Source organism: Denticeps clupeoides, chromosome 2 (assembly GCF_900700375.1).
Source record: "Denticeps clupeoides chromosome 2, fDenClu1.1, whole genome shotgun sequence".
NCBI lineage: Eukaryota > Metazoa > Chordata > Actinopteri > Clupeiformes > Denticipitidae > Denticeps > Denticeps clupeoides.
In genome coordinates, this window is record NC_041708.1 from 24,971,937 (window position 1) to 25,044,025 (window position 72,089).

At 41.0% G+C, this 72,089-nt stretch overlaps 1 long non-coding RNA gene across 1 annotated transcript; it reads left to right on the forward strand.

Moving 5' to 3' along the window:
* The first annotated feature begins 4,243 nt into the window (after positions 1-4,243).
* Positions 4,244-19,726, forward strand: LOC114784667 (uncharacterized). The gene is made up of 2 exons (XR_003748898.1): positions 4,244-4,327; positions 18,401-19,726. It is a non-coding gene; the product is annotated as an uncharacterized LOC114784667 (long non-coding RNA).
* The last annotated feature ends 52,363 nt before the right edge of the window (positions 19,727-72,089 follow it).

The window sequence follows — 72,089 nt, forward strand, 5'->3', positions numbered from 1 at the left end:
GATTCAGATGTGCAATTTCCTCCTTCCCTTTCTTTCAGCTTCCTCTACACATCGTTCTTTCCCCACTCTTCAGTATACAGGGTGCTTTTATCTGGGATGGGGAAGATAGAAACTGCAAGATTTAAGGAGGGGGTAAAAACGGGGGCTTTTACAAAATGTTACACATTGTCTAACCCATTTGCAGAGCAAGATATTTTGAGAAATGTCTCCTCTCTCCTGGGCACGTGGTAAAGTAGGTGAAGTACTTTGCTGAAGGACGAGGCTGCAGCCACCCCCTCGGGGCCCCACCCTCCCGGCTGCGCTCCGAAAGCTTCAGATCCACGGGTGTTCCCGCAGGAGTCAGACTCTTCAGCTGGCTTCTAACGGGATGGGGGAAGGCCAACACAGCTACCCTTCTGCTCTCTCATGGTTCTCTGGTAATTTATCAAGATTTAAGAGATTAAATCATGTAAATTTCAGCCTGGCAGCATTTGATTGGCTGCATTTAACAGTTTTTTTGTTTTTTATATATATATATTTTTAAATTTAGCCCCAACTAACATCTACTGCTCTCTTTCTCACTGTGTAGAGTGGGCTGAATCAGTGTCATATTTAGCTTGCCACTGACAGGAATAGATTATGAGCAATTTGCTGCGAGAAGGGAAAAAAAGGTCTAGCGCCCAACTGAAAATGAGGGGATTTTGTTTGCAGCAGCCTGGCACATATGGATTAGAGTCCGAATGAACATCATAAATCAAGTCGGTGGTAGGGAGAGAAAAAATGAATGCAGTTCATAAAATAATCACACGCAGGGGAACAAAGAAAAATAAATAAATAAATAATTTGTGTCACTCGTGGGCGTGTCTGTATAACATTCTTTTATCAGGACCTGTTCTCGTGCCCAGCTAGAGAGTGACAGAAAGGTGCTAAACTCTACCGCCTGGACACACACACACACATTAATATGCAAGAAATTCCCAATCTTCCATCATCCTCACCTCATATATCTGATGGAGATATTCCTTCACCTTATATCTGATGGAGAGTATAACAATGTGTTTATGAGAATGAGATAGTTGTTGCTTTTAATTATTTTTGCGATAGGGATCCACGGGAACAGATTCTGTGTTTAATGAAAACAGCAAAAATTAATAAATGTACATTTTTTGATCAGTCCAAATCACACACCTTATCGGGGTTATTTTCTGTTTACTTCACAATGGTAGCTCGATCCGGATAGTTAGCTGTTAGGCCATTTGTGCAGAAGCTCCAGAGTAGTCCAAAAGAAGTCAGAAAGTGGCCGTGGTGTTTTGTCAGTTTTAAGTCCTGTTTTAGCCATTAATGCAGATGAACCATGTTTAAGAAACATCTTTATAATAGTACACTAACATTCTTTCTATTCAGCCTATTTCCTCTCTGCTGATGCTGGGTGGGTGGTAGTAGACTAGTGGGAACCACACTCGCCTATGAACCAGAAGACCCAGGTTCAAACCCCACTTACTACCATTGTTGTCCCTGAGCAAGACACTTAACCCTAAGTTGCTCCAGGGGGTACTGTCCCTGTAACTACTGATTGTAAGTCGCTCTGGATAAGGACGTCTGATAAATGCTGTAAAAACGCTAGAGCTGTGGAATTAAAGGGGAAGGTTAACGTGTGGGAAAAATTATGCAAAAAAAAGTCTCAGTGCCTTATTTGTATTCATCATACATTAAAAGAATTTGGCTCATTTTGTGCTATAGTTTCCTCATGATTAGTTCTGTGTGTTTTCAATGCAAACATAGAATTACGTGAATTATGATCTGCCATCATTATCAACAGAAGGCATGGCCAGTGCTATTATTAATGCTGTTTAGAGTTGCTGCAATACAAAAGCATTTGTTTATTAGTGCTTGACATTACAAATGCTTGAAATGTAACTGTGTAAATAAAATCCATGGGAATTTGTCACAGAGAACACAAAACTATACCTGCACTTCTGTTTATGTGTGCCTTCCTCTTGGTCACAAGTGTTTAACCTTTGAACTTGGGGTCACCAGCCGGCAGCATTAACATAGCCCTGATAAGCAGAGCTGCAGAGAGGCACAATGAAAGATCTCGGGGGAGACTTTCCAGCCCCATTAAAATGGACTTTTCCTTCTCCTGGCCCTCGGAGACTGGGTCGTGCCATGTCACTGAGCGGGTGCACGGCGGTGGGAGGAGGCGGGGGGTTTAATGAGAAAATGAGAGAGCCACAACAGTTGCCGGGGAGGCGGCGAGTCTGCAGCAGCAGGAAATGTCTACATTCAGAAAAACTGAAGAAAACAGAGACTGTAAGACAGTGTCACCTGCCCGGAATGGATCTGGACTCTATTTCTCACTGTGCTATTGTCACAATACTCCAACCTGGGATAGCTGACAACTCCCTTACCCGAAAAAAAAAAAAAAAAAAGGTTCGTCTACATCTGGACCAAGACTCTCCTCTGCACAGCCATCTTGAGATTCTCCCTCACATTATCTTTTGGCTGTTTCTACCCCAAGCCGTGAGCTCATTTCATTTGAAGTTCAGCGCTTTAAATTTTACATTTTGCACAAAGCAGTTTTAAAAGAAAACTGCCCGAAACCCTGGAAGAAAATAAGGGAAATGAAGAACTTTTGTGCCTCTGGTCAAAATGGGCAAAATGGAAAATGCAACAATGAATGCAGCTTTTCTATAAAGGACTCTCACCTTAACACATAAATTCTCACCACGCCTTCTTACTTTCTCCATCCTCAGCACACAGAAAAAAAACAGTAGTCTTTTCATCCATTCTTCATCGCATAGCCTCAAACCCATCATAACCCAAATAGATCCCATTATCATGTTCTTCGTGTTTCCTAGAGCACCAAGTCCTCCATTAGTTTCAATGCCCCTAGTCCTAGATTCTCCAGTACCCTCTACTTGAGGGATAATGTCTTAGATAATGTCTCATGAAGAAGACAACATCTAAGCAGTCACTCCAAAATCTTGTTTATGTAATCTAATGTCTTGAGTTGAATTGAGATCTGCTAACTGATGAACATGATATCATCATCATTGTCATCATCATAATTGAGTAATGTAATTCTACAGAATAGCACTCCCATTTGGGTAGAAATGTTGATCCCTCACATCCACTCTCTACTGATTCTTTAGTCCAATCAAACATGTTTATTCAAACCATGGAGCTCAGTGCACCAAGGTGTTTCTTTCAGGCCTTAGTGGTCAACCAATACTGTATCTGAATTCTATTTCTGAAAATTCAGCCTTGGTGCAGAATTACAGCCACTTTGAGCCTGTCCCACAATGAGTTGTCTTTAGAACGTACCATTTTGATGATGTGTGTGGCTTTAATGGCTAATGAGGAGGAGAGAGGCGGGATGAATAGGAGAACGGACTTTAGAAGTGAAATTACATTCAATCACCGAGCAACTGCAATGCTTCACACTTTTAGAAGCGATCGGTGGAGATAATGTTTTTGGGGAGGGTGTGGAAAATACTCTCGGTGGAAAAGGCTTGAGAAACGGGAGGTAAGCTTTCCCCTTATGATGACATAAGGGGCTAAATTTTAGATCCAGCCATTTGAGCTCTTTACACCTATTGCCATATTTAGGCACTGCAGGACCATACACAGGCCAGGAGAAATTAATGTTAAATAATCTCACAAAGTAGAATTTGATGATAGGGGACCTTTAAACCTGGTTAATTTGTGAACACGCCAGTGTCAGCCAATGAGAGCATAAGATGGCACAATAATGTCACAATCCATTCATCCTCACACCTGTGACACTTGCCTTTGAATTGTGGGAAGAAAATCAGTTTCTCAGCCAAATGGGAATTACATACAAAATCTGGGACACAGAATCAAAACCCCAAACTTGGAGGTTGAAGGCCACAGTACTATATGTGCTGCACTTTTCAAGAAGCCTAATAAAGTCTAAATGGTTTTATGTCTGTGATGCAGGTCATTCAGGAAATCTTAAGAAGTCACAGAGCATGTTTTTGTCTTCCTCATTGCTCATTACTAATCATACTCGTCTCACCCTCACCTCTCCATACTTAGTTGCAACTTTTCTTTTGCAAACTTTTTCATAATCGGCACTTGTTCTTACAATCTTTCAGAAGTGATTTTCTTCTGTGATCGCTGCCAATCTACTTCAACACAGCAAGGTACCCCTACCTTCCTTTCCTTTTTTTTTTCTTTCCCTTCTCAGCACTATCACACACTCACACCTCCCTACATGCCTCCCTCCACCCCCCTCCTTCGTGCTTTCCAGGCGTCCAGGCAGCCTGTTAGAAACGTGGACCCCGGCAAAGGCAGAGCGTCGCACTATCGCACCAGACCTTTCCAGGTAATTGAGCCTTCCAGCTCACAGCGCTAATTTGTGCGACTCGACTCTTTCCAGCAGCCCAGGAGACAGGAACAGAGACGGAGGGAGAGGCTTGAACTTCCCTGAGCACAATATGTTAATTGGTTAGCTGTAACTGACGGGTCTAATAAAGGTCGTAGTGTACTGGAGAGGACTGTGGGAAGAGGTTTCCTGGTCAGGAAGTCTCTCTCAACTGACACTGAAACCGTCGCTGAAAACTTATTTTCAATTCGCTTCAGTCGACTCTCACAGAGTGACTTTCAAAACAGGAGCAGACAATTCCGAGCGCCAGCCAAACAGGGATGTTATTTATAGGGTTGGGCCATCAACAGCCTTTGGAAATGTTCCACAGAGAAAATGATGTGACTGGTGTATGAGCCCAGATTATGTTCTCAGAATATATTTGTTTCGGAAGATGAATGTGCTACATAGTTTTGAGGTAATGTCTTCTAAAGACTGCAATTTAAATCTAAAGACGTATTTCAAGAAAATGACAAACGATGTTTTGTGAATTGCAGGTTGCAACAAACTAGTATAGCAGAACCAATCTTCTCCAGCGTGAACTAGATTTAAGCCTCACACATTCAAGGTCGTGGGTTCGAATCCTTGTGCATGTGGCATTTGCATGCTCTTCCTGTGTTGGTTTGGTTTCCTCCGAGTACTCCGGTTTCCGCGTGCCACATAAAATTACAGATGGGTGGTTGTGCACCCTGCGTTTGGCTGTCACTCAACCCTGGGTGAGTCCCAGCCCTGTGCCCAATACTGATGAACAGCATTTACCAGGAATCTCACATTCCATTCCATGTCTTAAGGCTGGAACTGTAGATGCATATTTTGCAAATTGAAACCAACATATTTTAATATAGGCTACATAATTACATGTTAGCACTATTTAAAAGGGCCCTGCTAATAGCTCACTTGAGTGAGACCAAGACCCATCCTTAAAGGGCCAAGGTCAGAAGACGTCCATGATCCTGTTTGAAATTCCTCTCAAGGATCCTTTCATTTCAAATGGCACCATGCTCCTGAAAGGATGGGCTCTCAGCCGAGGCGCATACGAACGATGAAGACCATCAATGAATCACCTGCTGGTTCTTTATCTGGCCTTCAGGCTGCTCATATACATATCTCTCTACTTTCCTCCAATCAATAACCATATGACACCCATGGAAAGCCATGACATGGGGCCCGAAGGGGTGCTTTAATTTTTTCAGACTTCGCTGAAGGGGCTGTGAGGGCTTGAGACCTGGTGGAGAGGAAGGTGGACACTGTGTTGATTTCATGAAAATAAATGGCGTATGTAGGCATTACACACATAGTTCATCCCCCAGCAGGCATGTTCGTGAATATTCTGACAGGTGAGCGCATGATTTGGTTCTCATTGCCCCTCCATCAAGGACAGGGCTGCCTCAGTATGAGTGAATATACAGTACAATGGTAAATGTAAAAGCATGCAATATCATTCATTTAAAAGGAATTTGGCTGGTTTTGGAATATCAAGCAATACGGGGAGTATTGTCCTGACAGAGGTGTCCTTCACCAAATTGCTATGAGAATGTGGAGTGGAGGTGAATATCACGTGGTGTTTTAAATCAAATAAATAAAACTATAACAAGGGCCGAAGGGGTTATGTGACTTGGTTTTTTAATAAAATGTAGACAGAATCTTCACTCAGATTTAAGTAAATGGGTGATTTTATTTGCATGCATGTACATGATGAAGTCCTGTTACACTGGTTAGTTTCTTCACATTCATTTAATATTTTTTGGGTGGGATCTAAAAAGAGCTAGTTTTGTGGTTTTAGTCCAGAGCTAAGTTTAAATATATAAGAGCAATGAACTCTCTCTCTCTCTCTCTCTCTCTCTCACAAATGCACACGCACTAAAACAGTCATGCACAGGTGCTCAGAGCCAATATCTCTCAAAGCTCTGCCAATTTGGCTAATTAACTAGACCTGCCACCAGAGAGAAATCAGTGGGATACTAATAACATCTAACATGCATGTGTTTAATCAAACATCTATACATCAATGACTGAACTGTGTTCTCTACACTAATAAATCACCTCCGTTTATGCCTTTGAGGTCATGACTGGCAAAAGAAGTCAGTTGAACTACAATGCTACAATGAATCGCTTGAGGTTAGTCACTCTTATGTTATCATTGAAACGTTGTATTTTATTCTGAATCTATTATCCATGTTCATGAGAGGCCGGTCAAATGCATTCTCAAGCTTTTTATAAATAAATAAAGGCAAAAAATCTCCTGTTATGTTAAAAACATAATTAAAGATAATGGTCTGGGCGAAGGAAACATTTACATATCAACAAAACTGGGCTCCGGCAGCCATGGGCTTGAGTAGGACTAAGCAGTTATGAAAATATACTGACTACAGTATGAAAATATACTGACTATATGAAAACCAGAGGTCACATCAAATCATGAAAACCGGTGGGAACTTTTTGTTAACATAAATTTTCCGCATAGACAGACACTGAAGTAGAATGCTCATTAACGTGAACACTCATCAGGATGCGTATAAAACCATCTAATACTGGCCAGGATGGGGTTTTTCCATAGGGCCAAGCACAGTCTACTTCCGCAGCTGGTGATTAATCGGTGTGAGGGCTGCCAGCCATACCAGTCTCAGGACAATTCTCTACCACTTAATGGTCCTTGTCCCCTGTTTGATTACTTCATTTTTTTTCTGCCTTCAAACACTATTTCACTTCATTCAGAGTCAGTGGACCAATGATCACAGTATGTATGTGGGAAGGGGCGCACATATTTGGGGTAGAGCAGAAGCCACTAGGAGTGGCTCCAAATCCGAAAAACTTTCATCCAAAGATTTATTTTGGTATTTATGAACAAGACACACAGAGTCCTGCAGTGTTACCAGAGCTCTGTTTCATCCCCAAATCATCCAGAAACTTGCGAAGATGCATACATCTTGGGCAGTGTGTAAGGGAGCAGATCCATAATCGGAAGGTTGCCAGTTCGAATCCCGAGCCGCCGAGGTGCCACTGAGCAAAGCATCGTCCCCACACACTGTGCCCTGGGTGCCTGTCATGGCTGCCCACTGCTCAGTAATGTGATTGGTTAAATGCAGAGGACAAATTTTTCACACTTTTTCTCTTTTACTTTTTCTTCATTTTCCTTTGGCTGCTCTTGTTGAGGGTCAACCAATCTGGCTATCTACATAATTCACATGGCAAAAGTTTTATGGCAGATTTACCCAGGCTTGAGACTGGCACCAAGAAATACACTGTCACAAGCATCCCCAGTGGCTGGGTTTGGGCAACAACTACTGTGTCATGAGAAGTTCTCTAAAGCAGTTTTCCCATAATATTAAATAAAAAAAGGCCCATTAGGTTGGCTGTGCATTGATATCAGTTGTTATGTTGATATTTGTACATTTTTTGTGATATGTTAAAAATTCTGAGTATTTATCTTGAATTTTTTTATACACAATTATTGTAATTGCCTATTAAATGTGATAAAACAGTGTAAAAACAGATGAAGTATTTGTCAAAAAAAACATGCAAAGACTATCTATAAAACAACATAGTAAGTATATCTGAGTTTTACTTTAAAGCACAGACCTTTATTGTCTTTCTCACAAGTCGGAGCATGGAAATTTAAAGAAATGGAAATAGACAGACCGACAGCCCTGACTTTTACAGTCTAATTAAGTCCAAATTTCAATACCGTGTTTTACCGCCATGAACAAACGTCAATTATTTTCAAGTGACACCTTTTCTGTTGCATGCATGCTTGACTTTATCTGGAACAAATCTCTTTTGGAGCTTTATACCAATTTAAGAACAGCACCCTGTTGAGTTTTAACGTGGCTCCTCACGGTCACACAACGCTTTTCTCTAAAGCTGATTAAGACTCGTCTGGACTCAATCACGGCTCTGAATGACTTAACAATCATCTCAGAGTTTTGAATGTGTAAAAGGAATGTGCCATTCTGTCTGTACCACAAGCAACTTATTTATACTTACATAAAAATACATAACTATACAGCTTGTTTTGAGACTCTTCTTCACAAAAAACTCATTTAGTATACATTTATATTTAGTATATAATAAAAGAAGGATAAAATGAAGCAATTCAAATGATTGGCTGAGCCCTGAAATGAAACCAAATTAGCAATTTACACAATTTAATCCACTTTATCTTCTCAGCTCATTTATGTTGACGCACTGCCTACATTAAAAACTTCCCATTTGGGAAATGTTATGTGCCATCATATGCACTTGACTGAAAATGATTCTAATCGATTGAGACATTCTAAAATGCATGTTATCTGATGGATTGCGGTAAGCTTGCCGAATACTGGCTATCACGCTACGAGCCCTTAAGCATGTCAAGAGAATTGCATTTAATAACCAACCTCAGGTATTTTGCTACATTGCAGATATTTGGAGAGCCAAAGAGATTTTAATATGTGTAACACATAATGAAAAATCAACATGGGGGATCCGACAATATTGTCTGGCTCTTGTAACACATCAGTGTCGAAGTGGAGACGGTGGGGGATACATAATGCATGAAAGCGCCGTTTTGTTTTGTTTCGCGCGAGAGTCAGCAATGCAGAAAGGATCACTCAGGGTCAAGGGGTTGGATGTAAATAAGAGCAGCCTTTTACAAACGTGCTCGAGAGGGAAAGCCCCTCATCTCATTTAACCACAACGGATTTATTTTACTTTTAGCGCCGTCGTCGATTTCTCATCTCCAGCAGGCTATAAGTTATACAGAAACACACGCACGCGCGACTTACAATTTTCCACAATGTCTGACAATATTTATTGCTTAAAGTAGCCAAGGCCTGGTCTTGCACTTCCCATTAATTTCTGCTGGCTGTCATTTTATTGCTCAGACAGTGTTGTGGAAGTTATTGGTTAAATCTTTCACATAACTTTCTCCAGGAGGAGAAAAAAAACTGAAAAATATAAATCATTTCTTGAATGCATATTGATCAGGCCATGAGGACAGCTGGATGTGCACAACACCTGACTGTAAAAGGTGCCGTTCGGATGTCTGCGAGCCAATTAGGTGCCTCCAATTTAGTGAAAGTGCACTGGAACTGAAAATAACCTGGCAAAACAGCTGCTCGGCATCGTTTCCCGGACGGGATCCCTCCACCTCTAATTACCTTTCAACCAACTCTCAAGTTTTGGATGTCAACCAGACCGAACAGAGTTGGAGAGCTAATAAAGTAGATGGGAGGATAGACCAGTTGATCCTGTTCGTTTGCCACAGCAGCTTGAGCCGGAAAGCTAAGCCCATCCGCACGGTCGCGAGACGCCATTGCGCTTTCGGTTGGACTGACCTCCTGCCTGCAGCAGGTGAGCAGGAGGAAAGCAATTAGGATAAATGAAGCGTTTGTGCTTGGCATGCAGAATGCTTCAGAAGGGGGTGGACAATGCTGGAATGGTGGAATGGACAGAGTGGAGAAAAAATGTAGATGTATATTCCTTTGGGTATGGTGAAATGTCAAGTGGTTCCATTCAGACCATGCTAATCAAAGCCTAATATACAAAATCTAGAATAATGAAAAAACACTTTGCATTGTTAGTCACAATAACAACCCATATGCAAATATGGCTCTGCAAAAATGAATACACTCCCCAAAAAACCACCAATGGCCATTGCCCACAGGACACAATCAACAATGAGGCTCTCTATGTTAATGTCAGGTACACTTTGCATAAACTGCCAGTATCAGTTTAACAAATATAAAAAAAATAATCCTTAAGTCCCCAGGTAAAAGCAGATGAGCAAATTGGTAGTCAATCAACCACCTATCTTCTACATTCTACTTTCACCCTCATGACAGACCTTTTTTTTTGTCAACCTGGACTTCCTGGTCAATCCATTTCAACACTATATATCTTCAAACTAGTGCAGGAATTGTTCCCAATAACCTATTTTAATTTTTGAAGACTGCCAAGGTGCCACTGAGGTCCCACTGAGCAGAGCACCGTCCCCACACACTGCTCCCCGGGTGCCTGTCATGGCTGCCCACTGCTCACCAAGGGTGATGGGTTAAAAGCAAAGGACACATTGTTTTGTATCACCGTGGGCTGTGCTGCAGTGTATCACAATGACAATGCACAATAACAATCATATGCATTGCAAGAAGTAAATCATCCAAAACCATAGAAAAAGCAGACAGTGAAAAAAAAGACATTAAAAAAGGCAAAAGAATGTGCAAAGTCTTCATTTATTCTTTGGATGTTAAATTACAATGTACAGACAACGGGCCCAGCCACATCTTATCTGGAGTACAAGTTGCATGGTAAGGGAAACATATGCAATGTTTCAAATTGTGCCCAAGATTATAAAAATCTCTGTTTTTTATTGATAAAGCTTTAATTAAAATTTACTGAATAACAAAAGAGGAACTGTCAATACTGTTGGTTACTGGTATGTTCAAGGAATCAACTTCACTGACCTAACCTACGCAGACCTAAAGTATGCTGTAGTATCTACCATACATGTAGGCATAGTAGACTAGGCTGCCGACTGGCTCTACATGAACTCCAAAACAGTTGACAGAAAAGTTCTGAACCTCAGAACAGTTCATTCATTGAGGTTTTTGAGAATCCTGACTCAAATAAGATTCGTAGGCAAAAATGGCCAGCAAGCTGGAGACACGCTCCCACCTCTCTTCCCCTATGAGCTGCATTTACACCACTGCAGCCCTACAGACAGAGCAATCACATCATCTCAGTTGAAGAGAGCATGAGGGCGCCGAGTGCATTTTCCATGGGGAGAGTGTTTATCACCAATCTTTAGAGGATGGAGGGAGGGAAAATAAACATCTGATAGTGGGCCGTGGAAAATGATTTATGGCTGTGGCGGTGAAACTTTTGCCAAATGTATCTCTCTTATAGAGTGATAAAGGAGTTTTTTTTTTTCTCAGTGAGAAAAATGAGGACATATGAAAGGTTACCAAACATAAAATACAAACCATTCCTACGTCATAAGTGTAGCTTGCCCCATTTATTAACTGATTAAGACTGCTTGATTTTAAATGTATTGTACTTTGCATAATTTGTAAACTGTAAGAAACAGATTCTACATGAAATCTGAAGTCTTTGGGTACTTAATTTAATCCATTTAATTTGTCCATTTAGGTTGACAATATTCAAATTATTGATGCATCAGTTTATTGATGCATCAGTTGCATCAGTTGATTTCATGATTTTACTGAATTTAATTTACATTTTAGTGAAAATGTTTGGCTCCTTTATTGTAAGGTGGACATTTTCATTGTGTTTAGAGTTAAACAATTTGACCCGAGCGTCAAAAAATATTGGGAGTCATGTCATGGAGCATTGGAGGACAGTGATTACAGGAATGAAATGCAATTGCATTTTGTTCAATTAAACAATCATGTGTTTGAACATTTCACAAATGTGCATGTTTGTGCACTTATAACATTCTCAAGAGTGCAACTGAGGGCCACTTATACGAATGCACTCCTCACTTGCAATACACTTGCCTTCTGTTTTTGAAGCTCAGCTGACCATATGAAGCATCAAACAGAGGAGCGAACATACTGATACACTACTCTGAAGTTCTACTCTTATTTAGGTCACCTCCCTGTAGATTGTGAACTACATTACTGCTTTCCTGTCCCCATCTCTCTTGCTCTCTGCATTTCCTTCTCCTAAAACACTGACAGATGAAAACTCACCAATTTACCTCCCTATGGAGAAGTTTGCCAGCCTTATGGGCAACAGAGGGAAACACTGAATTGAGATTTTCTTAATTTGTGTAAAATTAAGCTTTGTTGACAGCTGCTATGTTGAAGGTGGACATTTGTGAGTATTAGTGCACAAGAGCCTATAATAAATTAATTAATTAATATATTTATTTTGTGTGTAAAATTAAGCTTTGTCATCTTTGTATTCTTATCTGCTGTGATTTGGGCCTAGTTTGATATAAATCACTACATGAATTGTTAAGCATAAGACTTTGACAAAGGCTACATTTGGTCTAGGTGGCTCGGGAGGTAAAGCGGGTAAAACTTTATTAATCCTTCAGGAAATTCAGTTTCTAGTAGCAGTACACCGAAATAAAATATGATATACAGCAATATAGGAATGTGATTAGATTAAAACTTTAAATGTATAAATATAGCAGCAATCACACAGGGACTCTGAGTTAAAAAAAAATTGAGGTGGGACAAAATTATATAATTATTGCATTGGTTAATTGAACATTCATGTTCTTATTTTACAGTCCGTAATGTTTCATTGTCCAGTTTGTGTTTAGCTAGACTACATTTACATTTACATTTATGGCATTTGGCAGACGCCCTTATCCAGAGCGACTTACAATGTGCTTTCAAGTTACCATCGATGAAGAGATCAATTCCGGTTCACTAGGACCCCAACTATGAATACATCTATTTAATTCACTCTGTTGTAGATTCAGTACACAAAGTTCGGCAACAAGAAAATTACAATTTAATCTAAATATTCTTTAAAGAGGAAGGTCTTGAGCTGTCGTTTGAAGGTGCTCAGTGACTGAGCTGTTCTGACCTCGAGGGGAAGTTCATTCCACCACCGAGGGGCCAAGACGGAGAAGAGTCTAGATGAATGTTTTCCTTTTACCTTCAGAGATGGAGGGACCAGGCGAGCAGTACTGGAGGCTCGGAATAAACGAGGTGCAGTGCGAGGTGTAATAAGGGACTAATTGTTCCTGCTCTTCCCTGTCCTCTTCTGTCCATCTGTTTTATCTCCTGCCCCAAACAGTTTGATGGGACAAAGCTTCCTGAACAGTGTGTTGGTTCTGGACTTGGGGAGAACCATGCTGTCACTGAGCAGGCTTCTCTGTTTGTTTATGACAGTGTGCCTAGGGTTCCTGAGATTGTCCATAATGGCCAGTAGTTTGTTCTGTCCTCTTCCCTGCCTCTGTCGCCAGAGTGTCCAGCTTTAGAGACAACCAGAGGGCCGGCCCTCCTGGTGAGTCCTTATAGCAATCATATTATCAGGTCATAACATCTCCGTAATTACAGCTCTTGTGGAATATTCCCAGGCTACAGCATTCAGGCACTAACAAAAGTGGCCCAAGCAGGGAAAAACAGTGAATTAATTAAAGGGTCATGGGAGACGGAAGTATTACATAAAAAGGAAAGGCAGCAGAGGCAGTGTGTTCAGTTGGAGAATCTTGGGACCTACATTCAGATCCTTCAGATCTCAATCCAACCAGGAAGATCTGTCCATCTGATCCATGGACACAGATCTTTCGACTTACAAGACTTACAAATGTTACTTACATCTTGTAAGCAGATACCTCTTCATACCTTCAGAGTGGAGGGCTGTTCTGGTGACTAAAGAAAGACTTATTCAGTACCTCATAATGTTAAGACTGAGATGGATCTTCTCCCAACAAGGTCGCAAATGAATCTTATGCTTGATATGTTTTCCTGCTATTTAGTCACACATATAGCATGTTCTTGGGACGTTTAATCTGTAGTTTACAAGTGAGTAGAGGAACAACAGTGATGGAGGAAAGTACTTTTAGCAAGTGACCACATGCTAACCCATAACCCTTAGATGAACTCCAGGTCACACTGATGCTTATTTCAAAAAGAATACATGAACGTTCAGTCAGAAGGTCTAATTTAGCATGCGCTTTCTTGGACCAATCTGAACTCAGCATACATTACTTGAAAGAACTCAGCTCAGGAATTAAAAGTAGCATTCAATTTTACAACATGCTACCCAAATATCCAACACCAACCATAATGCATTATTGGTAATTACATTTTCACTCAGAATATCTTCCGTCTTGTAGCTTTCTAGAAAGGAAATGCTGAGATCTTATATGAGTTCCACAAACGCCATGGTCTGATTTATGCTCAATTTCGATGCACTTCCAAATATTGGCTACATTTTCAGGTACAAGTTATAATTTAGTAAATACAGAACATTTGTAGTTCATTAAAATGCAGATTATGATGGGAGGACCAGGGGAGAGAAGCCTGTTATAGTCCTGTAGCTGTGTAAACGCTGATGTGATTGCCTTGACATTAGTTACTGCCAAATCACGAGTGGCACAAATGCAAACAATCCTACGCACCTGAGCACTCACCGTCCCAAAGCTATGGATACGGGCATCTCATTACAGAGCTACGGCCCACAAACAAAACAAAAAATATCTCCCCCATAATCATTCATGGTGCGTACATAATCAGAGTCGGACAGTCTCAGGCTTCCTGAAGTGACACTTATATTTATATAAGTTGGGTATTTATTGGCCAGTTGGAGAGCTCATCTGTGAGAAGACGACAGTATAATTTTACCTATGAAGGCAGCAGATGATCTCTGTGTAATGAGAGGGAAGTATATTGTTATCTCATATGGCATGTGTTATTGATGAGGGTTTAAAAATCTCGTCTTGACTTTGGAATTGCGGTGGAGCCACGGTGGAGCCACATTGGTTTGCTAGTTAGTGCTGCTGCCTCACATCAAGTGTAATTCTCAGCATGGTTTCTCCCTGTGGTTTCTTGGGCTTGATCCGGGTGACCATCGATGCTACCATAATCCAAATGCATGTGGATTATGTTAGCTGGTGATGCTGAAGTTCATTCAATATGTATTATAGATGGAGTGGAATTTCAATATTTTTTAAGGAAATGTCCACATATTGGATCTACAATCTAAAAAAAATATTATTTTGTATGTGCAATGGCAGTGGTGCGTTTACCTGTACAGGAAAGATTGATCAGACCTATTAACATCTTGGGACATCCCTGGAGCATATGTATGTTCATCTTGCTGTGGATTTGCCTCGTGTGAGGTTAGAGACGGGATCTTCAGACAGATGAGACCAAAGGAGAAATTTAGAACCTGAGGGATCAGATGAAATCCTCTGTTAAAAATGGACCCTTAGCAGCATACCTGATGCTATGAACGTAACCTGCTGCTGTATAGTTTTTCCTTGTATAGAATGGTTCCCTCTCAGGAATAAGCTAATGAAAAAAATGTCATTGTCAGATATTCTAATCTGACTGATGTGAGTATGAGATATTACTTTATTGCCTAATTAGCAAATGTCATAGTTGATAATATTTAGATATGTTGCTCTGGGGAAAAAACTATATACATCTTGTGATTGCAAGATTCAAAATTAGTGTATGAATGAAGATGAAATGTCTTATCTACAAATCAAAGACAAAGGCACAAATCCCCTTTTTTTCTAATCTTGTTAAAGTAGCAGTGAAATGAAACACCTTTTTAATTTTAATATGTGTCCCTGTAGGAATTCTGTCCACTGTGGGCACTCATTTTAACTTAAAAAAAGCCTAGAAAAGGCTCTGACTCTCATTCCTCTATCAAAATCTAGTTATTATCTTCCCCTACATGCTGTCCTTCAGGCAGGCTCGAAGTATGTATTACTGTTGTCCTTCAGAAGGCCAGGATCTTGAACTCTGCCTCTACACCCTTTCAAATTACAGGGATAAACCATCATATTTTCTATTGGTGTGACTGTCATGTCAAATTTGCCATGCTCTTGGTGTGTGAGTATGTGTATGCATCCTAGGAGGAAAGGGAAAATAGAAAAGAATATAACAAACCCTTTTATTTCCTGAAGTCTTATGCAGGACACACTGACTCCGCAAACCAGGAAAAGATGGATACTGAGAATAGATTTGAATAGATCAAATTGTGAAGCACAAGTAGTTGCAGGTTCAATGCACATGTTAACCCAGTGTTAATGTATTCTCCTATCCCAATCACAATCCCAATGCACGGACATAGGGTGACCTGATGATGCATAATAAAAAAAAAAACATAATATGGTATTTTTCTGGAATGCCATATTGGACAAGTACACCCAACACAACAAACACAATTCAAATTGAGACAAGATCTACATGAAAATGAACCTTGTTCCTCTTAGTCTGCAAAATAATGCTTTTTTTTTTTCTTTCTTTTGCTAGTATTAATCTTTTGATAGAACAACTTAGCCAAATACTGGCATCAGTTGTAGATACACTGGTGGGACAAAATAATAGGTAGCTAGCAGGAGTTGTAATGACTACAGTGGAGTACTGATAGAAATTTGATGTGGCATTCATAGTAATAAAGTGTCACGTCCACAAGCTGAGGGGGGAATGAAGCACAGAGGCGGGACATACTGGGAATGGGATTTTATTAATAAAAACACAAACAAACTAAATGGCATGAGGGCCAATAACAGGGGAAACAAAAGTAACTAAAATAAATAAACCCGCAAGCATGTGCCGATTGACAGGAACTGAAAAACATACACAAGGTAAGTAAAAGAGTCCACATAAAATGTTGCAGCCTCGAGGGGCTGCTCAACAAGTCCTTTTAACCACCTTGATGTCATGCAGATTTGTGCCAGGTGCATCTCCAGGTGCACCAATCATAAAGTGTTAAAGGCTGGATCAAACTAGGCAGGGAACAATAACCAACCAGTACTTTTATGGTTTGTGCACCAGCATTTGAATCTTTCAGAACATTTTAACTTAAATGGGGTCATGAAAAGTTGGTTTGCAGCTTCCAACTTTGATATCAGTCTTCCTCAGTGCAAATCTTTTGCCAGGTAATTGATGTGATCCGCCATCTTTCTATTGCAGTTGACCTTCCTTGTGCATCGTGGGGATAGTTTTGCAAGATGCAAATGCATTAAAATGATGATGAGATGTTTAATGTAGCAAAAAGTGCTGTAGCTTGCATACAGTTTTGATTTAGGTGTACTATTTTACCAGCTTAACATAGGAAGCCCAGTGTTCTCATGAAGCTGCATATCGATTGCTTTTGTATTCTATTAATGCATTTATTCCAAAATTTCTCCTGCTATTACTGTGTTGAAAACCTGCATTCATGACAGGCTCTTTGCACTATTACCACATAATAATCACCTATGACAGATACTATTTGAAATTATTCCAAAAAGTTGCATTTAGTTAACTCAACAAAAGCCAGTAAGGACTTCACAATGTCTGTTGAAGAGCTTGTCTTCCCTTCCTTAATACACTAACAGCCTGCAGAAACCGTGATGGAAAGGAAACTCGCCGTTTCAACTCAATCTGTTACTCCCTGGCAGGAATGCCGCTCTAATGCGGTGTTGAGAAATACACAAAGGCAAATGCACAGCCAGCATCTCTAAGCCCTAATAACAAATGGGACCGTCTTCATCTGGGAATGGCATCACACTGTTGCATCATATTCGAGCAGGGAACCACTGTGCATAGTACCAGAACGTTGGATTGTACAAAGCTGGTACTTGAGGTATATGGGGAGTGTTTGTGGCTTATTAATGCAAAGATGTTACACAGATTTGTTAATTTTGTAACAATATTTTACCTAATGCTATAGAGTTACACAGTTAAGAAATGTAGAATGTGTGTGGACATTTTGGATGATGAATAAAACTGTGGTTTGGGAACAAAGAAATGCTTGACAAACAAAAAAAATAAATCAAATAATTTATTAATTGAATTTGATAATTTATCAAATAATTTACGAAAAGTGGTATTTCTGGCAATGGAACATGAGGCGCTGTCTCACTTTTCAGTAATATCAAATAAAGAGAAATAATTTGGAAATTATAAGAGAAAGTCTCTAATTTCACATATTGGAGTCTGTATATGATTAATTTGTGTTAGAAACCAATTAGCAGATTATTGCAAGAGAACACTGAGAGCAAGAGTTTATTTATGAAACTGTTGAATGGCTGAATGCCAAAGCTGGCAAAGAACTAGAAACTTTAACTAGAAGTACCATGCTGTCGGTCCACTTTATTCCTGTTTGTGAATGCCCAGCTGCATCATACAGTGATTGATTTTTCTTTGCATTTATGGAACACTGTGCATCATGGAGTCCAAGAGTGACAAAACAATTTCTGTGACTATGTTCTATACATTTTACACTAGTGAATATGGCAGGGTGTCATGATTGCCTTGGATTGTTCAGGGTTCTCATGCTTTGCTCCCTTCCCGATGCCCCATTTCAGTGACATTTTTTTCCCCATCCAGTTCATGTTTATCTCCCTCCCCACAGTGTCGCCAGTGGTATAAGGAGAACCTTCACGCCATCATTTCAAGGCTGTTACAGCTGACAGGCGGAGAAGACGCTGCGTAAACAGATCGGCAACGCCGGAGTGATGGATGGCAATGAGACCCAGGCCACACACAGCCGTCATGCGATAGAGAGGATTCAGAGCTCCTGGCTCAATTACTAGCCGCCTGGGATGATAATATCTGCACTGTAGCGAAAAAAAACAAAAATAATAATAATAATAATATTAAAATATACATAGACCTATTGTGTTGAATTTTTTGGTTCCCATATGTCCAACAGACTTCCATGAAAAAAAAAAAAAAAAGTTAATGGGAAGTTTAAGCTATATCAATTTGGTTTGAGTACACTTAATTACAATGTTTAATGAAAATGATAATTGATGAATTAGGCTTCTCAGTAATGAATCCTTTTCCATGCGCATTCATGCTTTAGTGTTTGGAACCTTAATTACATAAATTAGTGAATGTCAGCGGCTTAAATGAATACAAGATAGTGCCACAGCAATCTGTTCTTTTTTGGTATAAAATAATTTTCTATAGAGCCAGAGGTCGAGTTAAGTCTTTGGCCCCTAGGCCCTAATGATTTTTTTGGTCTCTTTTTCTCCTTATCCAAGCCACGATAATAACTTTACTTTCTACATGCAATGCAGTAATTCAAGGGAGCGGAAGGAGAAACCCGGTGGTTTCCATCATTATGTGGCATGTTAAGGAAACACTGTGAGCATTTAGGATACGGTTTGAAGTAGAAAAATGGACTGCGCCATAGCAGCATATTGTAGACGCCAGCAAAACACTGATGCCATTGTCTCCGTGGTAGCAAAACATTATCTGCCCGAGTGGGAGCAGGCCTAAGTCTACATCTGTTTAAATTCAAATGCATTTATCATTACAAATACATTTATCAGTGAGAAACAGTGAGAATCATCTCTTTTTTTTGCTGTTTGCCCAAATGGATTATATAATCCCTCCCAATCTGTTCCCTCATTACTTTTTCTAGTAAAATGCTAACAGTGCTGCATTCTTATTTGATGGATCAGTAGATACCCTCCTTGCTCCAAGCAACTGTGTGTGCATTAAAGTTGCTACTGTATGGATAAATATTTTACCAATGAATTTGAAATCAGAATCGGCTGATCTGATTTTAGCCGTGTGCACAATTGTCTATTTTTAATTAGCTGGTTGGTTGCACCAGCATGTGCTGAATAGTAACGATCCTCAGCAGCCATGTTTCTTTGTGATTTTAACAGCAGAGTATAATCATTTGTCTTTGCCAAACCATTATATAATTAAAAGCAGTAAGACTGTATTGTCTGTTCTATGTGTCAATGTGTTTTTGAGTTCCTGTTCAAATATAGGATGTGGGTTACAGTTTTTGATGGTTTAGGAAAAGTCTGACTAACGTGGTTCTTATGTCACATTCATCAAGATATCCTAATATCCATTCTAAATTTAATTATGGGGCAGTGGTGACCTAGCGGGTAAGGAAGAGGACCCGTAATCAAAATGTTGCAGGTTCAAAATTCTTGACCACCAAGGTGCATCTGAGGTGCCCTTGAGGATGGTACCGCCACCACATTTTGTTTCCTGGGCACCGTTCATGGCAGCCCACTGCACCCTCAGGGACTGAATTAAATTCAGAGATGAAACATTTCACTGGGTGCACTGGGTGCTATGCTGTGGTGTGTCTAATGTGACATATTAATCACTTTCACAAACACAAGCCAAGGACTGATCACCCCAGTATACATTACTGATATGTCTAAGTGGTACAACACATCACTTAAATGTATGAAAATGAAGAATCTTTTACACCCCGTGTAAGTCAATGTAAGGTATTTGTCACCCCCAAGTTCACGTTAGTACAGTTGAGAGACATCTCTTTTTAAATACCCAGGCACACAACTGTCACTCCCTGACTTCCCCACAGTCAAACAACAGGGTCCAACTAGATTTTATATCATAAAACATAAAAAAATCCAACTGCACAAAAACATGCAGAGCAGGCCCATTGGACCTCAAATTTAGACCAAAGCACTAAGAGACTAATTTGAAAGGCCTCTATGAAAGGCCAGTGGTGGGCATAAAGGAATAGGACCCATGATCAAAATGTTAAAGATCCCGAGCCACCATGGTGTCCCTGAGGTGCCCATGAGGAAGGTACTGTCCCCACACACTGCTACCCGTGGGCCTAATGTTAAAACCTAATGTTACATTTCTTTCAAAATAAAGATATATAGACACGATACGTGTCAGTCATCTTTAAACTTTTTGACTGCAAACTGATCATCTATCTAACTTGTTCCAAATTGAGAATCAGCATTGAAAGTTTAGTCCAGTGCAGGGCATAATCCTCATCCTGGGATGTCAGCCCAGTTTGCTTTTAAAGTCTGCTCTACACACTGATTTTGCCAGCCAGGAGCTGCAAATCCGACTGGCCATATTGTTTCGGAGGATGCTAATTAAGTTGTGTTGGTAGAACAATCTGCTGAACCTGACTCTGGCCAAATATAAAGTTCATTCAAAAAATACCAGTATACCCAATTAAAGCCTGTGGACATTTTTGTAAACTGGAGTAATTAGTTGCCGTATTCATCTTATCTGCATAGTATGATTAATATCCTATGGTTGTTGAGGCACATTTGTGGCTCGTTCGTATTTGAAAAATACGCATCAATTTTCATAATATCGCACAAGGCGTCCTGGCATCTAGGAAAAACAATAATTCATTTCTGAGACCGATCAAAGTCAAAGGCGGTTTTACGATCCAAGCTTTTTTAATCTCCAGAGTGATGGCAAGTTTGTTCAAGAGACCATGAGACGTCTTGGGAAAAATGGATAGAAGGGTGCATGCTTGGGAGTATACTTTTCATAGACAGATAGATGGTTTGGTTAAAAGGTGTAGAGCGCTTACACAGATCGTAATTTCCTCTAGAGTAAGTGAGTGGAACAGATGGACTCCCGCTTGTTGCTCTAATGAGTGTAACACTAACCAGAAACCAATTAGACCTCCTCGCCATAATGGGCTTGTCATTGACTAAGCGCCAACTAATGGCACTCTCTCCCCATGCGTCTATGTCAGGAAACAATCCTATAATTGCTGAGGTCCGTACTCTCCAAGATTGACACTCCATTTCTTAAAGCCTCTCGGCTTTTTCAGCACTTGATTATTCACCGAATGTGTGGCAGTAGATATGAAAAGCCAAGGGTTTTGTCAATATAACTCATGCGCAATGCTGTGTGAGGAATTGGTACGCTTTTCCAGAACCTAACTCACGAGTCTTGAAGTGAGGGAAAAACTTAATTATTGTTTATTTAATTTCTGTTTTATTGAAACATATTGATACAATTTTTATTTTTTTTGTAGATGCATAGTTCAATATAATATAGTATATCATCCTTCTAAGCAATGCACCACACAGCAATTAAACAATTAACACACCACCATCTTCCAGGCTTCATTAAGTTTATGACTACTTTGCATTTTTTGTGATTATGTTTGCTTTGCTTTGATTGCTTGAGCAAATTATTAATGGGTCTGTATTGTACCAGCACTGTGAAGTCATAACACAAATACATAAATTTGTTTCTACTTGCAATCATCAATGGCAGATAGTGATAACTATCCTTTTGGACTGTGTCATGCCGAGCCAGGATATGAATAAAAGGAAACTGAAAACTCTCAGCGTAATGTAACAGTTATGCAAAACATTTATGTGTGGACAAGACTAACATTTAAAGGATTCAATCACCCTGACCTAACCAGCATTCCCTAACCCAACACTGCCATGGATTCACACACTGTAGCAAGGCCTATGTACAAAAACAGAGAAATCATACTGGAAATTGAGTTAAAGTGGAATTTGAAATCTTAACTTTCTAATTCCTTGTGCAGACAGGCTAAACTGCATCATGAAACTCTGCTTCCACAGCAACAAGAAGAAAAAAAATCAGATAGGCGACTGCAGGAAACGATCTGGTCAGTGGTATTGATTGCTGATTTTATTAGGTTTGACAGTATGTGCTGTTGGACATGACCATATAATGATCATGAAAGTAATTAGGGTGCTTCTGGTAATGCATAGACTAATGTATGACTTGCTACCATCGTAGCCACTGGCATTGGGGTTTATGCCCTGCAGCCAAAACAAAAATGTACTTATCTGCGTAGAAATGAGTTTATTAGCTGGTGGTATACAACTGTGCAATCATTAAACCCAACCACATACCGGGAGGCACACACATTTTTTTTCCAGAAAAAATCTTTCTCTTATCTCTTCATTAATTCAGGAGGAGCATTCTTGCGCTTCCTGATCACTCTCTCATGCCCTGACTGTTGCTAATTTGTGTTGGAGTATTGGACTCGGTGATTGCTATGACACATTTCCTTAATAAGACCGTGTGTCTGATGAGGATGGAAGATAAATTAAAATGTAGTAATACTGGAACAGCTCATCAGGGGATTAACGCGGTGGAGATAACCTCCACCTCTCCACGACGGCTCAGACGCAACCTATCCTGTCAGTGGCGGTGGGCTCCTGTGACGGGGAGTGATTCTGACGTGGGCTTTTCCTGGAAGAAAAAAAAAAATTAAACATTTTAAAAAGTCTTAAAGTGTGATGGCTTTTCCATTGGTTGTTAATGAGCAGTGGTTGAGAAATTTTCTTCCAGCCAACTCCGATGTGCTCAGATGGTGCTAGAGTGCCAGCGATCTCTGCAGTAGTCCCTTTTTTTTTTTGTGCAATGCAGGGAAAGAGCGATGCGGGGGCCGCCCGCCGGCAGCAGTAAATGCCTTTTCTCCGAGGCGAGGGCAACGGGGTGAACTGACCTGTGAACAGCGGCGCCGGCGACGGTCTGAGGGGTCGGGACAGCGGAGAAATGAGTGAGAGACAGGAGCTGCCTGCATGCGGCGAGCAGACATTTTACGCCTCATTTCCAATGATGGGACAGTGCTAGATAAGAGAAGGGAGAGAGAGAGAGAGAGAGAGAGAATAAAAAGAAAATGGGGGTAGGAGCTTTTTTTCCACTGATGGGGCAACTTGAGATAAGGCCGACTGACAGAGAATAAGTAAAAGGCTGGAGAGGAGAAAGAGAAAGACTGGTGGGGAGTCGCTCTGCCACCGTTTGCAACATTTATCCTCGTAGACGGGGCAGCCAGCGGCGGTGACGTGAGGCATTAGCCCAAGTGATCCATCTCGCTGTTCAGAATTCAGAGTCAGGGCCTGGCCCCTTCTGGATTACACACCTTCACCACACGATGCTGGCCAAATCCCTTTATTGTCTTAGTTCAAGGTAGATCGGGTCAAGTAAGGCACATTAATGATGCTGTTTGAAGATTGACTGGGATAAAACCTTGAAAAAAAAACAATAATAATAATAATTTCAGATCAGTTTGATTGCAGGCATGAGATGCAAACAGTTTATTTTTATCAGCACTAATTTCTTTCCCTTTGGTGTTCATTAGTGTTAATGATAGGAAATCAAACTCAGAAATAGCATGGCAGCAAATCTTCATGGCCTTTTAATGACAGATCTGGAAACCCTCTGAATTCCGAAGAAAATGTGACAACAATTCTCCAATAGCGATGTATTAAATATAGGCCTGTAATTGGCACTTCTTCACTTACCAATCACTTCTTGAAGTCTTGCACATTTTTGGCAGTGAGAAAAAGAGAGAAGGATGACATACGTGAAGGTCATTCTTGACATGATGAAAATGAACTTTTTTTTTTTAACCTATTACTTACTCAAAGGAATCAAGTTTGAAAGCCTCACTTTTTTATAGGCTCCACTTCTTATAAAAAAAAGCTGTGAGGATTTCACCAGTTTACAACATTATGATAATTTTTAAAATTGTATTGTTTCCTTTTAAACCATACTATTTTTAATGCCGGTGCTGAAAATGCACTTTTCTAAAACAACAAAGAGACAATTTCCGCATGGAGAGTGTTTTTCCCGGCCACCAGAGAGTCGTCAACGTTTAAAGACCAAATGTGATTACCGGTGAATCGTGGATCTGCCAAGTCTGGCAAAGAGGAGGTGAGGAGAGAGACGTTTTTTTGTAGAGTGCATTTGATCCCCTCCTCCTCATGTCTTCAAGCACGTCAGTTAATAATAAAAAGCATTTCGCTCATGAATGTAGCCTCACGCCCCTGACGAGACAGTGCAGGCTGACAGTGTTGAGGGACACGCATGGCTTCTACGACGCCTCCACCAAAAAAAAAGAAACAATAAAAATTACTGGCATCCTGATAAATGTAAGATGAGGGATCTTTGAGACCCCTTCCTAGGAAATGAGACCAGAAGTGGAGAAAGAGTCACATGGCTCTCACAATTTTTTTTTTCCTCAAGCAGGAATTGGTCCGGCAGTCCTAACCTCGTAAAGCGGATGCCAGGCTGAAGATTTAAACAGGTATGCCCCCGTTATTGATTTTGCACCCGCCGGGCCTCGCCAGCAACTGCTGTGGTTATTTTTCCAGCGCCTTCCTCGTCCACTCTGGGGGGAAAGAAGGTGATGTGCAGCGTCCGATTTGATCAGCTGTGATGAATATGCTCATATGACCCTCGACAAACAAACACACTCCTCTCCCGGGTCTTTACATACCCAAACCCCGGTCCCAAGCATGCACAAGGCACACAAAGCTAAATCGAAAGAAACAAAAAAAAAAAAAAGAAATGTGTTTGAATTAAAGTGGTCTAAAAACATCCTCTATCTTCATTTAACGGCTTTAATTAGAACAGAATTTTTAAATGTCTTTTTTTTTTATTTTTTTGTGTTCTTTCAAGTCCCTGAAAATCAATGAGGCAGGAGTTAATTTAGTCATGTGATGAGCCTTGCTCCCTTTCCTTTCACTTCAGGGACTGAACGTGCCGGTGGTAACTGCCATCATCATGAGGGACTATAATAAAAACAGACGCCTCTGCTCATCCCGCCACATCTCTCTGGGCAATCCGGGATGCTCAGGGATCGGCAAACGACTCCAGTAGCGGGAAAAGCGGGAGTCGAGAAGAGAGGCCTGGAGGAATCTTCCCGCAAGGCAGGAGGTTTCTGCGTCGATAAACATCTACAAGTTCGCCCCCCTTGTAATTACCCAGCATAACAGCTTTGCGGCACTGCGCCCTCGCTTCGGTTTGACGGGCAAAATATTTTAGGAGGGCTGCTAGCTGCAAATTGCACTTAACGAGAGCAGGAAACTGATAGAATCCACAAACAGAAGCTTGTAGAAACATGGAGAATCAGACATGGTGATAATTTATAGGAGGTGGTAGACCTTGCAAGGAAAGCCTAATTGACAAGAATGTAGCAATTAAAATTTTGCATAACTTTTTAGCATGAGTCACTGTTGACTACTATTAATAGCCATGTAACATTTCATGATTTATAACTTGTTCTGCGTGGCCTAGAGGATGACGTTCTGCAGCTTTGCCTTGCATAGAGGTTCATCACCTCCGTTCTCCATATCTTTGTCAAATGGTCTTCCCCGAGCAAGAGGCCAGCCATTTGTTTGGGGACCCCCGCTTTTTCTTTGTCGGGCTGCAACACCCCCTTTACATCGGGGAATTTTCACCTTTTTTTTCTCTCCCTGTTTCTCCTGGCTTTTTCTCTCTATTTCTCTGCCCTCTTCTATTATTTTGGGTTTTCCGTAACATTGGTACATTTTTAAATACAATATTTACATGTAACTGCAATAGTAGTTTACTGGTGACAATAAATTAGAAACTGTTCATTCTCTTAACCTCTATTGTGCCATGCCTCTTTCTGCCAGGTAACATCAGATTGGAGTGGTTTTAATACAGTGCTTTGTGTAGAGAGTTTTATACCCCTTTTTACACAAGCAACGGAGACAACACCATAAACTTGGAGGAGTACACGACATCAGTGAACAGCTATATCAGCAAATGCACTGATTTTACAGTCTCCTTCCATTGATGAGGTGCTGTGTCTGAACACGGTGGATGTGAGGAAAACTCTTAACAACATTAACTCAGAAAAGGCTGCTGGACTAGACAACATCCCTGGTAGATGCTCAGAGAATGTGCAGACAAGCTGGCAGATGTTCTCACCAACATCTTCAACATCTCACTGAGCACCGCAGTTGTTCCAACGGGTCTCAAGGCCGTCATGCCCACACTGAAGAAGTCTTTAGTGTTGTGTGTCAATGACTTCTTTCCCATTGCACTTACACCCATCATGATGATGTGCTTTGAGAGGTTGGTCATAAAACAGATGAAGACCCTGCTGCCCTCCAACCTGGAGAAACTGAAATTCACCTTCATCCGAACTGCTTCACAGACGATACCATCGCCACCCTGCATCTGACCCTCACCCACCTGGACAATAAGGACACATACGCACAAAAGCTGTTCATAGAGTTCAGTTCAGCATTCAACACCATAATTCCTAAAACCTGGTTGAGAAGCTGAGCCTGCTGGACCTGATGTTGTGTGCTCAGTCTAATGCTGTTCACCCTGCAATGCACAGCTCTAACCACATCATCAAGATAAGCAATTTCCTTTGGGATTTATAAAGTTTTCTGATTCTGATTTTCTGATTCTGAAGTTCGCAGATGACACAACTGTGGTTGGTCTCCTCAGCAAGAACAATGAGTCAGCTTACAAAAAGTACGTGAAACAACTGACAGATTGAAGTAAGATCATTGGAGTCTCTCTTCCTTCCATAATGGACATTTACCACACACATTGCATACAGAAAGCCACCAGCATTGTGAAGCACTCTACACACCCCTAACATGCACTCTTCACCATTTTACAGTCTGGAAAATGGTACCAAAGCATTCATGCCCTCACTGCCAGACTCTGCGACAGCTTCAACCCACAGGCCATCAGACACCTGAACACTCAGGGACTCACCCATCTGAACTGACACACTCACACACAGACACACTCGCACTACCTCTGTTATATTGTAATATAATCTGTAATATTATAAAGGACAATGCACCGTTCCACAGCAAAATTTGCACTATTTTACTTTGCACATTTAATATTCATTTCACCTGTTTAGCGCTGTTTGTCTCATTGTTGTCCACATGTTTTTTGGTTAAATCCCCTGTTTGCACTCGAGGTAGCTCAGTTTGTCTGTGTCGCACACGTGCCCTTTATGTCAGTCTTTGTTTAATTGTTTAAATGTTACAGTAGCAGCAGGTTCCGGAGAAATGTTATTTCGTTTCATTATGTACCGTCTAACATGTATATAGTATATTTCATGTATATGAAATGACAATAAAGCTCAACTTCAACTTCAAATATACTTAAATCATGCATACAATCCTGGATTTGGCCCTGCGTGTCAATAACAGAGATTTGCCATCAATCTGAGGAACTTTTATTAATGGTAGTTTTAGAATCACTAAAAGTTTGGTGGTTTGAACAAAATACTTTTATGATTTTTTTTTTTCCCAGTAGATTGCTAACAAGTAAGGCTAAAGGTCTTTATTGGTGCATGAGATGTAAACATGAACCATGGGGGGGCCTTAATAACATACAAATGCAAATGAATTTAGCTAAAGCACTATGAGCACTAACATGCAGACATTTTAGAAGACTACACATCTAATATGTATCCTGTGACTCCATTTATTGCCGGAAAATTATGAGACAAGCATCCAGTTAATGATGAGCATACAAATGTTAAGGAATGCTAACTAGAAAAAAAAAACAACAACATACAACCACGTCTTTTTTTTTTTTTTTTTTTGTTCTCACTTCTCTGTGGATGTCTTACTCATCTGAATCACATCCTCACCCTCCCAGAGGAAAGAAACAAGTCGAAACAAACAAACAAAAAACAATATCACGTCTGGTGGGATTTGCTATTTGACTTAAGTGAGGCAGTCTCTATGTTTGGCTGCCTGTTCTCCCTGTGGATCACTCTAGCAACTCCATGTTCAGCACATAAAAGACCCTCCACAAACATCAAAGACTTGACAGACTATTGAAACGAAGATGAATAAATAAATATTTAAATCCAGCACGTATGTGTTTTGCATGTCCTTTGTTTCGGCTAATGTTCTGCCAAACTGCGTTTGCAGTTATTTTTTTTCTCGTTATGCCTTTCATAATGGAATTTTTTTTTGCGTTTAAAATATTGAAAGGTTAAAGGAGAGCTTTGAAGTTTTTCGGCCAAGGTCATCTGTAGGTCAGTGTCCCTCATTCAATAATCACTTCAATAGATGCACTTTAACTGTAGCTACATCTCGTATGTGTGAGTTTTATGATTTTGAGATTGTAAAAAATATGCATTTTGTGGCTTCTGAGCCTTCGGTGGAGGTCAATAGGGCCATGCCCTACACTGACCACACTCCCACTTCCTTTTATTAAACACTATCTTGGTCTGAATATATCCCCCCCCCAAAAAAAAAAAAAAAAACATCACAAAATTTTGGATTTGATACCACAAACTTTTGGTTTTGAGAAAGCTTACTTACTCTACCACAGCCCCTGTGTAGATAAACAGGTTCACACACCACTCACTACCATTGTGTCCCTGAGAAAGTGTGTTCAGGGGGACTGTCCCTGTAAATAATGAATGTAAGGTTCTCTGGGTAAGAGTGTCTGCTATATGCCATGAACGTAAATGTCATAAATGGGTGGTAGTAGCCTAGTGGGTAACACACTCTCCTATGAACCAGAAGACCCAGGTTTAAATCTTACTACCAAGCTTCTTGTTGCGCTTCATGGCATTGCCTGTCAAACATCATGTCAATAAAGTTTCAACAACTGACAGAATTAAACTTATTTGATTCCTATTATTTCTTTTATTATTTATTGTAACACTATTCATTTGTTTTTCAGTTTAACTCTGCCTTATTCTCAGTGCAAGATAAGTCTGAAAGTCCAGCTATCGTTTTAAAGAGTGCCTGCAGTGTTCAGAATACAACATGTGACTCCTGTACAGAGAAACTCACATTGCCCTGCACATTCACGCAGCATTAGAACAAGCTGGGGGCTTTTCCCTCTGAGTGACAGATAATGCCCATAAACAGGGAATATAAATGCTAATTCTAATTTGCCTTGTGTTTGCGCGGATTAAGTTGCGCTCCAGTGGCCGCTTTGCAGCTCGTATTGGGGGGCTGAGGGATTTTAGTGAAACAGGTAGGCTGGTAATCTGCGGGGGATGCGCTTGCTCGCTGCTCCAGAGGGACGCATGGCTAATCTGCAGCCAGAACCGAGCATGGTGAGTCAAAGAAAAATGAACTGCGCAAGCAGCCTATCCCAACAAACTGCCCCCTACCGTCCAAAATCCCTCTGTGCTTTTTTATCAGTTTTTTTTCTCCACCTGACTAAAATCATGCCATGATTCTGGCAGAACAGTTGTTTTGTTGATAAAATCTTTTGCTTTCAACTTTATAAATTGAGCATTTTGATTTTAGGAGGTTTGATTCTTTCATGATTGATTCTTTCACCGTAACTTTTAGATTAAATGATTACAGTGTTTTAATTTAAAGCAAAACAGTAATATTAGTTAAAAAGACTATGATCACTCACAATTTGTACTAACATTGTCATTTCAGGACATGACCCATGATGAGTTCCTTGTAGTATTTTAGTTTTTCTTCTGTTACCCTAAACTGAGTTGAATCCAGCAAAAAATATTCACAGAAACCTTAGCAAGAAGTGATTATATTCTTCTTGATCAAAGGTCAAGTCAGTGCCCTTTATAAACAGGTCTTGAATATGCCTGTGCTGCTCTTCATGATGACCTTCTAACCTTTTTGACTCTTATTTTTGTTAAATAATTTTTAGAGAAATGTGTTTGAATTCCGTTTTGCTTTTAGTTTTTGTTAATGGTGGTGGGGCAGTGGTGGTCTAGAGGTTAAGGAAGCAGCCCCGTAATCAGAATTGCCGGTTCAAATCCAGATCCGCCAAGATGTCACTGAGGTGCCACTGAGCAAAGCCCCGTCCCCACACACTGCTCCACGGGTGCCTGTCATGGCTGCCCACTGCTCACTCAGGGTGATGGTTAAATGCAGAGGACAAATTTCACTGTGTGCACCATGTGCTGTGCTGCTAAAGTGAAGTGTAAGGGCAGCAGGGTCTTTAATAAGTTGAAAGTGAAGTGATTGTCATTGTGAAACACTACAGCACAGCATACAGTGACACAACGAGATGTGTCCTCTGATTTTAACCATCACCCTTTTTTGAGCAGTGGGCAGCCATGACAGACGCGCTGGGAGCAGTGTGTGGATGATCTCTGTTACCCGGTTGTGTACTTACCCCTTGATCATTTATGAATATATAATGAAGACGATTCTGTGGTCACCAAAAGTAGGGTCATGCGAATCTACTGCAACCCACAATATTGGAGTAAGCCCACCACAGAGTGGCTGTCACAGCAGACATTTAGCATTTTAGACTCCTGACTCCTATCCCTTCGAAAGGCTGGGTAGTCATCAGCAGAGACTTTTTCAAGCAAAAATTATATAAATGAAATTATGCCTTTCTGTGAACAAGAATAAGCCAAAAATGGCTCCAGGCTTTTTTTCAGGATATCACCAAAATAAGTGGCTAGACAATTCATGAAATATTAACACTCATCTATTAAGCTGTATTTACTGATTACTGATTGTAAGTCGCTTGTCAGGATCCGGTCCGAAATGGGGGTTACTCCGGTCCAGGATCCGGACCGGAGTTTCATTGTTGTCATGTGTAATGTTCCCTAATCGTTTTCACCTGTGTTAATTGTATAAAGCTGCCCTGTTCGTTTCTGTCCGCGGTCAGGTCTTTGAAGTTATGTTCCGTGTTCACAAGTGTCGTCGTCTCGGATGTCTCCCCTGTCCTGTGATTCACCATAAAACCCCTGTTTCGTGATGTCAGGTGAAAGCGTCCTTCATTCCTCGTCATTCCTCGTCACTCCTCGTCCTCCTCTCCGTTCACCCGCCGCGTCATGCCCGCATGGACGTGACAGAAAGACCTGACCCACATTTGGACGCCACCTGACGCAGCCCGGCTGAGATCGGAGAAGCCGCGACTCGCCGGGAGGACGCCGCCAGCTTCCTTGTCCCTGGCCTTCCATGGCTTCATGTTCAGCAGGGTCCCGACCCCTGCCTCTCAGTCCCGTGTCTGGCGGCGTTGAAGGTGAGGAGCGGCCATTCAGCGGGGCGAGCCGGAGACTGACAGGGAGCGGCGGACGCATGCGGACGGCGGACGAGGTGCCGGTACCACACTGGCCTGAAGCCGTCTGCGCTGGACAGCCGCCGCTTGTCCATCGGGAATACCGGACCATTCATTCATTCAGTCATTTCATTCCCCCCTGTTCATCTCATCCTTTCTATCCTTGTTCATGCGAATCGATTCCACTCGATTCATCTTGTCCACTCAAACCATTCAGACTCTGTCTTTGGACTTTCCTCCCCCCTTCATGGACCGCTTCGTCTGGCCCGCCAGGTGTCATGCCATAAAAGGGGGGATTCTGTCAGGATCCGGTCCGAAATGGGGGTTACTCCAGGATCCGGACCGGAGTTTCATTGTTGTCCTGTGTAATGTTCCCTAATCGTTTTCACCTGTGTTAATTGTATAAAGCTGCCCTGTTCGTTTCTGTCCGCGGTCAGGTCTTTAAAGTTATGTTCCGTGTTCACCAGTGTCTTCGTCTCGGATGTCTCCCCTGTCCTGTGATTCACCATAAAACCCCGGTTTTGTGATGTCAGGTGAAAGCGTCCTTCATTCCTCGTCACTCTTCGTCCTGCTCTCCGTTCACCCGCCGCGTCATGCCCGCATGGACGTGACATCGCTCTGGATAAGGGCGTCTGATAAATGCTGTAAATGTATTTAGCTGTTTAAACCACTTCCTCCAAAGGATACACTGTTATGCCAAATTAAAATTGTATATTGTATACAAAGTAGCATTTGAATATCCTTGTATATTGTGCGGAACGGTTCTGGTGTTTTTTTTTTTTGTTTGTTTTTTTTTTATCAAAAATAAACAAATGAATAAAGCAAATGCAGTTAATGCATCCAAAAGTTTTAACTTGAACATGTTTCACAACACAAGCAGTTAAATTGCATCCAAAGGTTATATTTCAGTAATGCATTATTAACACAATATCTTTATTAATCCTATTTACTCTGAATACCATAGTTTTTATTAATTCTTCCTTTATCAGTTTATTTAAACATGTTAAAGTATGTGAATATAATTTTTTTTTTTTTTTTTTTTTTTTTTAACTCATGATCAGTATGGAAATACATAGCACAGCAGGTCGATAAGGTGGTGGAATGTTTCTTAAAAATTCTTAAAACTCTTAATGAATCCTCATGGTCAAAACATAATTCACTGTACTTTTTTTTTTGTACATATTTTTTTTCGGCAAATGAAACATTGACGAACAATCGGGATTTGAGCCTGCAGCCCTTTGGTTACAACTCCACTTACACTACACCACATCTCTTTCAAACACTGGAAACCCTTGGGACAGCACAGTTCACCAGAGTGAAATGCAAGCACTTCTAATCCTTCAGTAGTCTATATAATCATTATAACTAAAATGATTTAATCTAAAACTGTTTATTTAGTATGTTCTACTATGAAAATGAATTTATGTAAAGTTAAAGAAAATTATATTCACGCATGAGCTTTTTTTATCTTCTTATGTGACTGGAGTGCCAGGTTGTTCACTGTGGAGCCAGGGATTTATACTTCATTAAATCTAAGAAAATAATGTGACTTTCAAATGAGTTGCTTTGTCTCATTTTGTGATATTTCACCAAAACCGCCATCAACCCAGTGTGTCATTTATCATAATTGTTTATTTTCTGGGCAAAATGAATGGCTGTTTACTACATTTTCGACAGCTTGGTTCATATGTGTCGACTCCACTATCATTACCTGAAAATGTTGTAAAATATCTTGGCAGTAGAAATCTGAACCTCATCTGGTTCCTCGAAGCGTTTGCCTCCTTCCCATTTCTCTCCATCTCTCCCTCCCCCTACGCTCAGTGTCATTTTGAGAGGCATTGTCCCGTGCTGTGTGTTTGGCAAGAACGTTTTCTGGCCATCTGCTATTCTGGCCAATAGCATGGACAGAAAAGCAATTCATCTTCACAAACCACTTGGTTGTCCAGCAGTTTCATGTTCCTGATCGCAGTAATAATCTCATGCTCTTCACACTCAGCCTGTTCTTACAGGCTTGGGCTTTAGGTCATTATGTTCTTTTTTTTTTTTTAACTCATTATTTATGTGCTGGATGATCCACAACCAAATCTAACCTTCATAAATGCTATAAAATAGATTATTATGGAAACCAGCTGACACAATTTTAAACCCAACATTCTGTTCTTCCGCAACACACTTAACCCCTAAATAAAGTGAAAAGTGAAGTGATTGTCACATGTGATACACAGCAGCACAGCACACGATGCACACAGTGAAATTTGCCCTCTGCATTTAACCCATCACCCTGAGTGAGCAGTGGGCAGCCATGACAGGCACCCGGGGAGCAGTGTGTGGGGACGGTGCTTTTGCTCAGTGGCACCTCAGTGGCACCTTGGCGGATCGGGATTCGAACCGGCAACCTTCTGATTACAGGGCCGCTTCCTTAACCGCTAGGCCACCACTGCCCCAAATATGATCCAAGACAGCTCTTATATGTTGTGAATGCTATTAACTAAATGAAGTCTCTTTCAAAAATAAAAAGTAAGGTAGTAAATAGGTGTTGGTTGTGACTTACTTGAAGACAGACACAAAAGCTTTACATTAGCAACTGCAAATGATTTCCGTTCCATGCATTTCCTTTTGGCAAGGACCAATAGCTGAGTGGCAAAGCAACCTCACTCCCCCAGTCCTCATCCCTCTCTTACTCCTCCGTGGGCTTAAAGAGAAATCCTGCTAAATATAGGTACTGTATTATTTCAGAGTGCAGTGATTACTCACTTCGCAGCCAGGTTCTTTGCTGGTGTAATTGGGTAGTTCCCCTCTGCAGACACGTCTTGGCCACCTGGATGAATTATGAAAATGGATTCATTCACAATAATCAGCCATGGAATCCAGTTGTCATTTTCCCATTTTTTTACTTTCGGCTTTGCTTTGCTTGGCCTTGTCTGTTATGTGCTGCCTGCAGTATGTAGGGTTTACTAAATGGTGCAGGGCTGGTTCTAGACAGACATATATGAGGAAGCAGATAGTGTAAGATGGCACGTCGCAAGACCGTAACGTTTCTGCGCTTTTGTTTTGCATGGAGATTCAATACCTCCGTTTTCCATATCTTTGTCAAATAGCAAGAGGTGTGAAATGCCTGCCACAGGTTCTTGTGATACTCTGCCCTGCTGAGTCTTTCCTATTTTACCTATTTTTCTCATGGCTTCTCTCTCTCTCTCTCTCTCTCCCTTTACTCTTTCTTTTAATCTTGGTTTTCTCTGTAAAATTGGTACCTTTTTACATACAATATTCACATGCAACTGCAATAATAATTTACTGGTGTTAATAAATTAGAAACTGCTCATCCTTTTAACCTCTATTGTGCCATGCCTCTTTCTGCCAGATAACACCAAGTTGGAGTGGTTTGAATACAGTGCTTTTTTGTGTATAGAGAGAGAGTTTTTCACCCCTCTCTCCCCGTTTTTTTAAAAATAGAAATATGAAGGTGGCACATGGTGAAATAGGAGGCATGAAAAGGGATGGGTGGGGTGATCGAGATAACTGTTTTTGTACTATAACTGGATTGCACTTTGTCAGGCCTACCTTTAGATCTGAAGCGGCCCTGTAATCAGAAGGTTGCCGGTTCGAATCCCGAGCCACTGAGGTGCCACTGATGTCCCAAACACTGCTCCCCGGGCACCTGTCATGGCTGCCCACTGCTCACTCAGGGTGATGGGTAAAATGCAGAGGACAAATTTCTCTGTGTGCACTGTGTGATGTGCATCACATGTGACAATCACTTCACTTCACCTGAAGGCTGAGCTGACCCCCTGACCACAACAAGGTGGCAATTACATTTACAGCATTTATCAGACCTTATCCAGAGCGACTTACAATCAGTAGTTACAGGGACAGTCCCCCCTTGCAGCAATTTCCCTGCTGGGGTGGAAAGCAAATAAGCTTTACATTGTTTCTGGGTTTGCTCTATGCAACAGATAGGCCCACAGTGGTGCTTGTGGGATCAAGAAAGTAACACTGCGATTTTCCCTGGTTGTTTCCTGTCATGAGGTAAACACCCTTTGACCTGAGTGCTCACACTACACAAGCAACATGAACATATCAGAAGCAGCAGAAGAAGAAGAAGATCTCACTTCGGTGGTGATGCTGAACAAATGAGAATGCCTTGCTTTGTCCATTTTGTGTGCAGAAAAATCTAAAAGGAGGCAGCTGTGTGTATGGTGAAACTGTAGGGGGAAACTTCAGTTCTGTGTTTGCACATGTGTATTGGGGACATACCTTAGGAGGGCTGACAAGTTTCAAACAGGTTTGATATCTTCATGACCAGCCAATTATGGGTCGTGGCCTGGTTGGATGGGGTGAATCAGTGATCATACATCATGCAAACTTTACGATTAATGATGCACGATGCAAGAGGTGTGAAAAGCCAGCCGTTTGTTTGGGATCCACTGCTTTGTGTTTGTTGGGCTGCAACACCCCCAAACAGGAGGTGCCAAGGGTGTGACAGGGCGGAAACAACAAATTCCGACTGGTCTATGGCAACTTCCATTGGGAACAGGGGGTTTTCCATACAGTTTCTGAGCCTTTCCCTGTTTTTCTCCTGGACCAGGCGACCTCTATAAAGCTTGGTTCAAGGCTTTTCTGTATCTTTCTCTATCCCTTTCTATTTCTTTTATTTTGGGGTTTTCTGTAACATTGGTACCTTTTTTACACACAATATTTACATATAACTGCAATAGTAATTTACTGGTGTTAATAAATTAGAAACTGTTCATTCTGTTAACCTCTATTGTGCAATGCCACTTTCTGCCAGGAAACATCAGTTTGGAGTGGTTTTAATATAGTGCTTTGTTTAGAGAGTTGTTAGACTTCTTTTTTATACACATCTTTGGTTTCTCAAATAAAGCTTTGTATTCACTCTGAACTTCATTGTGGCTGTAGTTCCCATTTGTGTCCTGACCTGTGTTTCATGAACTTATTAAAAAAAGCACAAAAACAAAATAATTCACTTCAGAGCATCCGAGAGCTTTCAAGGGAAAGGCATCTGCCTTTGAATGTTGATGATAGAGCATCATTCTGGCTCACAGCTTCTTTTATTATTGAAGGAAACCCAACCTTTGTATCTGTGTCTGAGCTGCAACCAAAGCTACACTGCTGTCGATCTTAAATAAGCAGCTCCAAACACAGCACTTCTATACATGTTCTGTCAAAATGCAATTGTGCAATTCCGTTATAGAAAGAGAACAAAAATGCTTTCAGCTATGCAAAAATGCAGTTGAGCCACATCTCTGTGTGGAAAAGCAGAACCGACAGTTGTGTTATTCAAGGACGCAACCCGCTGAGCGGTGCAACATCCAAAAAGCTATGACAAACAGAACGGAAGTGGGAAATATCAGCAAAAACAGACACTGCCCTTTTTCCACCTGTCAAGTTGGTTTCATCACAGGGATGAAGTCTAAAGATGAAGAGTTTTATTTTTTTTTTATTTTGCTTTGGACAGCAGAATGGGCATCAAAATGTCTGTAAGATATTAAAAATGTGGTCAAAATTGCTGTAAAATGTTTGCATGCAAACACTTGCTCATTCAAAAAGGGACTCTGATACCCCTATAGTTCATGTTCTTGATATTCCAGATTTACAAGAATACCAGCATACCAAGTTTGATGTTTTGCATGGTGTTAAATGGATGCTGTTATAACAACTGAAATGGCATCAACATTTGTAGACCTACAGATACAATGTTAAATGTGCTCATAAATGGAGCTTCATTTATTTATTTATTTTTTTGGAAAAAAACAGAATATTTTTTCTGAAAATATTTGTACAATTGAAGTAGTCCAATTTGAATTAAAGAACAGTTTTGTGAATTGAGTTCACATGTGTTTGCCACATTATGTTAATTCATCTTTAGTTGTTTAACCTCATCCTCTAACACTGTACAAGCCTCAGGCTTTGTTTATGAACCTTCTCACTTGCATTCTGCCTTGCTACATTCATTTCTGTTTTTTTCATTTTTATTCAATAAACTTGCAACTGTTTACTTGCAATGGTGTCGTTCCTTATCCATTCAGTGAGAAAAACACCGATATTCAAAAGATCACACGCAGATGATTCAAATGCAATATGATGTATTTAGGCCATTTTATTTTTATGTGTGCTGACGTGGTCCGCCTCTCTCTAATGGTCGACAGTAAAATAATCTTTGTATACATGCTGGCCCTTTCGAAAGCTTTGTTTCTGTGCACAGAAAGGAACGAAAAAATATCTTGTTTGCTCTGCACTTTTGTCTCCTCCCGGCAGTGCCTGGAAGGATTTTGGGATGCAAGCTTGGCTTGGCCGAGAAGGAAACACGTGGTCATGCCAAACTAAACATCCAAACATTTGTCATTTAATTATTAATCTGCCAGTGCTACCCTCAGGGTGGTGAAAGTCGTGCCAGGAAGAAGGTCTTTGTTAATCCAACTTTGGACTGGAGCTCATTGAACATTCAAGCCGTTGGTTTTTTTTTGTTTTTTTTTCTGGACTTGGATAAAGCCGCTCGACATCTTCCAATTGATGCAAAGCCTCTTATTTCCCAGCTTTAGTCCTGCTTCAGTCAGAAAAATATACAGCAGGCCTCATGCTGGTCACTCTCTGCTTGAGCTTCAGGTGTAAATCAGGACCAGATGTTCCTCCTTCCTCTTTTCCTCCCATGCTTGCTGCTGTGTCTTTAAACCCATTAGCTCAAGCATGAAGCATATTGAGGCAGAATCTGATATCAGGGTATAATATCTATCAAGTTGCAATGAATTGAATTTTGGACCTATGAATCGGAAGATGGGGGGGGGCGTGCATCACAGACTCTCTGAGGGTCTCAGGAGGGTAGAGAGGGAGCGCGATCACCTCCCTCGCCGGGGTTTTAAACTTAGTCATCCTCATTCCCCTCAGCTGTCAGCCGCAATAAAATAACACCATTAAATCTCAGTCTGGGAGTTTTCTCTTTCTGCGCCGTTCCTCAGGTAATAAAATGAACCTGGCACCGTATATTAGAACAGACAGGTAGTCCAGCAGACATTTTCAAATATGCCTTCATGACAGGCTTCTATTTCAGATGCATCATGCTGCCTGCCTCAAAATATTAATCTCGCTGACGGCTTGTATTGATACAAACAAGGTGAGCGAGCGCTGGACATTAATCATGGTTTTCTTTCTGTAATGAGCAACAGCCTATAGGGCGAGAGACTGGGAAAGAAATACATTACAACGTTCTGCATTTAGATTCATCTTAAACAGCTCTGTGTTCGGCCCAATTACTGTACTGCCAATGTTGGTGTGAACCTGGATGGAGATGTGGCGCAGTTCACAGACTCCACAGGCTGTTTGTGAAACTTCACAGTAACACTTTTTAAATGTATTTTTTTTTCTTCCATCCTTGCTTGCTATTTTGCAAAGTAGTGTCATTGATCTCGCCTTGCAGCGAGAATGACATATTCAAGCTGGGGATGAACGATTCTTTTAATTTGCTGCTGCTCATTGGTAGTATTTGGAATGGTAGTAGTTTACAAGGTAACAAGTCCAAACCCCACTTGCATTTGGTTGGTATGCCAGCGGTGGTGTTTTATATGAGTTCTGCAAAGTTAATTTTAAGAAGCCTATACTCATATCTGAAAATATAAAATAAAAAAAATAACCCCACAGGATGATATTGGAAAATACATATTGTACATAGATGTACTCTTCATATTTATAACGGTTCCCTTTTTTCCATTTTTGAAACAGAAGTAAGACAATTCCTTTGCAAAAAAAGATAAAGGATAGTTATTCATTTCTATATTTCAATTTTAGATGCTTTAAACTTTCAGGGTAGCCTTGGGCTACAGCCGCTCCAGCTTATGTACACACAAATTCTCATTTATTAGGAAATAAATGAATCACTTCAGTCGCACGACTATGTCCTGTTTGTCTGTCCGCATGCAATGAAATGAATATCATAGTGCATATTTGAGGTTTAAATTGCTGTCATCCACTATAGTTATAAGTTAGTAATGTCTCCATCACTTTAAATAGTCATTAAATAGTTTTTTTTTTTACAATATTACCACAAGTCTCTGCTGCGACTGATAAACAGCAATTTGCGCAAGGAAGTGTAGAGCCCATATCAGCATAGACAAAAAAACAATTTACCAGTGGCAATGCTTACATCAATCAAGGGTTGAAAGACCTAGAAACATTTTGCTTTGTGACTCACATTACCATCTCAACTATATTTGGGTTTGGACTTTCTTTGCCATTATCCGAAAGACCACCTGACGTCTATTATCACTGCCCACACTGTAACCCTCAAAATAGGAGCAGACGGTCTACCTGTGAACGGACTGCAAATGTCAGAGTCAAGAATAAATCTCTCTGCGTGAAATGTGTCGGGTTTATTAGTGGATCAGAGGTTAGGGTGTGATTTGGAAGCAGAATCTGACTTCTAGACACTTTCACAGCGGAAATGTCCTTAAGTGCAACATGTATAAAGGCTGTTCAGGCACATTTTGCCTTTCTTTTCTCATAACTACACAGACTGGCAATTTCTAACCTGAAAGGTGTTGTGACCTGAGGAAAAAATAGTAAATTATGTAAAGGAACATCTTTCCTCCACAGAGGATGGTATGTTTTTGCTACTGCTTGGCACAATTTCCATGAAAATTGGTGGACTGAAAGGGTTTGGTGGAATAACAAAGAAACTATAAAATGTTTTGCAAATTCTAGTCAATGGGCAGATGACACCATATACTGCAATATTCATAGGATGTGCACCTGTTGTTGACTAAATCTTGTGCACAAAGTAGTCATTGATGGAGTACTCTTCTAATTTTAGCTTGATGTCTTCAGATTCAATTTTAGGACTTGCAAGGGTCTGCTACTGTTAGAGATGATATTGCTACTATGATATTGACACTACAAAGTGGTTATAAACATTGGAATGATACATATCTGGTATTAACAATAAGCCCCCAGTGAGTGTAGCTGTGTGAAGGGTCATACCCTTTCCTTCATTCCTTCAAGGGTCACGAGCCGCAAAATGTCCCACAAATATGCACTGTGGTTCAAAAATATACCGTAAAAATCAGGGTCTATCCGGAAGAGGGAACTGGCAATCACTGGCAATCAAGTCGACGTGGGAGGGGAGATTGCTGCGTCCAGTACTGGCCCGGTCATTCTGTCACAGCACTGGCAACATGGGAGAGATGCACACGCTTGACTTCAGGAGACAAGGTTTACTACGACAACATGGCACAAGGACAATTCACACTGATGTAGACAGGGAAAGGCATTAAACAACCGGCAATAACAAAGTGCAAACAAGCTACATTTATCAACAAGTGAAAACACTTAGGAAATCAAGGCCACACATACACACAACACAAACCTCTGTGTTACAAAGGGAATCCGTTGACGCACTCGCAGACATACTTTGGGCGTGGGGATAAGCCGTCGTACCGGGAGAGGACACTGGGTGAGCGGGGGAGGAGGACCGGGGGCGCCTTGCCGGCGAGGAATGAGGACGGAGAGGACGTAATGGGGAGTCAGTTCGGGGTCTTTGGGAAGTACCGGGGCAGAGGAGAACCGGAAGATTTCAGGATGGTCAGGGATATTGGACTGGACGGGAGTAGGTCTTGGGCGGCAGGAAGGTAGGGGAGCATGGAATCCCGTCTTAACCGATGGGCCAGGCAGGTTCAAGGTCAGGGGCAGGCAGAGGTCGTAGCCAAGAAGTTCTGGTCGGGGTTATTTTGTGGTTTCCAGGGGATCAGGCAATTCTCGATGTCGTGGGCAGGCGAAGGTCGTAGTTCATGAATCACAATTATCTTGGGCATGGGTGAGAGAGCTAGCGTCTCTGGCGAGTAAACTCATACAAAGAGCGGGCGTGTCTCCTTGGGGTTACCTCACTTTTAAACTTGCCACCACCCGCTTCCATTTCCTCTTCCAGGTCGTCGTCTCCCAGGCTGGTGAGGCGCCCTCTAGCGGGCTGGAGGCGCGTTGGCCATGACACTCTGGTCTGGAATACAAAATGTAAAATAGAAAGACGCACGTATTGTAATTAAAAACACTCATTCTGATGTTACCTGGCATGAAAGAGGCGTGGCACAATAGATCTTATAAGAATGAACAGTTTCTAATTTATAAACACTAGTAAACTACTATTGCAGTTACATGTAAATATTGTTTGTAAAAATGGTACCTATGTTACAGAAAAAAAAATTATAATAAAGAATGGAGAATGAAATGAAGGAAAAAGAAAAAAGCCAGAAACATTTGACTCCCAAAAAGTTGCCAATAGACCAATCAGGATTTGTCCTTTGATGTCTCTGCCTTGTCTTTCTCGTTGTGACACTTCAAGCCATTTACTGGTTTTGACACCTCTTGTTCGGGGATGGCGCATCTTGACAACAATACAGGCGGGGGACCCTCACGAAAGACAAAAGGACAAAATGCCATGGACATGGAAATTCCCATATTACAGAAACCAGAGCAGAATGTCCTGCCACAAATAGACCAAATGACTGCAGGAGATTCAGGAGAACAAAGAGCTGGAGCATCCAGTTAAACATGCTCCAACTGAGCTGATTGGGAAAAAAAAACCTTCCTGATATCAAATTCATCAGTAGCCAGAAGAAAGGAGCGACTGCACAAGACTGATTGGTCGCTGTTTTAATAAAGGTCCCTAGTACCTAGAGGGATCAGTGTCAAACTGTATCTTACCTCATGCCTGTGACTCTGCATGAGTCAGCACATCACATGCAGAACAGTTCATTTCCGTGCATGCATGTGCAATGTCTCTGCCTGCAAACGAACTTCAGGTCAGTTTCACCACTGACATTAATATTACTGCTGCTGCTTCTGACCTTGCAAAGCCCTTTTATGTGCTGTATTACATGCCCCAGAAGACACGGGGAATAAGGCCAGGTCATGTCCAATACCTCTTGCCAAGCATGGATGAATAAAATAATTAATCAATCAATCACCGGGGAGATTTATTACAGGATGAGGAGTTTTATATGATATTAAAAAAATTGGCTGGAGACCAAGGGCTTACAATATTTTTGCAAGGCGTTATGTCTGTGCCAGGTTTATGCTTGTGTCTGTGTGGGTGCAACTTCATGGTAAGTCTCCATCCTCTAATGCACTTGCCGTTATCCTTCTCTCACTTTGTAGGTTGTAGGTTCCTGATCACATTCCATCCCTAGGGCCCTGCAGCACAGATTACGATTCTCACGTGTATTGAGTGTCAGGTTCCCGTATTTAAGCTCGTGCAAACGCTGAGGTCTTCCCCGTGTCTGGTGTGGTCCCATCCATACTGGTTGTGCACGTCATTATCGTGTGTCTTCATGTGTGCCATACAGGAGCGTGTGTAAACACGAGTGTGTCCTGGACTTCCTGGCTGCAGGAGAGCTAGAAGGTTCTCAGAACCGAATACAAGGCATTGGACTTGTGACAGTGGGCAAGCAGGCGGCAGCGTCGTGCTGCATAAAGCTCTACACACCGCAGTACCAGGGGAGACCCCTTTTGTCCAATTGATGCAATTTCTTTTCCTTTTGTTACAATAAACTTAATTCTTTATTCAAACCCCTCTGTGTCCATCGTTCCTCTGCACCTCGGGCGTGACACAAGGCCCTTGTATGAGCATTTATACAGATTTGTAGCTTTTACTTTTGTAGATGCAATTATTTTTTGGGGGGAATGTCAGTAAAAAAAATTGTTAGAAACAATTCTGATAAAATGTTCTGGAATGTATTTTGGAACAAATATCCTTTTAACACCCACTGGTGTTTGTGGTTGTGAAGGTGCTCAGTTGGGAATTGGCAAATTACTAAGTGAACCGTTGATGGCAAGAAGACAGTCTGGAGGTACAGCGAGGTTGAAGGTGAGAAGGCTGATGGGAAGGTGAATAGAGCAGAATCGGGCTACTCAAGTACAAGCTGACGCTCATAATGGTTGACTGACCTCAATGACTGAGCGCTGGCCGGCTGATAGTGGCAATAATTTATCAACGGAACCACCTACTTCCGTGTCCCCACGTGACATCTTCATTTTGGTCTTCATAACTGCCACAGACTAGGTGTGTCCAAAATCTTGGTAGTTTACTAAATCTTGAGCGCTGAATGTATTGAAACTTACAGCCTTTAAGTATGCTGAAAATCTGTATTATGGTTTTTAAAGCACAAGCACGTTGACAAGCCAGATATTTAAAATTTGATTTTGCTGGTATGTAAATGTCTGTGACATTGTGTCCACTCTCTGAATTAAAACAATACGAATTAACAGTTCATTGTGTATCTGAGCAAAATGTGTATGGATATGATGTAGATTTAGCATGATTACATCACAGACTGAGTCATAATGCTCAGTGTGTGTGTGTGTGTGTGTGTGTGTGTGTGTAAAAAAGAAAGTATTTAAATCCTGGCCTAATCTTCGCAGGGATTGTGGATAGGGAAAACCTGAGCATAAATATTTCATGAACGATCTGGCCATTTATCACAGAACACCACCTCGCTCATTTTAACAGGCCTCATTTCCAAAAAGTATGCTGTACCTGTCCTCACTGTGAGATAATACGGGTCGTCCTCTTCACGCAATCGAGAGAAACAGACAGGGCTTTTTAGAACGACGGACCAGACAACCGATAAGGATATCCTGCGCTCGGCAAATAATGGCAAAAGAGGGAAGTACATTTTCTGATCATAAGCCTTTTTTCCACATTTCTCTGGGTTTTCACAGTGCTTTGGCATTGTTGCGCGTCACTCACGTAGGGGCTTGGGGGGTATTAGCATTCACCTGCCGTTCCGAAGGTAAAAGAGAGCCGTGGTTTGACAGGCCGATTCTCTATATGATGCAAATTATCTAGCAGACCAGACACTTCCGCCAGCGGGCACAGAGGTGGCGTTGATGCATAATTCATGTGACTTTCAATTTTCACATCGGGGGCCGCTTTTCCTGCGCAGGCCCCCCCTCCTCGGACGCGGAAATTGCGCCGGAGTCTCCTGTACCTGTTTGTGGAGGGGGGTAACAATAATGCCACGCCGTGGAGAGGGTACACTTTAACTCTGCTGCTAACCTAATCACTTTCCAGAGTGGTCTGGGCCTTAAAATAGGGGACAAGAAATAAGATATAGAAAAAATAAAAACAATGCAAGACCGGTGCCACTGTTTCATTTCACAGCATGCTGTGACCGAAATATCAGAAAGCATGAGCACAGAAAGTGTCTCTTCACGTACAAGTCGGACTCCTAAATATGACATTTTGGGAGTGAACTGTCTGCTGCAGTTACCTGCTTTTGCTGATTTATTTTTTTCTTCTTTTACCCTGACACTGTTCCTGATCCGTTCATGCGTTGGTGGTGAATATGAAAATCCCCGAATGTGTGGTTCCCCCTCTGAGAAGTCAACGAATTTAGGAAGTCAAGGGATTTGAATGGCAAAAAAACTGAATAAGCTTGGCATGAAACATTAAGGATCAGAGTCTTCGTCGGCTCAGCAAGAATTTAGCATAAAACACAGAGCATATTGCTCCACATTATGCTTCCCACTTCATAAATCATGAAGTGATGAAATTAAAAAGGAGTCCCATAAAAGGCAAAGTCATCACAAAAAATATCGAGCTGAAAATGAGAAGAGAACGGCAGTAATTTCAACAAGGAATAAAAATCTGTATTTTATTCTGTTTATTATTTGTGTTAATGAATTCTGCTATTATAGAAAATAAAATAAACAAAATAAAAATCACTTATCGACTGACCAGGGCTAAGGTAAAACGGTCATGACCCTAGGCCGGGAAATAAATGCCAGGCAGATTACAGAGGAAGTGCAGAGGCTATATTACCACATATTTTACTCACATCCCAGCAGATTATCTTTAGAAGATGGAGGAGGCTGAACTGTGTATTAAAATATTTACAACCCTGGTCCAGCGCTGCTGGACTTACACTGTACAGTCTACAGCTTTCCCCCCCCCCCAGGCATCAAGTTTTAAGTGTTAGGTCTTTCAGGAACATGATTCAAAACTATTTTTCCAGTGCTGTATTTCTGCAAAGTAATCTTTCACTACTATATAAATGCAAGTGTAAGGGGCAGTGGTGGCCTTTACGGGCAGTGGTGGCCTAGCGGTTAAGGAAGCGGGCCCGTAATCCGAAGGTTGCCGTTTCAAATCCCGATTTGCCAAGGTGCCACTGAGGTGCCACTGAGCAAAGCACCGTCCCTACACACTGCGATCCGAGTGCCTGTCTTGGCTGCCCACTGCTAACTCAGGGTGATGGGTTAAATGCAGAGGACATATTTCACTGTGTGTACCGTGTGCTGTGCTGTGACAATCACTTCACTTTAATTTAGATGGGACGTTGCAGGGCCATGACGTTTCTGCACCTTTGTTTTGCGTAGAGGTTCAACACCTTCGTTTTTCATATCTTTGTCAAATGGCAAGAGGTGTGAAATGCCATGTTTTTTTGCAATACCCTGCCCAGCCTTTGTCTGCCCCAGATGGGATAAGAAAGAAATAACAAATTCTGATTGGTCTGTGACAACTTCCTGTGGGTCAAATGTATAAAGGATGTTCACTTGTTCTTTTTTCCATCGGGAATGGGTCTTCTAGTTCCTGAGTCTTCTCTCTCCCCTTTTTTCTCCTGGATCAGGTGATGTCTCTGAAGCTTGGTTCAGGCTTTTCTGTCTTTTTTTCTATTTTTTCCCTTTCTGTCTTTCATTTTGGTTTTTCTTATGCATACTATACATAAAACTTTAAATGTTGAATATGAACTACATGGGATGCATTTTCAATATAATTTTAAGTAAAAATTAAAATGTGCACATCCATATGACGACCAGGCCAGAGCTTGATGTTTATTGTGCATGTTCCTGATGTGGGATTGAGTGCACCTGTTGTCATGGGTATAAATGTACCCTGATTGGGTTTAGCACATATCACTGCGTTTTACGGTTCTGATTAAATCTTTAGCTGTCACTGTTTTTTGTGAGTTTACAAAAAATAATTATATTATTCAAAACAGCAACTAAAGTGACTTTTATGAATAAATATTACTCTAAGGACATCTCATGTATTTTAAAATAAAAAAATCAAGAAGAGGGAGTGAATAGAATTGTCGCCGTCTTGATTATGGTCCTGGGTCGAAGGGGACTTGCAGGGCTGTGGGGACAGGGTGATGGGTTCAAGGACATTAGCGAGTTGGAGGGGGAAATCAAAAGGAGCAGGCTAGAGCCACGGTCGTGTACGGGCCGAGACTCAATAAGGCAATCAGGTTAAGGAAGACAAGTGTCAAAGAAAACTATCTCAATGAGCGGGCAGCACCCAAGATGGCTGCCAGGCTTTTATTGAGAGCGTTGACCTTCAAAAAAGGAACCCCGTGTTTGGAGCTGCGAGAATAATACAGGTACAAACCAGGCCAAAACTTGATGAGGTGTCGTCATAATTGCAGGCCCCGCAATAAAAACACATGTTAATTTAGCTGTTGTGAAGTAGCCACAAAGTTTTCCAAGTGCAGTTGGTTTTCCAGAGTAGAATGCGAGGCCTCGTGCTCACCTTCTGAATAATTCAGCTGATGAAATATTAAAAGTAGAATTAACATGTGCACCACGAGGAGCCGAATCTGCAGGCCATACACTTTCAGACACAATATCATCAGGACGGTGGACCGTGGCTCTATTTACTGTGGGACTGTCAGCTTTTGCCGTAGTTTTCTCTTGCACAGCTTTCTGAATTACATGCTAATTAGTTCCACTTAGAAGGAATCATTTCTTAATGTAGATGCGCCATAATTGTCGGTTTTGATGAAAGGGGATTTTTGATTTAGCTATGTGCTGCAGTGGTTCTGAAGAGCCTTCATGTGCTTGTGGGTAGTTGTGTATTTTATGATTGTTGAGTTCATTTAGATGAAATAGATGCTTAGCTTAAAAGAAAGCATTATTTATTGTATTATCATTTACCATCACTGCAAAATCTCTGTTAGTAATATGATGTGTGCATTTTGCAACGATCTAAAGAAAATGCATTACTTACACATTACAGTTAAATATATACTTAATGTATCCTATGACAACGATGAAGGACTGGTCACAAAATCATGACCTCTGTTGTAAGAGACATCCCCTTGTCGGAGTAGGGTTAAGGTTGCCACCCAGATGTGCCTTGCCCTTATCCATAGACATGGACATAATAAGCATACTGTTTGAATGATTTATGCTAATTTAATTATAACCATCTATAATTTTTTTTTTTTTTTTACTTTAATATGCATGGTGTTCAGTCCACTTATTGAGACTGACAACTTGTCTGCTGAATATTCCAAACATGCCGTTTGATGGCGTTTTAAACCTAATGGTTGAGTGTAGCATTTGAGAAATGGTTTCCCTGATGAACCACTGATCAGCACCAAATCGAGCAGTTACAATTACTCTCTCTCTGCACTAAATTTACATGACCTCCCATCCAACACACCTGATGCACGCCTGCATATTTTCATTTATTTATTGTTTGTTTTAAAATTAGATGCCTCCCTTCAGGAATTCAAACCCCGGGAAAAGATGCCCCCCCTCATTTGCATAATTGAATGCAGAATTTATGGGCCGCGCAGCTGCAGTCTGAATAAAAATGATGCAGGTAGAGGCTCACGTGGTGACGGTGAGAAGGACCACCTCCCCGAGGTGTGTATCGGCCTCAGCAGGCAGCCAGCACGTGGGTCTCGGTAGTCGGCGAGTACACCACACTCGTGTTGGAGCGCATCAATTATTCAGAGCTAATTTCTTATCAGGGCTCTTTTCTTAAATGCTTCTGCTTTCTTTAGGGCAATGTAGGCCAGGGAACAGATGAGGCCCACAGCGTTTTTTCTAAGCGTGGTGTGTTCCACCCCAGCATCTCGTTGGGACCTGTGGCCTGCGCCAGGATATGTACACACAATGAAATATTCATCACAGCATTTGTAAACCTATTATTCTATTGTCTGTGGACACTGCTCCTTTTGGGCCTTTGAGTGAGCCCGGGTGTGCATGTGCCTCTAAATGCTGGGACTGCGCATGTGTTTCCTGTACTCCTCTGGGTTCGGGCTCTTCTCCAGCGATGCGATGAGTGCGGAAGCCAGGCGGCGCCAGGAAAGCAGCCGATGCGAGCAATGCACAAGATAAAACCCAGGAACAATAACAGCTATGCCCCCAAAAGCACATGTGTACCCCAGGGCGACCTCCACACAGCATGCCATCTATTCCCAAAAGCACACACTGAATCCAGGGTCTTCTTTTGCGTGTGCACCCCCCACACACACAGACACACCAACCCACAAAGGCACATATTCATGCATTACTGTAGGGACTTGGCATGATTAATAGTCTGCATACCCAATATATATATATAAATGTAATAACACTTTAGTATTATTTAACCATAACAATAGTAAACTATATTTTTCCCCCTCAGTCGACCTCCAGATAACCTTCACTCTGCAGACATCAGACTGATCTGTTTTAAGTGTAAAAGCCAATTTACTCCAGCTCGACTACAGCTCAGACAGTTCACAGGAACTTTAGCCTCTTTCATGCATAACACATTAGAGATGTGTTGTAATGCATTATGAAGATGGGAAGCCTCGGCAGTCTAGAGACCTTCTGAACTTCTGTATTTAGTAATAAACACTGTCAGAGTTATAATACATGACACATATGTTCTATAGATGTCGGCTAGGAGAAATGCATGGCAGAAGATGTTCAAAGTGCTTTTAATGTTTTCAGTAACAACTTGAATTATAATACTTTTGGTCAAGACATGTCATGTCACATTCTGTAGTCTGCATTACTAAATAGCTTGCTTGGATTTTTCACATTGGGCTGCCAGACAGGTCTTTAGGTCAATCTCTGGCTGATTTTTTTTTTATGCCTCATGGCTCTGGTGCTCCACCAACTAGATCAGCTCCATGTTGTTAATTTACTGGTATTAGCAATGGAAGAATTAAACTTCTGACTGTGATCGGTTCGCCCTCACTGTATGTGATAAATTTGAAGACAACCTCAATTGTCTTCATGCAAACTTGGCTGTCACACTGAACTGGACCTTTTGATATATATATAAAGCATTGAGAAGAGCACTTTTTTTAAGTAAGTTTAAGTAAATATTTCCATCAGGTAAGTGTCCAGTAACACAACTGTAAACTGACAAAAAGAAAACAGTCAGTGTATCCATTCCACCACAAATCTTCAAGCAAAATTGGCATGTTTAAAGATCAAACAACATGCAGTGTGGCTAAATGATGCTTTTTGCCCACAGGTACTTGCACAAATATCTTCCAGCCTAAATCCACTTCAGGCTGTGCTCAGCCAAGCTTTTCCACCAGTTGCCAGTGACTCCTGATTCCAGCTGACAGAAATGAAACCCGATAGAACTTGGTCCACCTTCTGCTCAAAACCCACCATAATGCCATGTCTGGCTTTCAGAGTCCTGAAACTGAGATATAAATTTTATTTTCTGTGCTGGGTACGCATCATCTTGGCTCCCATCTCCACGGATATCTAATTTGGTTTTCTACCAGCCATCAGTCATTTTTTCAACAACAACAGCATGTATTGTTCTACTTAGTTAGACCAATACATACAGTAATGTGATACCAGAAAATTGAGAGTGAATTTATGTAGGTATCTCTTTAAGTGCTATGTGTGTGTATATGTGTGTTTGTGTGTCTACATCATGACCAGTAAAGACTACTGTGCTGTACAGAAATCATGGCCCTTGGGAGATCATTGAGGTTCCATGCCTTTCATTTTCATTCCCCAATCGGGTGAAGGCAGGGGCCACATATTCCATCCATTTGGGCTGTTTGGCCATTCACCTGTGTGAAGCAAGCAGCAAATCATTTACTCGCTCATCCCATCTACCAGAGAAAACCAGTCCGATTTTCCTTCAAAAAGGCCAGTGCTGTAGGCAGAGTTACATCATGCGGTTCAGCCGCAGACCGCAGCCCTGTAGGACCACAGGTCTATGCTGATGTTGTCATCAGAATTCAATTTTATTTACTCCCTACATAAGCAGTTAAATCAAAATGGTAAAGGTGGTCCCAAAACATGAACTATTAATCTTAGCAAATCGTTGCAAAATTCTGACTTTTTCATGTAATATTGTCTATTGGATAAGAGCAAATAAGCTTGTCATTTAAAAGTTGAAAAAAAAAAAAAAATTCATCACTTCATGTGGCTGAATATGTGGTCCTCCAAAGAAACCTCTCTATGCATTCCTCTGTGCGGCCAAGAGGTTATTAGCAAAAAATGTTGTGCGTGTTTTTTTTTTTTATAAAAAAAAATCCATATTGTGCATACTGTCTCATCATACCAATGTGCACCACAGGAGGAGAGCAAAAACTATGCCATTCCCACTCACTACTGCCTAACAGCAGCAATTTTGCAATTTGGTTCATTAAAATTTGTAGTACAAAGCAAAGGTCTTGGTGTAGTTTGTGAACTTGCATGATGTGTAGTTTAAATTGGGTGGTGAAAAAACACGAAACCAAGTTACATTTGTTTAGTTTCAGCACATGCATAGTCTATATCGAGCAGTTCACTGGATTTCAAGTTGAAGTGCCAGTAGGACGTACATTAATCACGTCAAATTCCTATGCATGATGGGGTTGTGTCATTAGCATGGAATCTTTATTAAGGCAACTAACATCTGAACGTTGACAGCCCTTATTTAAAATGACTAATGTAAGGGCTAAATTCATATTGAGCAGAGCTTTCACTGTTACAGGCAGTATTTGTCCGTGTTATTGAGATGTGTACTGCGAGCGAAAGAAAAAAAAAAAAAGTCTCAATGGTAACTAAATGGAATTCATTACACTGAGAGCAATGAGGGAGTTCCAGTAATTTATGGTCCTCTGGGATTCGGCAATTCACGCCTCCTGCGCCATAATAATCAAGATCAGTGTAAATCCACATTCAATCGCAGCAAATGTTCCCGTACTAATTTCTAAGTGCTTTTCCCCTGAACAATGAAAATCGATGGGCAGATTGGTGGAAGCAGTTTGCTGGAATTCGCTGCATTTTTACTGGCAAGTCAATGTGCTGTTTCCTCCCAACACATACACTTTAAAAATCAGGCGTCACTGGGAAAGAAGGACAATGTATGATGGAGGTGAAATAATCACAAATAAATATATACTTTTACTTCGCTGCACGAGACAGACCAATCATGGCCTCAGCCCGCAGCCCCAGAATCAAAACGTTAAACTCCCATCTCTGTAAAGTGGCTTTGACGTGAGCCGCAGAGAGGCGTAATGCTTTTACAGCGCAGTTTTGCCACTCAAACAAGGCATACAGGACTTGTTTCAGAGTACAGAGCTTGCATTATTGCTGGCTACTTCACTCCATAGTGCCGCAGTCTGCCACAGCTAGTTAACGTTAACAACACCAATAAATCTGCAGGGTGCAGGGAGTGCATTGTTGAACACATTTTTTTTTTATATAAATATACAGATAAGCAATACACCTAGCAAAAAATGCCATCGCCCTCCATTGGCGCCATTCATCTCCTATAAGCAGCTTTAAAGAAAAAATATAATGTTTCATTTGGATGGATGTTCCTTATAAAGACACATACAGATCCACAAATAAATTACTTACTAATGATGATAAATACCAGAGAGATAGATAGATACATTTTTGTATATGCAGTGTTTGCATGTTCCCCTCACACTCTGTCCTCCAGGTTTTCAGATTTCCTCATGAAACTCGATGTAGTCAACTTTCAGTTTTTGAGTATTGTTTTAATTTGACCTGACCTTGACAACCTACTGCTTCCAGCAAAGTTGATTGCAAAGCTCTTGTTGAAGAACAATTTTTCATGACAGTGCTGCATGATTGTCAGATTCTGTCAACTTTTTTTGTACGATAACCTTAATCTTAATAACAAGCTGGGGGAGAGGAAGAGTGTTGATAGATAGATTAGACTGGAGTTTAGATTGGATTTTGCAAATATGCTCCATTGATGCTTTATGGTCCAGCCTAATTGGGGCCTATTTTTTTAGATCTACATTTACTTACTGATCTGCCAATTCAGTTCCTGAAGACATAGAAATGAACCTGTGGATGAGGTACTGGAGTGGCCAATTCATAGGTATGTACTTGGTTTGTGTCTGTTGCAATTGTATTAAAGTTTTAAAAACTGCATCAACAGCCTCCAGCCTCATGTTCAGATTTCCAGTTTCTTCAGCAATAGTCGATTTATCCCCTGCAGAGCTTCTTTGAGTTCAGCTGTGGGCTGTGCAGTCAGAGTTTTTGCCAGAAACATTTTTGGGCCATACAGTCGCAGTTTAGCAGCTCTGTCCTGCAGATCTTGTCTATGCTGCGGATCCAGGTGAATGGTTTAGGCAGAGCGGTGGGAGGACGATAACTTCCGAAGCTGCAGGTGCCAGCGGAGGGCGTCGCGGCAGGTGGTCGCATCAGGGCTCCGCACTCCGACATCGCTGCTAGCGAGTGATGTGGAAGAGAGGTCTGTCCGCCTCTGATTAATAAGGACACACACAGGCGAGTCTGTGCTCACAGTTCTGAAGGTAATGAGGCAGAAATGTGATTAGGTCTTCATACTGCACCTGCCTCCAGTCGGGCTCAAGAAGTTTTTTTTTTTTTTTTTTTAAGTTTGTGTTCAGCATCAGCCCATCTTATTGCCAAGTGCCATAGAGATCCAGCGGTTTCAAAACTGCTATGCATTTTTGTAATCAAAAGTAAATTGATGTCATGAACTTCATGTGGCACAATTTAAATTCAAGTCAATGTATTCTGAGAGTGATTCGCTTCCATAAGCACAGCTATTGTGGCTTTAATTACAATCCTAATTTCCACTTTCAGAAGAGGCTTTTGAATGTTTCTCTCGTCAAAGGCACTCACTTAAAATTAAGAAAAAAAGAAAAAACAGCAGACAACTGCAATTTATACCACTGAGTTATAACTTAATTAAAATAATTTGATCCCACTGACATGCAAGCGGCTGGCCACATGTTCACTTGTGCAATGCTATCACCATATGGGTGGGTATAGGTGATTAACGCAGCGGCAGGAACCCTAATTGAAACCGATGCTGTGTGGGGTAGGTGGTGGTTCATAAATCCAAAGCTGCTTCACTCTCAGGCATAGATGTGATTAAAAATAACGAGCTGTAAAGTGCTGTGCTCTGGTTTAGGTGAGTGTTTGCATAATGCGCTCTGATGTTCAAAGGTATTGCAAAACCAGAGCTTGTACTGTTTCGATTGAACAGTGTACCAAGTTCCCGTATATAACTTCTGTGTTAGACTGCTACTCTCTGACAACCATGACCTTATTCTCACTGAAGATATTTCTTTAAATCTTACTATATCATTTAGGCCGGCTTGTTGTGCCATGCATTTATGGTAGTTTGTGATTTTTTTGCAAGTAGGTGACAAGTCCTGTAATTTAATTTAAGTTGCCTCCTTATATATTCCGATGATGTCAGAAACTCCATTTTGATTGGCCTGAATGAAGCAAGTGAAAACTATCTGAAACTTAGCCTTTTGCTGATGCATACATTCTATAATTAAACTGAAACACCTCTTATTATGTGGAAAGGTCTCATGGTTTTAGCAGCAGTCTGGTAGCCTTTTAATCATCTGTAGACTTTTTTCTATCCTAGTCTCCCATAGGATAACTGTGGAGTATGGACTAGCACTGAAACTTTTACATCAACTACTGAACATTTTTTCTTTGGAAATGTGATGACGTACTCTCTTTGCAGTCAGTGACGCACTTCTGGAGCGAATCTGCAGTCAAACTCATTAGTATAACTTTCAGGGATTTATATAACACCCCACTGAACTTGTTCCATTTCCACCTGCCCTACAAACCACTGCTCCATCCATATTGGATTCAGCCTGACCTGGGTGTGCCTCATATCACTCACACACTGGGCAAGCCTCCAGTTGCCTCAGGCCAATTCATCCCACCTGTGACACCTTGGGTTTGAGGGCTCTGTCCCTTCGCAACGGTCATCCTTCAGCTGTCCTGTATATAAAAGGTGTCCTTTCTTCAGAGGAAAAAGTTCCTTTACGCTTACCTTTATTCTTGTGCTTAGTCATAGAAGGGCTTGGCAGATAACACAGGGGAAATTTTTTGGGTCTTGCTCTTGTGTTTGGGGATGACATCTGTTGCATTCATCACTTGCTCAGAGGATCTAAGAATATTTGACTTTTTCCACAACTAGTGGGAGATCTTTATGGTCTATCTAGTTCAAGTTCTAGTGCAGTCTTTCATTTGGCTTAAAAATTAAAAGGTTTAGGTGGGTGCCCTTCAAATGCAAGAAGAAACAAGTGAAAGAAAAACTATTTATCTTGATTATGGTTAAAATGTCTAGTTGCAAATGGGGGAAAAAGGTCACCCTTGAAATAGCAAAGAGAAATAGAAGGGGGTATCAGTTTCCTGAGGCTTAATAATAGGCATAACTGTGCAACAGAGAATTTTTTTGTTTTCGAGGCATAAATTGTATGTAAATAAGTGCATATAAATATCCTATTGTAAGTACTGCTTTTTTGTATGTACATGGAAATTTGTTTTCTTTATTATTGTTTCTGCAAAAATGCATTTCCTCAAAAGTGCCGTGCAGACAAAGATCCCCGTAGTGCAGTTCATTAAAGGCTCATAGATGAGATTTATAGATATGTCACAGCCTAAGCATTCACTCAGCACGGCCATAAGACCATAAACTGCCATAATGAAAACTATCATTCTGAGACTGCCGGAATCGTGTATTCAGTGGTGTCCTTGACTTCCGTGAAGAGATACAGGCTCAGCGAGGGTGGGTGGGCATAGCCTCTGAGGTTGCAGTAGGGTAAAGCAATAAATGATAATGCCTACAATTTAATTTACAATAAGTCTGTCATACTGTTTGTTTTAACAACATATAAAGAGACAGCAAAAGAGAAACGTTAATTTATCACCTTAAACAGCCTTTTTTTTTTTTCAGTTGCAAATCTCTATTGTTGAAAATGGCATCGTTTTCACTAATTCAACTTAAATTTATTTCACAAGCTGGTCCACAGGTTTAAAGTTTGTAAAGAAGGGAAAATGTTTCTAGAAGGACTGAAATACGTTCACATAAGACCCCATCTCCATGCAGAGTCACCTGACTGTCCATGTTCGTAGGGTTACCTGTATACGTTAAAAACCTGTGTCACCAAATAGGTCAGTGTAGGTGACGTAAGAGTGTGTCTCGTAAACACAGAGCCGTTTCACCGGCATAAATTAGATTTTTTTTTTATGTATCCTTCCCGTAAAGATGGCTGACCTTGCTCTTCAAAAATCTTTCCAGCAATTGCTGACACAAATCTGAGGTTAAAGTGAGTGCGACAGTGTGCAGCATTGCGGAGGCACATCCAGTCCAGGAAAACGCAAACGATGTTCCAGCCTCTGTCAAAGGGTCTTTTGTGAACCAAGGACTACAGAAGTGATTGCGATGGCCCGTGGTACCTTCTGCAATCCAACTCCACAGGGGCTGCTGGGTAGAGTCAATGGTCAGTTGCGGTCAGGCCTTGGCATAGTTTGTACACGCATTAACTTCTTCAGACCGCCGGAACCATTTCTGTCCTGCATTGAATGAGGAAGAAACATGGACACTGCGGCTCCTTAAAGCAAACATATGTGAATATAGAAAAGAGCTTGGTTCAGGACTGCCAACTCTTTAGGTTGAGCTTCCCATTGAAGTTTAAACATGTTTTTATATATACGAATTTCTTTGACAAAATGTTGTTTTGAAACGAACATTGAAAACAGTGTGCTTTTGCCATTTAAATGTGTTGATGTGCTATACTGCAGCCAACCAGTAGGGGCATGAGACCTTTGCTGTCCTAGTCTATGTGGATTCTTTCACTTACTTTACCACATATCTAGTTGTTTTGAATAAAAAAATTCAAAAAAATGACAATGAGTCATTTGAGACAAAAAGTGAGAGCCCGAGTTATTATAACCCTATTGTACATTAATGGCAACTGGAAAGAAGGTACGAGACAGGAAGACAGATAGTTCTGGGCCTCATCCCTGAATGTAAATTCACAGAGCAAACCGCACGTCAATATGTTTTTGGTATACATAATAACATTGAAGACTCCGTGTACAATGATTAATCTCTTCATGCTCCCGCTCTACCTGGTGACAGCACCATTGAAAAGCTATCCTTCTTCTCGAATAACGGCCATCTGCCATCCTATTCCTGTCACTCTCCCCATTCTCCCAGCGACAAAGCCTGACTAATCATGTTGAGCTGAAGGAGCATGCTAATAAAGGCCGTCCAACCAACAGCAGTGGCTTCGTCGCTTTGAAGTCAGGGATTAACTACCCAGAAATGTCCTGAAACGCCAGAAGGGCCCAGTCAGCCAAAAGGAGGCATTAGTATGTCACTGGTGTAATGGTTTGTTTATGGAAACACTGAGGGGTGCAATAAGGAATTCAAAGAACAACATACGAATCTAAGGCTGCACAATGTATATCATATGGACTGAAAATTTAAACATTGACTTAATTTTGAGTGACAAAATTGTTTCTTATGCTGAATATTCTGCAGATATCTTCTTTAATCCTGTGAACTACAAGTGTTATTACCATGTAGTGAAAATACAATCATTATAATGTAGTTTTTTAAGGAAAATAAAATACTTCTGTACTGTAAGAATGGACATCACGGGAGCCTGCTTTTGCCTTGCATAACAGATGTCTACAGGGGGAGGTGTGACATTCCTGTGTCGATGGTTGTGCGTGAAGATTCGACACCTCTGTTTTACATGTCTTTTGTCTGACGGTTACGTGTGAAGTATCAGCCGTCAGGACCGCCCACCCTCTTTGTCTTCCCCAAATGGGAGGCACCGGGGGCGTGACATCAGAAACAACAGTGACAACTTCCTGTAGGCCAGTGACAACTTCCTGTAGGCCAGGGGTATAAAAGTCTGCTCACATGTGGAAAAAGGACCTCTGAGCTTTCTTGCTCAGGGGGTTTTCCATCGGAAGCCGGAAGGCTTCTGAGCCTTTCTCTCCCCCTCTCTTTCTCTTCTCCCTCTTTACTCTTTCTTCTCATTTTTATTTTCTCTGTAACCTTGGTACCTTTTTACATTCAATATTCACATGTAACTACAATAATTATTTAACGGTGTTAAAAATTAGAAACTGTTCATTTTTAACCTCTACTGTGCCATGCCTCTTTCTGCCAGGTAACATCAAATTGGAGTGGTTGAATACAGTGCTTTGTGTGGAGGGAGAAAGAGTTTTTTCTACACACTCTTATTCTCCTCTCCCACACGACATGGTCTTTTTACAGTACATAACCCTTGAATATCATTACCAGTCTATTAACCTTTTTATCTTTGAGTTAAACTCAACTCATCTTTCTACCTCTCCCTTAACTTTACCTGACTTCATTCAGTGTGCCATAGACAAACTGATATATTTTTTAATACATTTCATAGATCTCAGGCAGTCCAAGAATTGAACTGTAGAGAAGATTTAGAAAACAAAATGCTTCTGCTATATGCAATGTCATTCTGAAGGTAATGAGGCAGAAATGTGATTAGGTCTTCATACTGCACCTGCCTCCAGTCGGGCTCAAGAAGTTTTTTTTTTTTTAGTTTGTGTTCAGCTATATGTTCTGCTATATGCTATATGTCAATATAAATTCTGAAAATCATAATGTTAGGAATTTGAAAGATGTCCTGCTCTTGCCCTTTACACCCTCAGTCGTGAATCCAGCCACTCATATCCAAAGCGTAGCCATAAGAAGCAGAAGACAAGGAAGAAGGTTAATAGGACCCCCAAGCACTCATCACCTGCGCTGCTATTCCTGCCCCGCAGGGAACATAACTATACACCTACCTATACATACCTCACCCATCCTCTGTCCAGACGTTCAGCAGCAACAGCACCCCAGCATGCTGCAGAGACCATCCACCCATCCCAGCGGCCACCAATACCAGCTCCCCGCACACGTCCTACATCACCTTGCGTACCAGCGGAGCCATCAATGGCCGTCCACCACCTCATCAGCACGCCAACCATGAAGACCATGTCCTATCACCAACATCCCCCAGATCCAGCTGCCCGCACCACGCCCTCTTCAGGTGTACCAATAGAACTACCCACGGCTGCCACCACCACTCACATTCCCACCACTTCCTGCATAGATGTGGCCAGAACACTGAAGGTCCTGACAACCATGCCTGCCAGCCACCACCCGGGTGGTGAAGGACTGGCCTTCCTGTGGGTAGCACTGGAGGTATCAGCGTGGACATGCAGTGGCTTTCTAGTTTGAGGTCGATAGAGGGTCTGGGACCACCGCCATACTGGAAAAACTCAGGGCTGCAACCAAAGGGCAAAAGACCAAAAATTTTTATGGAGATTTTTCATAAACCACATGTCTGATGAGGGATGCTGGGAGTCATGGTGATTGTTAATTGTGGGACTGATCGAAATGCTATTTCGCTGTAAAACAAACCTAGAAATCTGAGAATGACAATTTAAAAATGTACATCATGCATGTACATGTATTTAAATTGCACAAAATATTATTTGCAGACTCTGGACAGCCCTAAGGACACAATGACATTGTACTTTGACCTTCTAATTTTTGGCCATCAACTGGAAAGTATGTCATGTTTGGCAAAGCTGAAGGTCACCAAAAGAATAAAATTGGCAGAACGGATGGACACTACAACCAAAGCCATGGACTGCACCCACGTTGTCTGAGTCAATTGGGTGAAGAGACAATAGTATACAGCATATTTCATGACATTTACCTGACGTCCCAAAGCAAATCTAAAAATACAGAGAAAGGGATTTCTCACAGTGTGTGTTTATGCAGCTCAACCATAGCATGGGCCAGTGCAAGGTAATCAGGTGAACCAAGAAAGTTCTTGATCCAGGGAAGACACCCGGCAACATCAATGGGTGAAATGATTGCGTTATTCTGTTGGGTGCATGTGATGGGACGATGCATATCCACGGGTTTTAATAAATAACAGGGTGTGTAGGCCCTCACACATACACAAACTATGCATGGAAAGGGTATGCTTACTAGACAAAGGTGTGACAGAACTAGAAACATTCTTTGTCTTGCTCATTGTGTTAAAATTGGTTAGAGCTTCAGATACTTGTCTGGTTAAAAGAAAAGTGTGTTGACGTCTTGGCTACTAAATTCCACTAAACTATTCAGGGCAACTATCAATAAAGAATCCTTGAGAGTCTACAAAAATTCTCAGTGATCAAGGTCATTCTGTCACACTCTGCGCATTAAATGACTTCATTAATGAGACTTGAATAAACATGACAAAGATAATTTGCATGGTGCTGATACTGCTTAATGTTTTCTTCATTGCCCTGTCTTGAATTGTCCTCATTTTTTATTCACGTTTTAATGACCTCCTTTGCCGCCGCAAGTAAGCGCAAGCCTACCACAAATTGTGTTCATGGAGAATGCCACCAGTGAGTGTCTTCATTATGCTTCTTGTGCGTTGATGCCAAGGTACAGCTAGAGCAATTCAATTAGATATGTATGCCTTCTGCACTGCCTGGAGTCTGTCAGTTTTTATTTGTACAAAAACAGCTCTTTGGCAAAGAGATGTTTGTATCCTATTAATTATAACTAATTGAATGTAAATTTGGCTGTAATCCAATCTTGACTGCACGCATGGTAATACCAAGGGACTGAGGAATGAGCGTGATGGAAATTGGAGTTTTATAGAAAAGGTGTGCTGGCCAGGAAAATGTTGCATTGTTATTTGCCTGTATTACTCAGGTACAGGATCATATTCTGAATATGACAAGATCTGCCAGAATCATTAGAAGCAATGACTTGATGCGCTGGAAACTGAATGGGTTGCGAGGCAAGTCATTATGAGGAGTGACACTTGTGTACATGATGTCTCCTACCTCATTTTCCCTGCCTTCAAGGCTTTGTTGAGTTGCAGAAAGCGGAAACATACGTTCTACAGGGATTGTGCAGAGAGGACAGTTTGGGGTTCATGTTGGCACACTTCAAATTGAGAGTTCAGGTCTGAGTCTGTAATTCACGGCAATTAAAAGTTCTGAGCGATCTCCAAACTTCAGCTCAATATGCCTTTAATGAGTGCTATACTGGCCCCGGCGTAGCAACTACATGCATGCATTGTGTCTCCAATTGAAATCTATTGGAATTCACTATTCATTTTGCATAAAGTTGCTTCTGGGCAATGTTAAATAATATAGATAAAAAAAAATCTTATTTCTGAGATAAATAAAATTAAAGACTTATTGTTGGTTTGCACATGACTTTGTATGGTAAAAAAAATACATATATATTGTAAGGGTGACTGAATAATGGACAATTGGACTTTTTCTGACCCTCGCTAATTGTGCTCAGTATCTGCTGGTTGTGCATGCAAGGCACAGGTCCATTAAATGAAAGGTCAGTGAGGGAGAGCTGCTACCATTACAGTGTTCAGAGCAGATTTGAGCTGTGATCCACCCAGGACCCTGCTGATTGACTGCATCTCTAAATGTCTCCTGTTACTGATGTCTTGGCTAAGCCTATAGGGCACCAGGCTACCCGGCTCATGCCCGTCACGTAGCATCTTGCAAGGCAGGCGGGCACACTAATGATTCTTATATGACCCGAGTTAGCGCAGAGGCATATTAAACCACTCCTGGATACCTGGATTTGGGCATAGAGGTATTTAGCATTCATTGGCATGCATGCAGTAGCCATCAGAAATGATCATATAGGTGTTTTCAAAGGCTAATGATCTGGTGTTTTACACAAGGGTACATGTGTATAAATATTGAATACATGGAGTTTAAGGATGCTTAATGAGGAAAAAAGTAATAAAAAGGCTGTGTTTGCATGTAAAGCCTATAAATCTCATGCATACAAACAGAGGTTTTGCGTCAAACATGGCAGATGTGGTATAATTTGGCAAAGCATTAGATTTATATTGAGATTCCATATTTTAGAATTTGAAAAGCACAGTGGAAGTCTCAGTGGCTAACAAGATTAACAGTGAGCTTTCGATCAAATTTTCAGCAAAGCTTTTTCAGAAGCATATGAGACAAACCGAAACACGTAGGTTAGCACTTTCCTCATTTGTGGAGCATCTTGTGTGTGTGTCATGTGTGGTGAGACTGGGTTCTCTTCTCATGGTTATCGTACCTTTGAGTTTACTGCTGAGGGCAGCAATTGATTCATTATCATTGAGTGAAAGTTCCCCATGGCAGGGGGTAATTGGCAGCTACTCAAGGTCATCGGCATCTCTGCTAAAGATGAAGAAGGGACACAGATGAGCTGAAGAGAAGGATCAATATAGATTGGGATGGATACAAAGTGATGGATTCAATGCTACTGGAAGAAAGCATTATGGGCTCCTTACAAAAATGTTTATGAGCACTAATCAACAGTAAAAGAAAGGGAAAAGTACATTGAAAATTAAATCACTAAATTGAGAAATAAGCATGGGAACTATCAAATAAACGTGGGACAACTGATGCAAAACTGTTGTCACATTGTAACAATATAAGCATACAAAATTTAATTTGTATTTTGTCCTTAAGATTTATGCTGGGCATCTAAAAGGAACAAAGAATTTCCATGATGCTTTAACAAAAAAAAAGCAAATATTGGTTTTTGATTATAGTTTCAGTGTAGATTTTAAGTGAAATCATGAATTAATTTTATTGTTCACATTTAAATTAATTAAAAATCCCATTTTGTTTATGCTAATAAAAAACGCAAGTAGACGTGCAATTAACTAATCTGCCTGTTTTCCAGACCTAGACCTCCTAGACATTCTATACATCTTCCATGTTTTCTGAAAGTGTCTAACTTTAAATGATGGACAGTGTCATCTGTAAGAGTTATAATTAAAGGCAACTGTCCATCTTGTACCAACATTGCAGTGATGTCTGTTCAAATTAACTAATAGCACTGCAAACTTTTCTTGCCTACTCCATCTAAAACACTCCTCACAACTTCAAACTGGGTGATGAAGGAGTATCCATGCTAGGGCATCCCAATATTATTTAATTCATTTTTACATATTTACAGATCATTAACAGTGCGCAAAGCTTTGCAGAGCAAGTGCAGTTAATGTAATAATGTATTTCCATGGAAAGTTCCAATTAATAGCACAGTGCTATAAAGCATATACAGTTTATTATTATATCTGCCCTATTGCTAGTCAATCAAAACTAAAATGTTCTCTGTTGTGAATTCATTTTTACTTTTATATAGTTCTTAGTTGACCCCTAATGCTGTCTCTTTCCAGAATTTGGCCGTAGTGCAGAATTACAGCAACTTTAGCCAGTCACACAATGATACTTTCTCAGGATGCGGCATTTTGTACCTTTAAATGTTAACGAGGAGGAGAGAGGTGGGACAAGGAGGAGAGTGGCATATAGATGTTGAGGGGACATTCATGAAAAAGACATAAATGTTTTTAGGGGAGGTATTGGGAAATTCTCTGGGCGGACAAAGCATAAGAAATGGAAGGTTGTCATGATCCGGACCGGCAGGGGTTACTTCATTGTTGTCATGTGAAATGTTCCCTAATCGTTCTCACCTGTGTCAATTGTATAAAGCTGTCAAAGCTGTCTTTGACGTTATGTTCCGTGTTCACCAATGTCAACGTCTCGGATGTCTCCCCTGTCTTGTGTTCCACCATTAAACCCCAGTTTCGTGATGTCAAGTGAAAGCGTCCTTCATTACTCGTCACTCTTCGTCCTCCTCTCCGTACACCCGCCGCGTCATGCCCGCATGGACGTGACACTGTCGTGTGAAATCGTGCGAATGCGTCCTCCTTCATCACCATGTCCAGCGCACCCGTGACAGAAATATTCATATTTCTAGCCACTGCAGGACCATAGACAGGCTATGAGAACCAATATTAATGTCAAATATTCTCACAAAGTAACATTTCCATAATAGGGGACCTTTTAATACAAAGAAATGAAAGGAAATAATTAATCTGATCTGATTATTCTAGATTTTACCTTTTGCAATAAAGTATGAATGCATTTCTGGCCTTTCCAGATAAATCGGTAAAGTTGGTTATATTTATTCTACGGAATGAAAGTTCAGTGGCCGTGGAGAACATTGCTTTTCCACCTATCAATGTTTAACAAATGAGTCTTGGGAAAACAGCTGAATTCAAGTGTTTGGACAATTCTTTGCAGGCTGTGTGAGCAGTTTGCACACCCAGCGGAAGGCTGAATGAGTTTTTTTTTTGAGCCGGTCCACTCTCCCTCCACAAGCACGGTGGCCACGGTCTCGGCAGGCTAGAGGGAAATACCCCCGCTAATGAACGGGTGAGGGCGAGCGAAAGCCATGCAACCCAGATCAGCTCAGCTGGGCCTCCTGGCCACCGTGGCGCTGCCGTGTCCTGTGTTATCAGATTGTAACTCCACAACACTATATACACACACATGACATACAGAGAGTGCTGAGAAAATGTACACAACAAACACATGGGCTGAACCAAAAAGAAAACTAATATTATTTTTGTGCAAGATATTGCTACAATATCTTGGCATTCGATAATCGTCACACTGATGGTATTATGCATTGAGGCATGGCATACTAGTATGCAGTCAATTTACATTTCATTTGTATTTCCATTCAATTAGCATTTTAGTCATTCTAATTCATTAATATATGACTTTTTAGCACCTTATCTGTATGAACGTATAAATAAATAATTACATTTTCATATATCGTGGAAGTGCCTTGTACCAATGTAACAGGGCGACTTAATTTCCCAGAAGCATCTGCCGGAATTTTGCTTTTAATTTTTAAGTTTTAAATGTGTGTCACGGTCACCGGAATCAGAACATGAGCACTAGTAGGAGGAGACGAGGAACCTCTGTGCGGTAGAATGCAAGGAGGCAGGTAAATTCCCTCCGACTTAATCTGCGAACGCGAACCGGCGTGAGCGGCAACGCCACACGGGTTAGGGTACAATAGAGGACGGGACAGGACAAGAGGAAGGAGTTCAGGAAAAAGGATTCAATAAGGGCAGGAACGGTCTTACGGAGTGGCGAGTAGAGAGGGGCCGAGTCTCGATGACGCATGTCAATCAATGACTGAGCGGCTGGCAGTGGCCATCTTGCCAACTTATAGGAGTCACATTACCTCGTTTCTGTGTAACGCACCATCAAAATATTTTTCCCTTTTCTTCCAAAATGTACACATTGTAAAATTTCTCTCGGTCATTGTAGTCCACAGTTGTATAGTGTAAAAAAAAAATTATAATAAAACAGACTAATTTACAATATCTGAATTATCCTACTGTAATCTAATGTAAAGATACTTTCATTTTGACCTTTTTTATATAGAGTTTTCCTAAATTATGTTATAAACATGCATTTTTTTGTCACATGGTATGGTACACAAGGTAGAAACTCAACAAATGATCTTTCACCAAATGCCTCCAGCTGTCCAGCTTTGTGTGTGTGTGTTTGAAAATAATTTGTGTTAAGGTGGACTTTCATCTATAGGCCACTGAAAAAAGGGGAACCTTTTCAGATTAATCCTTTTTTATATATAATTTAATTCTTCAAATGCCATTTCTTGGGTTTCATTCTATTTTCTCAGTAGATGCGTACAAGATCCTTTTCCCCCATTTCCCTACTTCAAGGGAATTCAAAGGGGGAGCGAATGGGGGGCTTATCTGATTGGAAGAGTGGGCTTTGAACAAAAAATGATGACATGATCATTAAACTGTGGAACAGAGACAAGAACACAGGCGAGCAGTGATACTTTAGTTCACCTATCAGCAGAATAAAAGATTATAGGAGGCCTTTGATTCATTGTGCTCACCTTGCAATTTTTAAAACTCCCCACCACAATTTTTTTATGAAAGCTTATGATCATGTGACCCCTGTCAATGTCATTGACTAACTAAATTTTCTGCTGGCTGAATACTTATTGAATCTTCCACAAAACAAAACCCTGTCCTTGTAAACATTTGGTCTGAATGGTGCAGTAGACAGTCTTCTCTGTACTTTATGTACAGTGTTATTCGATGGTAACTTGAAAGCACGTTGTAAGTCGCTCTGGATAAGGGCGTAAATGCAAACAAGATCTATTCAGCAGAAATAAGGATGCTCAAAGGCAATAATCTGCACTTTTGTAATATGTTTTGTGTATTTATGTATTTATTTTCAGTTTTTTTGCATCTAGACATAATACTAAGGTCAAATTTGCAGTAAAAAAGTTTATTGGTAATAAAGGACCGATATGCCCAAACAGACACAGGAGCGCAGCTTTAATTGACCATTGGCTTCTGTTGCACATCTCAATGCTATAGAAGGACCATGAAGAATGTTCTACAAAGTTCAGTCGCCCTCCTGGTCTTACTCTGTTTTTTCAAACATTATCAGGGATGCAAAGCTTTTTCAGTGCAGGGGTGGCATGCAGTCAGCTCAGCCCACACAGGAGAAAAACAGAATGTCCCCTGAAGAACTTTTAAAACAAAGCGAGAGGTAAATATATGCAGCAGGCACACATAATGAGCACAAATACAACGCCTAAAGAATCATTAACATATAGAAAGATAAATAAATAAGTGGCGAATAAGCCCCAGACGATTTGGTTCGCCCACATGATGGCCAATTAGCGAGAGCCAAACCTGCATGTGTGTTTGTGTAGGCGGCTGTATGTTAACTTCAGAGGGAGCCATATGAAAGGTAATATGCAGACGGTGAAATTTCTTAAAGAGTGAAAAAAGAGCAATGCGCACAGCTTTGATTACGATGTAACGCCTTCATATTACACCTCCGTTCATTTGTTTATTAACCTGGACACCGCCATCCCGCAGCCCGCAAATAATTACATGTCCTGCCGAGATAGCCTTTGTAAAAATTATTTCTGTGTTCAAAAACAAGCTGTGGAATAATTACGTGTCTTAGGATACAAGGTGAGCAATGACAATGAGCATTGGTCCTATTTGAGAACATCATACAATGGCCTTCTCTAGACGGACAGACTGCATATGGGGTGATATTTTTCACGTGAAAATAGTCTTTCTACACTTTGTCAGCACATTGATCATTTCCATATAATTCAAACACATAAAAATATTTTTTTCATTTTACATGTAAGGCGTTTATCAGAGTGTCACGGTGGATGGGCATTGCGAGGAAGGAGGACGTATACACACAACGTCACGAGACGACGATTAGGAAATATAATGACACAAGACTAACATGAAACTCCGTTCCGGATCATGAGACAGAAGTTATCTAGCCCTTATCCAGAGCACATTTCAATCAGTTGTTACAGGGCCAGACCCCTGGAGACACACAGGGATAAAGGTCCAAGACATTAACTTTTTTTTTTTTTTTTTTCTTTCATATATGTCTTAGTTGTTCCCTAATACTGCATCTGAAGTCTCTTTCCAAATCTCAGCCATGGTGTAGAATTACAGCCAGTTTTAGCAGGTCCCACAATGAGATGTTCCCCAGTTTCGGTCTCTGTAGCTTTAAATGCTAATGAGGAGGAAAGAGGTGGGATGAGGAGGAGAGCGGCCTATAGAAGTGAAAAATAACTTCAACAACATTCACCAACCACAATGTTTGGCATAAACAGAAAGTCAGGTCGGGGTTTTTACAGAAAAAAAAATCTATCCCCTTGTGATGACACTGTGGGGCAGTGGTAAGGAAGCGGCCCCATAATCAGAAGATTCGAATACCGATCCGCCAAGGTGCCACTGAGGTACCCCTGAGCAAAGCACCGTTCCCACACACCCCCTGGGGAGCAGTGTGAACCGTGGCCCTTGCCACATACAAATTGGTTTCCCAAGAATACATGCCATTATACCAGCACTTGACTTAACTTTTTTTACACCCAAAACACAAACCTGAAAAAATTAACAGGGTTAGGATAACTATTTTATCAAAAAAAGATAAATAATAAATTAAAGTTGGCCACACCCATCAATGTTATTCTCTTTACAGGGCACCTTTTTATTAGTCATAACGTACATTAAGAAGGAGGGAGAGAAAGAATGCCACCTTCTCCTCTGTCTTTCCTTCTCCATGTTCTTAAATAGGATGTGAGCTCGGCATTACACGATTCATTTTCAGACAAAAGGTAGTCTCTTCCCCTCTCCTTTCAGCCCTTAATCCGTTCCTCCCCTACAGAGGTGCAGTTCACTCATTCCTAGCTCCTATTGACAAGAAAAAATAGGTTTTCGCCACCTTGATTGACAACTTTGTCTACTTGACAGAAAGTAATGCAGCGCAGGAGAAAAACAGAAACCCGAGTATGTGGCCCCCTAATCTGGCGCCGCCAAATAACGCTCTCGCCTGGAGCCTGAGACCTTATTGTGTTTTATTGTATCAGATGGGGACATTGGAGCTGGATCTGTGTGTAGGTGTGAGTGGGGGGTGTAGAGAGAGAAATAGAAAGAAAGAATGAATCAGAGATAGAAACTGTATGTTTTGTGGGTGTGTGTGCGTGTGTGTGTATCAAATAATTCCTCCTCAAGGCCATTTTCTTTTCAGTGCATCCTTTCGCTCATTCTCTCATGATTGTGCCTGTGGTCATATCGTGGGTCAGATTACTGCCAACACTTTACTCCCGAACCTGAGCTGAAACTAAGTTTGCCTATAAATGCATGATTTGACAAAGTTTAGATGAATATATATATATATATAACATCCAATTAAACTTTCCAAAAATATATATTTTACCATTCCGTAACGGCAAACTTATAATAATAAAAATAATAGAAAAAAATCCACCATGATGATGACTGTGATTATGAAGATAATGATAAAGATGGTGATTTTATTAGTAGGAGTATTAGCAGTAGCAGTAGTAGTAGTACCAGTCGTACTTGTTCATGCTTAATTGTACAATTAAACCACGCAGGGTGAAAGTTATGTATCATAAATCTCCATAATGTTACCTGTCATACCAAAGTCTTTAAAAGTAATCATTACCTCAGACAAAAGATATCACGGCCATGTCCTTCACAATTCTCCTCTTTACACAATGGCTGGTTAGCACCAGGTGTCACTCAGATGAGAGTAAGTGCCATCCTAATTTAATTAACACACACTAATGGCAGGCCAGCTCAGACAGCTAAGATAATTACAGCCAACTCTGACATGCACCTCAGTATAATACCCCCCTTTTTTCCCCCCGGCTGCGGGACATGACCTTGGTCAGCAGTGATATGGCAGACGAAAGTGTACAGAGGTATGTGTGTAGGCGTGTATGTGTGACTGACAAAGAAAGGACTTTCCTCGAACCCCTGCCTCTCGTCAACACTAACAAGAAGACAAGATGCCCCCGGAGAAAAAGGATCAGTAGTCCAATGATCTTTTCTAAACACATACGTCCTGTCTGTGTCCACATTAACCTAAAAAGTATGAAACGAGGACAAGCTGACATGTGACTCTTGTTTTGGAACACATGAATCCCTTGACATGGTCCCATGAAGTCAAAGTCAGCATCCTGTCCAACAGAGTTGCTCGTTCTCGTGAAGCTGACATCATTCGTAGTGAAGCCACGTATGTGGCTCCAGGGCACATATTTTACAAATGCTCAGTGGACAAGTCATTCGCCATGCCCAGTGTCTGCCTATAGAACGAAGCGCTCTTATTTTTATTTATTTTTTTTTAAATCCATGCTCTGTGTGTGCAGAGACGTGCTGGGATGTCGGTGACGTGCTGGCAGGAGTGGATCACAGGTCAGAACCACTGCCGGGGAGAATGGAAGCCATCACGAGCACAGCAACAGCTGGGCATCATAGTCAAATTCTGAGCCTTTGGTCAAGTGAAAAACCAAAACACATGTTATGCAAGCAACATTTCTAAGAAATGTTAGATACATTTACGTACAGCTGGGCTTAGTATGGATGGGGGCCGCATTTCCAAGGTTGTAAGTTCGAGTTCCTGTTTGTTGTGCGGAGTTTCCATGCTCTCCCCTCGATGACATGGGTTTCTTCGGTTTCCTCCCATCATCCAAAGGAGGTCAAATGGTTACTTTGACCCAATCATGAATGGTGTGTTTGTGTGTGTGTGCCCACTGGTGGGCTGGCATCCCACTCTGTGCCCAGTGTCCCTGGATGGGCTCTGGTAGCCGAGACCCTGAGTATGACTAAGCGCTTATGGAATGTGAGAAAGTAAAATAGTTTGTGTATTTGATGTATATTTGAGGGCACTGGAGCTAAATCTATGCGCACGTTCCAAGGACAAACAGTCAGAGGCCACGTAAGTTGAAATAATACCTTAAGCCTGCAGGCCAGAAATACATGGTTTCAAAAACAATGCGCGTGAAATGGTTATTTAGCAAAATCAAAGGAGAGATGAAATTATACAACAACGAAGCGGTCAGAATGACCGTGTCTCAAAGACTCTAAAGCCTGTTTCCATTAAGTCATGAATCAATGCGCCTGGTCCCTGTGACTTTTGCAAAGGTCAGTTATGCTGCACTGTGTAAGATGATATACAATATTTTTATTATATGTTTTTAAGAGAAACAGTTTACAAACTGTTCCAAATCATTTGGAACCGCAAAAAATATATATATGTTTTAGAAGTATTATACTTCCAGACATCCAAATGTAAGAAAGGAAAGACCATGTTTGGCCAAACAATATTTCAGTTTTGCTACCTGCTGAGTCTTTTTAAATATTGATGAGCCAGTTCATATAAAACACATCAGTCATGATTAGACATGCAAATCTAGTTTTTGTGTTGATGGAGGTGTGTTCCACACAGATCACAAAAAAAGAAAAAACAAAGGCAAGGAAAATGAGTTTGCTCTGGAGGTGCATTGTCTAAATTCGAACCCAAACATATTCCATCCCTTTACATTTTCATCATGTCGAAGGTTAAGGACTGTCATCATGCTGCAGACCACACAGATGTGACTGTGTGATAGAAAACCCGCCGCTCTTCTTTCTGACCGGGAAAGCAATTATCCCACGCTGCTACACGGTTTCAGTTTCACATATTCTACTTTTTTTTTTTTTCTTTTAACCTTCCTGTAAGATGACAGCACACGCCGCATACCTGATTTATTTCTGTCATGCACGGAGTAAGGTAAGCCCTTTAACACCTGTCTTAAATGATTAATAACAGGAATGTTACAACTAAACAACAAGCATTTTCATGTCACCTTCCGGGACAATTTTGTTTCTATATATGTTTTGTAATTTATATGATGCTCTTATTTGGGTCATATTGCTATGCAAAAACTCAGATTGTAAAAATGTTTCAATGTGCACTTTAAACAAGAGCATCCCTAAGTTTCCCAAAATTTTTGCATCTATAATCCCTCCTTGATAAACAGTTGAGATGATAAATAAAGTTAGAATTGGAAGCCTACAAATTCTGGAAAGGTTGATAAAGCTGAACAGTCAATATGGTTCATGGCTTTGCTAACTTATTATTAAAAAAAAAAACATTTTAAACAGAATTCTTTGTTAAGTTGGCCATAAGATGTTGATGGTCAGATGTGAAAGGTTGCAACCTCTTAAACTCTTTGGCTAGAACAGAATATCTGTTTTAAGGTTTTATTTTCTAAACCTGAACTCTGTATATGTTGCAGATCAATATCTATTACAAATGTGGAGCACATGAACCAAACAATGAGATAAAAAGGAGCAGACAGAATAAAGCGCTAGATATATGTGGCAATAAATGTCCCATGCCTACAGCCTCCTTTTAAAACATTTTCCTTAGAAAAAATCGAATTAAACATTAAAGATCAAGAAATATTTTGGTTGGACGTTAAAACCTTCTCTCCAAGATGCAGATAACAATCAAGAAATCATTTCATCTCAGATTTTTTTCCCCCTGCAAATTCAGAAGACATACTTAACGTTACATTAGCAAACATGCCCAATGTGCTACATCATACTTAACACCAGAAGGACATGGGCTCCAGAGACTGGAGATTGCAGTTTATCAACCATTAAGCTGCTATCCATGGAACACATGGGTGCCATTATATGAAGAAAAAAACAAAAGCCTCCTCTGGGTGTTTCTATCAGGACGGAAGAATTAATATTGTCTGATACTCTTGTGGTGACAGATTGGTGCCTTTTGTGACGCTGTGTTTGCTGTGATCCTGAGGAACACACCAGTCTTACTATGCCTAATAGACCTTTTCCCTAGACCCACCTCGATTTTGACAGGATGTGATTCACTAGAACAACAGCTCAGAGGAGTGTGGGACAAAACAGAGCGAAGGAACAAAATGGAGGGGGAAAGAGTCCTTTTTAAATTCTGCCGTGCTTCTGCCCTTCCCTTTGATCTGTTCCACAGACAGCGATCACGGGATCACGTCTTGAGAGGATAACTCACTTTCAGAACAATCTGTCTTTTTAGCCAGCTGACAGAAACCTTTTTGCTTTTTCATGAGGGATTAAAACCAGAGGGCAGACTCATCTTGTAGGATGGAACTGGGTTATAGCAGTTTGGGAAACTTTATGTGAAGGTGATCCTGTAGCCATGCTTCCTCTGATTGCTTCATATTAAAACATAAAACAACTTAAATTTATTCTTCACTTATGAAAATGGTGGTAGTAGCA